The 72089-nt window shown below is 36.1% G+C and overlaps 6 protein-coding genes, 2 long non-coding RNA genes and 3 pseudogenes across 8 annotated transcripts; 4 read left to right on the forward strand and 7 right to left on the reverse strand.

Annotated features, from left to right (window-relative positions):
• Positions 1 to 5175: 5175 nt before the first annotated feature.
• On the reverse strand, positions 5176 to 6313 carry LOC148199668 (uncharacterized). The gene has a single exon (XM_088111864.1). It carries the CDS (start codon positions 6275 to 6277, stop codon positions 5531 to 5533), a length of 747 nt encoding a protein of 248 aa, XP_087967990.1. The 5' UTR covers positions 6278 to 6313; the 3' UTR covers positions 5176 to 5530.
• Positions 6314 to 22068: 15755 nt separating this feature from the next.
• Positions 22069 to 22980, reverse strand: LOC148199669 (uncharacterized). Its single transcript, XM_088112749.1, has one exon. The coding sequence runs from the start codon at positions 22978 to 22980 to the stop codon at positions 22069 to 22071; it is 912 nt and encodes a 303-aa protein (XP_087968875.1).
• A 101-nt stretch (positions 22981 to 23081) lies between these two features.
• On the reverse strand, positions 23082 to 26596 carry LOC124819887 (uncharacterized). Its single transcript, XM_088112750.1, has 3 exons — positions 26554 to 26596; positions 24764 to 26358; positions 23082 to 24716 (listed from the first exon to the last, which is right to left on the reverse strand). Exons 1-3 carry the CDS (start codon positions 26594 to 26596, stop codon positions 23082 to 23084), a joined length of 3273 nt encoding a protein of 1090 aa, XP_087968876.1.
• A 631-nt stretch (positions 26597 to 27227) lies between these two features.
• LOC124819889 (receptor-like protein EIX2) lies at positions 27228 to 30567 on the reverse strand (annotated as a pseudogene).
• A 7118-nt stretch (positions 30568 to 37685) lies between these two features.
• On the reverse strand, positions 37686 to 46212 carry LOC148199670 (receptor-like protein EIX1). Its single transcript, XM_088111324.1, has 2 exons — positions 43581 to 46212; positions 37686 to 38606 (listed from the first exon to the last, which is right to left on the reverse strand). The coding sequence occupies exons 1-2, from the start codon at positions 46178 to 46180 to the stop codon at positions 37808 to 37810; spliced, it is 3399 nt and encodes a 1132-aa protein (XP_087967450.1). The 5' UTR covers positions 46181 to 46212; the 3' UTR covers positions 37686 to 37807.
• A 4160-nt stretch (positions 46213 to 50372) lies between these two features.
• Positions 50373 to 51421, forward strand: LOC148199671 (uncharacterized). Its single transcript, XR_015785609.1, has 3 exons — positions 50373 to 50934; positions 51018 to 51143; positions 51235 to 51421. It is a non-coding gene; the product is annotated as an uncharacterized LOC148199671 (long non-coding RNA).
• A 12-nt stretch (positions 51422 to 51433) lies between these two features.
• On the forward strand, positions 51434 to 52987 carry LOC148199672 (uncharacterized). Its single transcript, XM_088112751.1, has 7 exons — positions 51434 to 51456; positions 51591 to 52007; positions 52104 to 52185; positions 52273 to 52362; positions 52455 to 52577; positions 52657 to 52785; positions 52880 to 52987. The coding sequence occupies exons 1-7, from the start codon at positions 51434 to 51436 to the stop codon at positions 52985 to 52987; spliced, it is 972 nt and encodes a 323-aa protein (XP_087968877.1).
• Positions 52988 to 53057: 70 nt separating this feature from the next.
• Positions 53058 to 53488, forward strand: LOC148199673 (uncharacterized). Its single transcript, XR_015785728.1, has 2 exons — positions 53058 to 53153; positions 53234 to 53488. It is a non-coding gene; the product is annotated as an uncharacterized LOC148199673 (long non-coding RNA).
• Positions 53489 to 57984: 4496 nt separating this feature from the next.
• On the forward strand, positions 57985 to 59369 carry LOC124819951 (uncharacterized; annotated as a pseudogene).
• Positions 59370 to 67370: 8001 nt separating this feature from the next.
• LOC148199674 (receptor-like protein EIX2) lies at positions 67371 to 67877 on the reverse strand. Its single transcript, XM_088112752.1, has one exon. It carries the CDS (start codon positions 67875 to 67877, stop codon positions 67371 to 67373), a length of 507 nt encoding a protein of 168 aa, XP_087968878.1.
• LOC124830337 (receptor-like protein EIX2) lies at positions 67783 to 70467 on the reverse strand (annotated as a pseudogene).
• Positions 70468 to 72089: the final 1622 nt, after the last annotated feature.

Genomic DNA, 72089 nt, shown 5'->3' on the forward strand with positions numbered 1-72089 from the left:
GATATCAAATTAGCACATCGTGGGAAGGAAATGGAGAAAATGAAATAAAAAGACTTTTAAAGTCCCATCCATTGGAAATCGAGTTGTTGATTTTTCTCATACGAAGAAATAAATGAGAATCATATATTTAAACAAGTTGTTAACTTTATTCAATCAAAATAATTTTTACAATTAACTAACTCCTCAAATCATGTTATTATTTTATTTAACTTGATTTCTTCTCATTGACGACCAAAAATTATTTTTTAAAATTAATATTAAAATGTATTTTAAAAACTCTTTATTAAAAGTGAAGTTCACCCGTTCACACTAAATGTATTATCTATACCTATATTATAAATGCTCTCTGTGTCTTTCTCTCTTTATTTTGTTTTGTTTTTTTTTCTTTTATGAAATTTGAGAGACCTTGACTATAAAAACCAAACTCATTGGTTGACTCATTCTTTCTTAGCCATTCACGTAGCAGTCACTCACTCAAATATCATGGTTAGGCCAACCCATCATATTTAAAGTGTCAGATGAATGTGTGTGAAAGAAATAAATTCTGATCATACATTTAAAATATTTGATTGAAATTATATTTAATCAAATTAATTTTTACAGTTAATTCTTTTAATATCTTTCTAGTTTGCACTTTTTCAGGTTTCTAATAATACCAAATCTTGTGTTAAGTATATAATAGAAGTTCTTCATTATTAATACAATTCAAGCTTTTATATACAATATATATATATATATATATATATATATATATATATATATTATCGAAACCCAAATAAATTTAAAAATCAAACTTCTATTTATTATTCAAAATAAAATAATTTGCAGAAAATTTAGTTTCTAACACACACTTCTCAAACTTTCTAGGCTTTCGTCCTCATATTATGGACACCAGAAAAATAAAATAAATGAAGACTCCTAATCTATAAATACTTAAAAGTCCAAAGATATATATACTTTATTATAATATACTGTATTATATACAAATGTATTTTTCTCATAAATACAACGAAATATATCAAATTTATAAAAGTTTTACTCCTAATATACAAATATATATTACATAATAATACATTGTATTGATATCTTTTTTATCAAAATACTGTAAGTGAAAAGGCGTTTGATAATTTTGTTATTTTTAATGTTTGGATAAATTAAACTTTTAAAATTGAAAAAGTTTTGGAGAATTCTAGACGAAGAAGCTAAGACGCCATTACAAAAATTAAATTGTTTTCTCATCTTGTCTTTTGGCGTCACTATTTGCATGTTTGAAAAAAAATTCATTCTTCTCTAATTAAATTTAACCTACTTATTCATTTCAAATTATAAGATAAGATTAAGATTATTTTACACGAACTCTTAATTCCTAGTTTATTTTATGTGTTAGAAAATTAGTACACAATATAAAAATTTAGAAAATGACATTTAGAATTGATAATGAATTAAAAATAGTCAGATTTGATTATTTTAATATTAAAAGGTTTTAATATAAATAATTTTGTTATAGATGAGTTTTATTATTTTAAAACACACTGTCTCGTTAGAAATTACTCTTTTAGAGTTTTTTTTGTAATTCGCTCTAGGAGTTTTCTTTCTTTATTCATTTGTTTAAAAATTAAAGAGTGCTTGAGTGATCATCAGGATGAGATTTTCAAGTTTATCTGATCAATTTATCAGATAGAGTAAGTTAGTATTTTGTTTCTCTCTTTGGTCCATTTTGTTCTTCTTTTGCATGCATTCTTTCTATGGTTACATTTGGCGTTTGACTCTTCTATATGATTATTTGTTGATTAGTAGTCCTAACAATATACTTTAATCGTGTTTTTGTTGTTTGTAGGAGTATATAAGACTTCTTGTGCGTTTGGATATGTTTTTGGCCTTTTAGACCAATTTGGTCATCTGTTAACTAAGGGAGGCTAACTACCACTTTTAGATGTTGTTGATGCTTTGATATATTGTGATGTATGCTTGATTTGGCCTGAAATTAATGTTTTAGTATGTGGAGTTGTTCTTGGATGTATGCTTAATTTGGTTGAAATTGACGTTGATTTGAGGAATTCAGCATCTGGTTACTTAAAAAAATTAGTATTCATTTTGAGTTCTAAAACTGTTTTTGAATCATGTATTGAGTTAAGAATACCAATTTGGTCATGTGAACAAGTTTCTAGATTCCCAATTCACAATGTTGAACTTGTTGATTTTAGGTATGGCATTGAGCAACACTGATGTTGTATTGAGTGCAAGATTGGTAGTGAGGATCAAGGAACATTTCAGCTCCAAGCTGTTGAGCCCAGGTTTATGTCGCTGAGCGGTGACAAGGTATCGCTGAGCACCAGTTATCATTACAAGTTTGGAGCTATTTTCTCACTTTTTTCACAGAGAGACAAGAGTATCTCACTCAGCGAGCAAAAGTGCGAGAACTTTGGCGCTAAGTGACCAGATCTGGCATTGAGATCTTTACCAAGAGTTTCTACGTTGAGCGTTAGTCTGGACACTAGTGTGTTGTTCTATGATTGTATGATCATTTGATTATTTGAAGTAGTTTACCATGAGTTATATGTATGTTTATTATGAAATTTGTGATGCTTCATGGGTTGATAACATAATTGTGAGTATGTATGCCATTTATTGCTCAATGCCATATCAATACTCCTCAACACCATTAGGTTAAAACACATACAAAACTCTCTGTCAAACCACTCCTTAGCTCAATTTTCCACTGTCCAACGCTACATACATATATATATATATATATATATATATATATATATATATATATATATATATATATATATATTTATATTGTTGATAAAAAAACTAATAATAATGAAATCAAAAATAATGTATAACTAGTTCACAAACTTAAAATTTTTAATCTTTTTAGTGTGCCCATTTTATGGATTAGAGAATTAGCTTATCATTTGCAAAGACAATGCTATTCTGTCCATGCGTGCAAGCAGAACTCACATAATAGTATGTTGTGTGCATACACGGTGACAGAACGCTCTGTCTTCTGTCTCCCAAATTTAAATTTCACCAACTTAAGTCTGACCTATCACAGCATACATTGATGGAATCCACAAAAGGTGAAGTGGTAACCTTCATATTTTGACTAATATGCTACCATTGTAAATGAGAGCATTGATATTCTTGCTAAGTGAAAAACACAGTTCCATTTGCATTTGATGGTTTAGACGTATGCAGAAAATAAGGAGAAAATAACTTAACCATAAATGTACGGATAATCATAGTGAATCAAGAAATTAGGATGGCATACTCTAGCGTAATTGGTTTTATTAATATAGTGATAGGTATGCTAAAGATGACATACCCTACAGATAAAGAAGTATTTGCACTCCAATCTGAAGGGTAGTTGCCTAATTCAGAAAGACCCTACAGAAGAACAAAATTATAGATCGATATCCCTCTCCTTTCGGTGAATATATAAGTTATAACATGCAGCCTATGGAAATCATAGTGACTGCAGAGTGGCATAACAATTTCTACAAATCAGAGAACACTCTACATTGTGTTTTCTTTTTTACACAGTATTTTTTTCCCTTTTTCACTTTTTTTTTTCTTTTCCTTTTCACTTCTTTTGTCGTTTGTAGAGTCTCATTTTGTTTTGTTTTTCTATACAAATGTTAAAATAAATTAAATTAAAATGAGGTTAAAAATGCTACACCCGAAATTTCCAGAATATTATCTACAAGCAATCTATATAAACATCATTGGAACAAGCAGCTAAAACTACAATACCAATAATGAGGCAAATAGTCAAATTATAACAATTTGGAATGTATTAAATACGTTCTAGAAACTAATTCCTGACACACCTTACTCTTGTGGTTCTTGAAATTAAATTCCAAAAATGGACAATTTTGGAAAAATACATTACAAAAAGAGGGATAGTGTTTGGTACAAACAAAGTCCCACATAAGATCAAATAAGAAATAGACATGAGTTTATATACATAAGATACCTTGGTAAGAGACCTTCTAAAGTGGTACTAAAAGAAAATTCGTGATGGCTTAACTCAAAGCGATGAATTTTGATTAATAACAATTGAAGACTATCTTGTTTTCAAAAAAAGGGCAAGGACATTGAGGAAAATAGAGATTAAAGTTTTATAAATGCTAAATCAGTCATATTTTCTGGTTACTTGCAGAAAAACTTATCAGACCTCTTAGGAATTAATCTAAAGTACTCTCATGGTCTCAGTCTTAAATAACTTAATAATTTATCAAATTCTTATCTTACATGTATGATTTTTATGCTAAAATTTCTAATAGGAGAACAATATTTTATTTCACATTCTCTTCTAACCCCCATCTTATGTAAGTATGATTGGAACTTACTTTTGAATCAAATTTAGCATGAAAAGAAAACATGAACACTGCCTCTACTATGAAATACACAGAAATTGACTTGCTCTTTCTACTAGTATTAATAAGAGAAAATAATATAATAAATTTTGTGTTGAACCTTGCACTAGCTTTTAAGCAATCCAATAGTAAGTACTATAAGGTGTGGTTCAAATACTCAAAATACTCGGCAGACATCTCAGCAAAGAAGAAATATGCTAAAAGTAGATTAGCATTAGGACACTTCTATGTTAACTCAACGATGTAACAAATGTATAAAAAAATATACGTTGACAAAAAGATCTTTCGAACGAAGATAATAGAATTTTTCATATTCAACAGAGTTCCGATGGGTGTCTCTAGACTTTTAATTATTATTTAAATTGGCATAACTCAAGCGATGAACTAAAACATATAGGTTCGACCAAAAATTTGATGTTGCAGGAAATACATGCTTGAATGTTTACTTACTTTTTTAATACTTTATTAAAATGTGATGTGAAACATTCTAAGCAGTAGATATATAGACAGTTATTTTGTGATCGAGCAGTTTGCCTGTTTTGATCTTAAGATTTGTTTGTCTCTAAGGACTTCCCTGATTATGCTCTTAAAGGTAACGAATTACAGGAAGCTGTAAAATGCAGTCGTAATTGGATGGAAATGGAGGTAATACTGAACAATACTCGTAAACAATTGAAGATTATCATGTATGAAACAAAATTGACATTTTTTTATAAAAGTTAGCAAGCACAATGAAGAAAATAGAGATTAAAGTTTTATACGAGCTAAATCAGTCATATTTTGTGGTTACTTGCAGAAAAATATATCTGACCTCTAATTTAAATAATGTTCTCATATTTGAAAATAAATCAACCAATACATAAATGACCTAAAAATTTAATCAACTATGCATCAAAGGCTTGCAATTGAGTTTTTGTTGTAATATTTCATTCAAATCAATATAAAACAAGTCTAACATACTTAAAAAGCTCAGATTGGAAATGGTGCATCAACGTTGAAAGAGAGCTTGGAGAGTGTGAAGGCAGTGAAACAATTGGGATAGGTTTGCACCTCCCAAATCAAGATACTCAAGCTTCAGAAGCCTCGACAACTAGTCAACATTTCTAGTTGAAAAAGTTTGATAAACAGAATAACCCCTATGAAGATCAAGGTATATGGAGTTGAAGAGATTTTCCAATCGAGAGGGAATTGGCATACCTCCTTTTTCTGGCCAAATGAATTAATGTGGTCATTGTCCCAACAAAAGAAGGAATTGGCATACCTCCTCCAACTGGCCAAATGTTGCTCAGGGCAAGATAGCGAAGCTTTGAAAGACTTGACACCCAATCAATATTGTCAGTAAACCAAGTTTCGTCACTTTGAAGGTCAAGATAGAGTGAATCGGAAAGATTTCCGATCTGAGAAGGAAGGGTCCCTATGATTCCGGCATTAGAAAGGTTGAGGTGAGTTAAGGAAGTGATTGTTGCAATGAAAGAAGGGATCGGAATAGTTTGAAAAAGATTGTCTCTGAAATCTAAGTAATTGAAATGCTTAAAATCATAAACCAAACAAGGGTTTATCTCTCCACCATACCCTTCTTCCAATGCTTCTTCGAAAACTTCTTCGTTGAATGGATAACCTACACTCTCATCGGAAGAAGGAAATTGAATGCTAAAGTGAAGCTGGGCCTCACCGGATGTAATGTTGTTCCATTGACAGCGATTGGAATTCCGAGAAGAAAGTCGATTTGAAGAATGTTTGAGATGATACTTTAACTTCAAAAATGACTCTCTCTCTTCTGGGATGTACACTGCTATCTCTGGGTATGGTGTGCACAAGATTTCAATACGGGAAAACGGACAAAAATGAACAACTAGGATAATACAAATAAAAATGGAGAGATTCATTTTCATGTGTAGATAGAAGCAAAGCAAGTATCTATTTTTATATTAGAAATAAGTGACTGGGTTGTGCATACTAAATTGGCACGCCTTTTCATATTTCCATTTTAATTTTCTATGCAAAATTTTTAAAATCCAATGACGTGTCAAAACCTGTATCATATGTTTTTTTTTCAAATGACGTGTTCATATATATATATGGGTTAAATATGTTTTTGGTCCCTTAACTTGTAGTGAAAATTGGAATTAGTCCCTCTTCAAAACTTTGGTCTAATTTAGTCCCCAAACTTTAGAAATGTGTGAATTTAGTTCTTTTAACTAAATTTTGTTAGGTTTATTTGATGTTTCAAGTGCGTTTCATGATAGCATTTGAGTTGTTTATACCATTTGACACATTTTTGCTTCAATGTTAACTTAGAAATGCATTTGAAACATCAAATAAAGTTAACAAAATTTGGTTAAAAGGACTAAATTCACACATTTCTATAGTTTGGGGACTAAATTAGTCCAAAGTTTTGAAGAGGGACTAATTCCAATTTTCACTAAAAGTTAAGGGATCGAAAACATATTTAACCCTATATATATATATATATATATATATATATATATATATATATATATATATTGGTGGAGTGCCTTTTCATATTTCCACTATCTATCTAACAATTTTAATTTTCTATAGTAAACTTATAAAATCAAATTGCCGTGTCAAAATCAGTATCTAGCAAAGATTATATTTAATTATAATTATTTTTTATCCAATTAAGTTGGCTCTCACGATTATATAATCTACACCAAGCTCAACAGATATAACTTGTTGCCATGAATGATTTGAATAAAATAGATAAATTCCAATCCTTAGTTAGAATTTAAATAGAAACTCACAGGGGATCATTGAAGGCTTAAGGGAGGTCCTCAACCCTCAATATATTTTTTTTCTATACAGGTAATTAATATATAAATTAATTTTTTTTATTTTAGTATATTTTATATATTTTCCATCTGTACAAACTTATATACATTTATCTTATTACTTCTAAAATATTTTTTGGAGATCCGTTGCCGATTTTTCTGATTTTTTTAAATATTTTCAAAATAATTTTAATATATATACCGAATTGAAACTAAGAAATAATTTTTAAAAGAGATAATAATTATGAAATAATAAAATTATATATATATATATATATATATATATATATATATATATATGTATAAAGTCAAATATTTGCATGTTAAGAAATTATATTATTCAACTTATTTATTTTATTTTTTTCTTGCTGTTTTTTTATTTAATATATATTTCATTTCATATTAGATATAAAATTATATTCAAACTCTAACTAACATGATTTTTTCAAGAAATATTTAATAAAAATACCAGTATAAGACTTATAAAAAAAAACTATCTCAATTTGAACAGAAACAATATTATTGTATTTTAAAAAAAGAAATAAACTAAATTGTATAAAAAATAAATATAAAAACCAAATTATACTTTTCTAGATAACACTAATATTATCATGACACAACTTTGAAATAACATGTCAAAAATAAATCAAAATTTTAAAAAATAATTAATACAATTTTATAAGAAATCACAAATTAATACATGACATTGATTTTAATATAGTTTATATAGTGCCAATAGAAAATATCAAATTAAATCACTTTTAAAAAAAAATAGAACCATATGAAAAAATTAGACAATCAACTTAATATTTTTCCAAAAAACTAAGAACAAAATAAATAATTAAACCTTCCTTAATTAAACAATATTATTGTGCTCCTTTAATGATCAATTGACACTTACCGTGTTGAATTGAACAATTGTATAGTAGGACTAATTGATGTTGACGAAGATGCTTGTTTTCTTCTCACATCTTTCTAACTTACTTTGCAAGGTAGAAAAAAATGAGACGGATGAATCACGTCAGATTGAAATAAATAAATAAAAACTAGTACAAAGATTTATCTCTAGTTGGTCTTTCATAGTAATCCATGGGTTAGAAAATTAATCACACTAATCTTATAAAAAGAAGAAAAAAACGATTATAGCACAAAGACTTTGAATTGTTAGTCTTTGCTGTTCTGTCCTTTCTATGGATTGGAAAATTTGGTCAAAGGGAAAAAATATAAATTATAGTGCTGTATTTTACGGGTTAGAAAATTGGTTCCCATGACCATAGAAAAATGGAGGAAATGAAGACATTAGTCATTGTAGTGTGAACATTTAATCGGTTAAAATATTAGCTAATAATAAGGAAACGGAAGAAATAAAACAAACACTTTAAATTCTTGATCTTTCTTCATCTCATCCGTTACAAAATGAGCATTAAATTGACATATATTGTATTTGACATTCATTGAGTCTGTTATTCTTACAACATATATCAATTTATGAGCTTGTTTTTTTTAAATTTTTTGCTAATATTTTCTATCACATGGAAAATCAATATACACGAGAATACACTACAAAATTTCCATAATTTTAGAAGTAATAACAATCCATGAAGAGTGTAAAGGCGATTGATAGTTTTCTTATTTTAATGTTTGGATAATTAAAATTTAAAAAATGAAAAGGTTTTGCTTTTGGAGAATTCTAAAGGATGAAAGCTAAGATGTCATTACAAAACTTAAATTGTTTTAGAAAAATTAAAATCAATTATATGGATTTATTAAGCCTGAAGCCATTAAAAAAACTATCTGAAAACACAAAGTCATTAATTTGTAAACAATTTAAATTTTCTATAGTATAAAATCAGTTTGAGTTGTCAAAGTCCGTAAAATATTTTGTATTTTATTTTAAATATATCAATTTAATAGACAAGAAGAACGTAATTAGATGAGAGACGACCAAAAAATGTATGAAAGGCTTGTTTAAATACATGGATTTCTTATTCCTCGTCCATTTTATAAGTTAGAAAATTAAGGAGACTAATAACATAAAAAGAAAAAAATAGAACTAGTCCAACCCACTTTGTGGGTTATTAAATTATGACATCGTGACAAATAAATGCAGAAAATGAAATAAAAAAGACTTTTAAAGTCCTATCCACTATATGGATTACAAAATTAGAACACCACACATAAATCATAAAAACAAAACTATTTTAGAGATCGAATTATTGATTTTCCTCATGTAATAACCTATTATACGAGAATGTATGAAAGAAAAAACGACAATATATAATCTATTTAAACAAATTGTTAACTTTATTTATCAAAATAATTTTTAGAATTTACTGACTCCTCAAATCACTTTTAATTATTTTATTTAACTTCCTTTTTTTCAAATTAACCAATAATTACTTTTTAAAATTAATATTATAATCTATTTTAAAGACTCTTTATAAATAGTAAAGTTCACACTAAATGTATTATCTCTGCCTTGACTTTAAACACCCAACTCATTGTTTGACACAGTCTTACTCATTCACTTAATAGTCACTCACTCTAATAATATCATTCTTATAGCTAAGATGCAGGAAAGAATAATAAATATACAACTAATACAAATACCTAACTTATACAGATTTTTTTTTATTCTTTTATGCAAATTTTATTTTCATTATCAATTGTTTTAAAATTTTATTTGTGTAAAATGAATATGTAAATTTTAAATTGTCGTTTTCTAATATTTCAATTTTAGTGTCTTACAACTAATAAAATAAAACATTATAAAATTGATAAATAGAATAAATTGTCTAAACATATAAATACATGGTATTAATACAATTATGGTTTAATACCCAATTTTGTCCCAGTTTGGTTCGGAAATCTCAATTTAGTCCCTCGTTAAAAAAGTAATTGTAATGGATCCTTACTTGTACATTTGTGAGTTAAGTTAGTCCCTTCCGTTAAATATAAGCAAACGGAGTTAATGAGATGATGATGTGATAGTAGTTAGTGGTTAGGTGTCAAAATGCAATTGTCTGCGTGCCACCTCCCTCTCAGATCAGAAACCAAGTTTCTTCCTTCTTCTAGACTCACAACAGTGTCTCTACTTCAAACAAAAGAAGCCAAGAAAGCTGCCCTTACCCCTGATTCATCTCCTCTTCTTCAACACAAAACGGAAACCCCCACTTTCTCATGGACAAACAAACACCAGGCCATGGTTTCGCCGACGCTCCCCTCCCACCGGTCGGAGCCACCGGCGATACCGCGTCGTTTCGACCTCAGGCCCCACCGGAACCACAGCCTTCCGCCAAACCGGCCACTGCTTCGTCAACTCCAGCCACCGTGCCACTGCTTCTCCGATCCCGTCTGCTCTCTCCGACACCGGCAACCCAGGGAGGGGTTCGTCTTCATCGCACATCCAAACCTCCACCCGACTGGCAGCCGCGAGCCACCGGAGCCGTCGCCAGTCGAGGCGAAATCTCTCCTCCTCCGTCGCTCGTCGCACGCGGGAAGTTCTCTCCCTTCTCCATCCATATTCGCCGCCACCACAGAGGCAGAAACTGCCGTCACCGAGGCTGCCGCGATGGGCTCTCCTATTTCTCTTTCAAGGGTTCTTTCGTCTCCAGCATCACCACCGAACGGAAGCATTCTTCCCTCTCTTTTTCTCATTTTTTTAATTTATTTACTGATTGATTTGGCATTGATTGATTTGATGTTTTACTGGGATTGAAAATGACGAGTGTGTGTTGTGTACATCTAAGTGTGAGGGGTGAATGCTGGATCTGTTCTGCCCTGTTCTGCGAGTGAGGTGAAGGTGGGTGTGTGAGGGTGTACGGTAACGGCTGGGGATGCGGTTTTTTAGGAGCCAAGAACCTCGGGTTTTCGCCATTTCATATATAAATTTAGGTTTAATACCACGTAAGCACACACACAATTGCGTTTTGACACCTAAGCACTAATTACTGCCACATCATCATCTCATTAACTCCGTTTGCTTATATTTAACGGAAGGGACTAACTTGACTCACAAATCTATAAGTAAGGATCCATTACAATTACTTTTCTAACGAGGGACTCAATTGAGATTTCCGAACCAAACTGGGGACAAAATTGGGTATTAAACCTACAATTATCTATAAAAACAATAACCGTAATAATGAAATATATTTAAAACAATTAAGAAAAACTACTGATGACAAGAAAGAATACTCTATATCATCAATGCTCTTCACTAGAGATGTTTCAATACCTACATCTCATCTGCTTATACGAATAAGGCGATTTATAAAAGAAATAAACAAACACATAAAAAAACACCAAAAGAAACAATAGGATAAACTAATGTGTAAAAGAATTTTCATAAATAATTAAATCATCTAGATATACACAAGGTAAGCTAGCTGAAAATATAAATAGTACCAAAACATATCTAATAACATGTCAAAGTTCATCACACAACTTTCACACATTCATACATGAAATTAGACCTTTCTAGACTCTACTGAGCGGCTCTTCCGAGTTATCAATCATATCAATGACCACCACATTTCTATGCACCCAAAAACTTTAAATATTTTTTGCTCTTTCGTTACGAGAATTCAATAAGGGTGTGTTCACTTGGAGAAGAGGAATTGGGGGAGAGTGAGTGGATGAATTTGAGGGGATTTGAGGGTGAATTAATTGTTGTTTGTTTGAGTGGATTTGTAGGTAAATGAGAGTGAATTTGGAAATAAAGTTTATGAAAATTAGTGTAGGATTTGATTGATGTGAAGGATAAAAAAAATTTGTTTAATTGGTAGAAATTGAATATTACCAAAATTTCCTTAGTTATTAATGTAATATAAAATGATAATTGTTAATGTTATATTTAACTGTAGAAAAGTTTATAAAGAGTAAAATATTAAAATTAATTATTATTTATTATTATTATTGTTTTTTATCATTTATATTATTATTATCATTATTTATTATTATTATTATTTGTTATTATTATTATTACTATTATTATTATTAGTTATTATTATTATTTATTTATTATTATTATTACTATTATTAGTATTATTATTTAGAGACGATATTTTATTCTTTATTTATTATTATTATTATTCTAAACAAAGAAAAAACATCACCAGTAAATTATTTAAAAGGTACAGGGTAATATAGTAAAAGGGTTTAAATCCCTCCAAATTTGTGCTAATATGGAGAGATGAAAGTGGATGGCAATCCCGCAAATCAGTCCGTGCTTTTCATTGCAAATCAATTCAAGTGAACATGAAATCACTCTTAATTCCATCCTTCTCAATCCAGTGGAATCTGTTCAAGTGAACATATCCTAAAGTTATATTTAAACGGACAAAAAAGTTATATTTAAATGTTTTATTAACTCTTTTCTACACTTTAAATGTGTTTTTATTTACATGGATTTCTTATTCCTCGTCCATATTATAAGTTAGAAAATTAAGCACACCAAAAAGATAAGAAAGAAAAAAAATGGAAGTAGTCCAACCCATTTTATGAGTTATATGTAAAATCTTAAAATAAAACGGACTAAATTTAAAAATTCAAGAGGTAAAGTTAAATATTGAGAAAGTACTTGAATCCAAATCCAAATGTTCACAAAGTACTTGAATCGTGATATTGAGAAAGAAAGTAGAGTTTTTTATAATGCCTTGGAATCTTGCTATTGAGAATTAAATTATAACCATCTATAAATTTGAATACGAATATCTTATCTAAAAGCCAAGCAACTCATTAAATACGTTGCTCCAATTCTTTTCAACAAGAGATCAACCTGGTTCAAATTAAGTTCACACTATGAAATTAACTTGTTGATCTTCATAGACGAAATTAACTATAATTAATGTATAATAAGTTAAACATGTAGATTCTTTAGCTTTGAAATCCAATAGTAATTTAAATAACACTCACATTTCAAAATAAATCGAACAATACAAAAATAACCTGAAAATTTGAACAACTATATACATAACAGAATAATCTAAATTAACTTCCATGTTTTATAATAATTTTATTTTTCACCACATTAGATATTTTTTAAAATTAATATTATAATCTTTAAATAGTCAAGTTCACATTAAATGTATTATCTCTATCTTGACATTAAAAACCCAACTCATTGTATGACCGAGTCTTAGCCATTTCCTTAATAGACACTCACTCAGGAGAGTCATTTCCTCCACCATCACATTACTTTCTGGACTTTCTCATTCCTCTTATGTCTTTCAGTAATATTAACGGATATGAATATACGTTAGACTCTTAAACGGATGTCAACATCTATATACGGATATCGATATCATTGAAGGATAAACGGATCTCAATATCCGTTTAAGAGAATAGAAGGTAGTGGGAAAATTAAAGAAAATGTGCATCGAAAAGTTGTTTGAAGGATAGGAGAAAATAGAGAGAAGAGTGAGGGAGAGGGAGAAAAAAGAGGGTATTGATAGAGGGGGAATCTGAGAAGGGTGGTGCACTAGGGCTTGGTGGCAAGTGGTAGAGGAGGCATAACCTAGCATTTGTAAAAAGATCTTGAGGAGGGATGTTCATGTAAGGTGAAGAAGTGGGAAGAGAAGAGGTGGCCATGGAGGAAGGAGGGGGTTGGTTGAGGGTGCACGGTTATGTGCCTTTTGGATGTCAATATTGAATCTTAAAATATTATAAAAGTAGCAGTATAATCTACCTGATACATTGAAACCCTGTTAAGAGTTACAAATAGAGAAAAAAAATTGCTTGTTATTTATATTTGATCCATAATTTATAATTTTCAGTTTTTGGTTCTTATCTAAGATTTTTTCTTAAAAAAAAATATGCAGCTCACTTTCTGATTTTGGTGTTCTTGGATTTAAAAGTTTGGTGATTTTGCTAATGGTGCCCATGTGATATTTGACAATTTCTTGACATCTAACGAGGCTAGTGGCTCCGTGGCCTTGTTGTATTACTTTCTCATGATTATGATGGTCAGGTTCAGAGTATTCAAGTTATCTTCTGCAGATCTCTGCAGCCATGGTGGTACACTCGTTGACATTTAAGATAGACAGAAAGATAAAGAAATGGACAGAAGGGAAGTGTATGATCTTTTTAGAATAAAAAAAAGGTTTAATTGTTTCCTTTGTCCCCAGTTTGGTTGAATTGTGTCAAATTCATCCTCATTTTTAAAAAAGTTTCATTGTCGTCCTCACGTGGTATAAAAGTGTCAATTGAATCCAAACATAGAAAAAATTTGTGTCAAAGTAGTCATTTTTCCTATATATCTGTGTCTTCCTTTCATATGTCACTTCTCTGGAGCTATGAAAAGCCTTAAATTGGATAAGGTAAAATGAATATCTGTACTTGATTGTATGAAAGGAAGACACATAGATATAGGAAAAATGACTACTTTGACACAAATTTTTTCTATGTTTGGATTCAATTGACACTTTTACACCACGTGAGGACGACAATGAAACTTTTACACCACGTGAGGACGACAATGAAACTTTTTAAAAAATGAGAATGAATTTGACACAATTCAACCAAACTGGGGACAAAGGAAACAATTAAACCTAAAAAGAAATAATGAAAGGTGTAAAAAGCATTTGGGTGGTAAAAGGAGCAACTCTCCTCACTCAAATATCATTGTTAGGCCAACCCAACACCTTTAAAGTTTTTATCGTATGTGGTGGAATAATCTAAGATGTAGGAAACAATAATAAATATACAACTCAAACAAATACCAACTTATAAAGATTTTTTTTTTCATGAAAACTTTATTTTCATTATCAATTCTTTTAAAAATTTATTTATATAAAATAAATGTGTAAATTTTATATTTGTGATTTTCTAATATCTCGATTTTAACAACTTATCAAATAAGTCATTATAAAATTAATAAACAAAATAAATTGTCTCAACATATAAATACAAATATTAATACAATTATTATAAAAACAACAATCGTCATAATACAATATATCTAAAAATTAAGAAGTACTAAAAGAAAAGGAAGAGCATTTGCAGTATCATCAGTGTCCTCAACTAGAGATATTTCAATGAATGCACCTCATTTTTTTACACAATAAGGTAATCATTCCAAAATAAACAAATAAAAGTAAAAGAAATAAAAAAAAACATAAGAGTAAATTATAATATATAAAAGAATTTTCATAAATAATTAAATCATCTAGATACATGTAAGCTAGGTGAAAATATAATTAATAGTACCAAGACACAAGACACCTAATAACATGTTAAAGTCATTACACAACTTTAACACGTTCATATATGAAATGAGACTTTTTTTAATCTCAATTTATTCAAATTGTAATGGTAATACACTATTCTGCGGGGGTAATACACTACTCTGCTGGGCGGCTCTTCCGAGTTATCAATCATATCAATGACCACCATATTTGTATGCACCCAACCACTTTAAAGATACTCTTTCATTACGAGAATTCAGTAAAGTTATATTTAAACAGACAGAAAAAGTTATATTTAAATGTTTTATTAACTCTTTTCTACACTTTAAATGTGTTTTTATTGTACATGGATTTCTTATTCCTCGTTCATATTATAAGTTAGAAAATTAAGCACACCAAAAAGATAAGAAAGAAAAAAAATGGAAGTAGTCCAACCCATTTTATGAGTTATCAAATTAGGATATTCTTAGAAGAACAAAATGTAGAAAATGAAACCAACTATATTTATTTCCCTCATGTAATCTATTATATGAGAATGTATGAAGGAAATAAACGAGAATCATATATTTAAACAAGTTAACTTTATTCAATCAAAATAATTTTTCAATTAACTAAATTCTTAAATCATCACTTTTTATGATATTATTTTATTTAGCTTGATTTCTTCTAATTGATTGACAACGAAGAATTATTTTTTTAAATTAATATTAAAATCTATTTTAAATACTTTTTATAAACAGTGAAGTTCAATCTAATGTATTACCTCTGCTGCCTACATTTCTAAAGGTCTAATGAACCAACTTTCTGTTAACGGAACTATTACTAAAGTGTAAATAAGGCCCAGAACCATCAACAGGATAACAAAGACATTTCAATATCTGCAGAATATCATCTGCGGATATCAATACTAAGCAGACATCTCAACAAAGAAAAAATATGCAAAAAGTTAGCTCGATCATATAACAAATCTTAAAAAAAAAAAAGATATCAAATGCAGATAATAGAATTTTGCATATTCAACATAGAGTTCCGATGAATGACATTAGACCTTAATCTCAATTTCGTCCTGTTTATATGTAAAATGTTAAAATAAAACGGATTAAATTTAAAAATTCAAGAGATAAAGTGAAAAATGCTACCTCCAAAACTAAATATTTACAAAGTACTTGAATCGTGCTATTGACAAAGAAAGTAGTCTTTTATAATGCCTTCGAATCTTGCTAATGAGAAAGAAAGTAGTCTTTTATAATGCCTTCTGTTTCGGATGTGTAGGGCCGTGTTGCTCCAAGTCTCCAAATTCTCCTGTGGTCTTGCTTCGGTGCCGGGTCCTCTCCTCAAGGCTTAGCTCTCCTCTCAATCCTGAGGGGCGGAGACCTGCAAAAGACTCTCCGATGCCAAAGTCAGTTTCAGAGCAATGGCTTTTCTCAGGGATAGCAATAAATGTGCATTCAATGTAACCTCTCTACCACTCACCGTGGACCTGTATTTATAGTTTTTGCTATGGGCTTGGGATTAGTGAAAAGTTAATCACGGCCCAAAATGGCCCAATAGCTTCTAATTTCTACTTACCTCCAGACCAGATTAATTTACCTAAGTCACAACGATTAGCCATTTGGCCGGTTAACGAGGTACGGGCGTCCGCCCGCGTGATATGGGCGTCCGCCTTACCCTATTCGATCCTTCACATTTATTTAATAGGTACTCTTCCAAGCCTCCAATGTCGGGGAAGGCGGACGGTCGTTGGCCCTTTGGATGACTCGGGCCACTAAACTGGGCGGACGCCCATTTACATGGGCGTCCTTCTGTACGGCGCCCGGCACTCTGGTACAGAGTTGACGCAGTGGCCATACATACTTTCCAGACGTTTCGTCTCTCGGCCTTCTCTTGACGAACACCTTTTGTGAGTGTAGAGAGTGCGGGGTTATCTTGTGGTGATAGAATTCCATGTGAGTTCTTCAAAGTTTTTCTTACAAACAGAGGTTCTATCCACTTGGGCGGACGGGCATTTAGTCCTTTGGGTGACGTGGGCATCGAAACGGGTGGATGGCCGCCTACTCGAGCATCCTTCCGTACGGCGCCCGGTACTCCCTGGTACATAAGCCCCCCAAGTCCTAGTGCACGTAGTGGACATAGGATTTTTAATGCGGCTCATGTTGGGCCAGGAACCCGCAATTGGGCTGTATCCAGTGGGCTTTTGTGTTTTGAATTTGGGCGGGAAAACATGTGGCACGTTCCCATTGATGGAAAACGAAACATCGCCAAATCCGGAGCGTTGGTCGTGCCAGATCTAGACGGCTAGGACGCGTCCAACGGTTATTAATCTTTTCCTATAAATAGCGGATGGGGTGAGGTCACTTTCACTCATCTTCCTTATTCAAGATTTCAAATTCTTTTTCCCACAGGTAATAAATGGCAATTGTGTCTATCGAGTCAGGTTCCGAGTCGTCGGGTGGAGCCCGGGAGGGGTCGGCGAGGGGCGGTGGCGATTCTTTGAGTTCGGTCTCTTCTCATTTTGTAGATGAGGTGGTTGGGTCTTCTGGGGCGGACCCTGAGGGACCGGTCTCGTCGGGCGACCGGATCTTTCATGGGGTGCCAATGTTCCTGCTCCAGGGCGGTATCCGTGTGGACGGGTCTCCTTTCGAGCCGGACGGTCAAGGGGTGGTGGTGTCTGAATGGGCTCCCCATGATCCTAGCCTGTATGCTTCCTCCTATGCTTTCCGCAAGGATTTAGAATGGAGGGTCAGCCGTACCCACATCGTCCGGGATATAGAAGATTCGAGGTTGATCCGGGCTGGGGTAACTTTGTTAAATGAAAGAGTCTTTTATGAAAAGAGGTCGAGTCCGGACGATTTCTTCTTCATGTATGTGACCTTCTTCACTCATCTTTTTGTCCGGGTGCCTTTTACCAAGTTTCAAACGGCCGTTCTTCGGGAGGCTAACGTGGCTCCCGCGCAGCTGCACCCTAACTCTTGGGCGGTCGTGCAGGCGTTTCTGGCGATGTGCCTGGCCGTGGGCGTCACTCCTACCACTCCGGTCTTCTTTCATTATTTCGAAGTCCGCCCTTCTCCCTCTGGCAGTTGGGTATCCTTCACGTTAGTTCGGGATAGGACCCTGTTCCGCCCCTTCTCTGATTCCTTCAAAAATTTTAAACAGCATTATTTCAAAATAATCATTGACAATGCCGGCCGCCATGAATTTTATGATGGTGAAGGGAAGCCGCTGTTCCCGTTTTACTGGACGAGAGACCCCCGACGAATAAAGGCGACTTCCATAGGGGCCTTAACAGCGCCCGACCTAGAGGCCGTGCGTACCATCAATGCCCTCTCCCGCCGAATCTCCGCCCGTCACTTGGTCGAATGCCTTAGTCTTGAGGATTGTGGACAAAAGGCGTTCGGTATGGTCTTGTTATATTGAGTGTGTTTGTCTTTCGTATACTGACGTTAATTTTTCTGAATTGCTCTGTTTCTTGCAGCACTGATGACGACTCCGGGTCCCCGCAAATCCAACTTCGTGGCCACTCGGAAGAAGTCTGGGGCCAGTTCGTCGACCGCTCGGCCGATGATTGTTCCAAACGTGCCCCTTCCTCCCCCTGCAGGGCGATCTTCTTCGGGCGGTCGCCATCCGACTATACGTCTAGCTCCGAAGGTAGGAGTCCCCCCTACTGATAAGACCGGGGGTTCAGGCATCAAAGTGCCGGGTCCCGATCCCCGACAAGAATTGGGGGCCGTCCAAGTGGACCCGTCATCAGAGGCGGCCACTGCCTCCGTTGATCCCTTGATACGCAAGAGAAAAGATCACGCTGCTGAGGGACGTAAAGACAAGGAGGGCTCCTCGTCTCGCTCATCTTCGAAGAAGGCCCGCAAGGGCAAAGACAAGGAGAAAGATCGGGAGAAGGTCCCGGCCGTTCCCTTGCCGGGCGGCATCTTCAGCCCGGAGTTTAGCATGAGCGGTCGAGCTAAGTTCCATATGAGCTCCTCCCAACGGGCGCTCATTGAGCCTCTTTCTGAGTTAGAGCTGACGAACGCCATGTTGGAGATGTCTACCCGGACGTCCGCCCTAGCCTGGTATCTAAAGGAGTTTGCTGATCGCCCGGAGTGGCGGAGGTTCGCGCCGAGCTCGACGCAGAAAAGAAAAACTCGGCCCTCCTTCAGCTAACCTTGGAGCAGATGGTCCTGACTCAAGATGATTACGATAAGAGGATTGAGAAGCTGGAGGCCGACCTCGAGAGGTCCCGGGAGGAGGCTGCTGAAAGCTTGACAGCCGCCCAGGTTGAGCGAGACCGGTTGACCGAGGAAGGGCATCAGCTGAAGGCGGAGGTAACCCGCCTAAGGGAGGCCGAGGCCGAGCGCACCAAAGCAAACGAGGCGCTTACTCTTGATGTTGCCAAGGCCAATGAGAAAATCGCTGAGTTGGAGTCGACAATCATGTTTGAGCATGAGGAGGGTTTCAACAAAGCCCTTCGCCAAGTGTCCCTTTTGGCGGGCATTCCAGAGCCGTATTCTCTTGGTGTTGATATTGAGAAGGACGTTTTTGATGGCGTCCTGGTGGATCTGAATGCTGCCGAGGAGGATGAGCCGACCGAGGAGGCCGGTGCCGGGGGAGATAGTTAGGATTTCTTTTATTTTTGTTTTTTGATGTGTATCATGTGGCCGCCCGCCCAACGTCTTGGATTGTCCAGAGGTTGGCCGGGCGGTCCTTTTGTAAATCCGGGCGCGTTTTAGCGCGAGTGATTAATACACAAGGGTTCTCTTATAATTTCGTATGTTTCATTATTCGCGCATTTAATTCTTTTGGTGGGGGTGTTTCCCTTATAAAATTAATTGAAATTCCATTCATAGTCCGGTCCTTATTCGGGCGGACGGTATCGTTTAACTTTTGGGTTCGTTTGAACGTTTATTACCCGACCTAGCCGAGTGATTCTCAGAGGAACACTTCCGCCAGCTTGGTCTTTATGGGGCGGACAGTCCCCAGTTGAGAGTTGTTCCCAGAAGAACACTCTAAGTTATTCCCGGAGGAAAACTTTCGTCTTGGTCTTTATGGGGCGGACGGTCCCCAGTTGAGAGTTATTCCCGGAAGAACACTCTAAGTTATTCCCGGAGGAAAACTTTCGTCTTGGTCTTTATGGGGCGGACGGTCCCCAGTTGAGAGTTGTTCCCAGAAGAACACTCTAAGTTATTCCCGGAGGAAAACTTTCGTCTTGGTCTTAATGGGGCGAACGGTCCCCAGTTGAGAGTCGTTCCCGGAAGAACACTCTAAGTTATTCCCGGAGGAAAACTTTCGTCTTGGTCTTTATGGGGCGGACGGTCCCCAGTTGAGAGTCGTTCCCGGAAGAACACTCTAAGTTATTCCCGGAGGAAAACTTTCGTCTTGGTCTTTATGGGGCGGACGGTCCCTAGTTGAGAGTTGTTCCCGGAAGAACACTCTAAGTTATTCCCGGAGAAAAACTTTCGTCTTGGTCTTTATGGGGCGGACGGTCCCCGATGGAAGACCCTTTGCCAACCTAGTCTTTGCAGAATGAAATTACTGTTGCATGAGAAATATCCTGTCATTCATTCATATGAAATAACTGTACATGTCATCAACATGTAGAATTTAGCTAAAATAAAATTTCAGGTGCGTGGCGTTCCAAGTGTTGGGGATGGGGCGTCCGTCCATCCGTTCCAACCTGTACGCCCCGTTTCCTAGGGCCTCCATTATTCGAAACGGCCCTTCCCATTTGGCGGCAAACTTTCCATGCGCTGGGTTTCGACGGGCGTCACCCGCTTTTCTCCACACCAGGTCCCCTTCCTGGAAGCTCCTTGGCCGGACTTTAGAGTTGTATTTTCTTTCAACCATGCGCTTGCATGCTTCGGCCCTCAATACCGCTCGGTCTCGCCGTTCGTCCAGAGAATCTAGTTCGATTCTTAGCTCTTGGTCGTTGAGGTGTAAGTCTTCAACCTGTCGCCTGAACGACGGTTCGCCCAGCTCGACTGGCAACATGGCATTAGTACCATAAGTTAAGTTAAAGGGGGTTTCGCCTGTGGTTCCGTGAGGCGTGCATCTATACGCCCATAGGACTTCGGGTAACTCGTCCACCCACGCTCCCTTCCTTTCTCCTAAACGTCGCTTGAGCTCCGAGACTATGGTCTTATTCATCGCTTCTGCTTGCCCGTTCGTCTGGGGGTGCTCTACTGAGCTGGTAACGTGCTTAATCCCCAATCCCTTGAAGAATTCGGCGAGTTTCTTGTCGATAAACTGCCGGCCGTTATCCGTAATGATAGATCGAGGGAGGCCGAAACGACATATCAACTTCCAGCAGAACTTCTGGACCTGGGCGGCCGTGATGGTTGCCAGGGGCTCGGCCTCTACCCATTTGGTGAAGTAATCCACCGCCACCAGAAGGAAGTTCTTCTGAGCCCGCCCTACTGGGAACGGTCCTACGATGTCCATACCCCATTGGGCGAACGGCCAGGGGGATGAGATCGAATGTAATGCGTACGGCGGTAGGTGGGAGTTGTTGGAATGCTCTTGGCAACGGATGCATTTTTTGACGAACGCCCTGGCGTCTGCTTCCATGGTAGGCCAGTAATATCCGGCTCTCAGTAGCCGGGCTTTTAGCGTTCGCCAACCTGTATGAAGGCCGCAAATGCCATTGTGGAGTTCGTCCATAACGTAATGCGCTTCTGCCTCTCCCAAGCATTTAAGGAGGGGGGAGGAGAATCCTCTTCAATACAAGTCGTCCCCCACCACAAGATACCGAGCGACCTTCTTGGCTTCGCTCGGTCTTACCGTCAGTCCTTCGTCCTGGCGGGTCATGACTTCTCTGATTTCCGTGCGCCAATCTTGTCCTCCGCCGGACACTGCCGGACACTCCACTGAAGGCTGAAGTAGGACTTGCCGCACGACAGTAGTCAACTGTCCCTTTTCTTTTCCCGAACTGAGCTTAGACAGTATGTCAGCCCTCGTGTTTTGTTCCCTGGGGATGTGTTGTATGTCAACCTTATCGAACGCTTTTGCGAGCTCTGTTGCTCGTTGGTAATACCGCAATAGACGCTCCTCCCGGACTTGGAAGTGGCCATTCATTTGGCCTACGACTAGTTCTGAGTCTGTCCGGCAGGTTATCTTCCTCGCCCCCATGTCTTTCGCCAGCCCAAGGCCGCCCACCAGGGCCTCATACTCGGCCTGATTGTTTGATACTTTGAACTTGAAGATCAGGGAGTGTTGCAGTAAGAATCCATTGGGGCCTTCGAGGACGATGCCGGCCCCGCTGATCGATCGACCTGATGCTCCATCCACATACAAGTTCCACTCGTCCTGGCCGGACGGTGGTAGCTCGGCCGCGAAATCCGCCAAGTGTTGGCCTTTGACCGACCCTCTCGGCTCGTACCGTAAGCCGAATTCTGAGAGCTCTACCGCCCATGCCACCATCCGTCCGGCTAAGTCCGGCTTTCTGAGGATCTTGGAAATAGGGAAGTCGGTCCTGACTATGACCTGATGACTTTGGAAGTAAGGGCAGAGCCTTCGAGACGCGTTTAACAAGGCCAGCGCCACCTTCTCTACCCGTTGATAACGGGTTTCGGCGTCTAGGAGCGTTCGACTCACAAAGTAAATTAGCCTCGCTTGAGGCTGTTCCTGCATCAACACGGCGCTAATGGCCGTCTCTGATACCCCCAGAAAAATGTGCAAGTCTCCTCCGACTACCGGGCGGTTCACTACCGGCGGGTTGACAAGGATGGTTTTTACATCTTGAAACGCTCGTTCGCACTCGTCGTCCCACACTGGGCGGCTCCTTTCTTCAGTTTCTGCAGGACAGGTCTCATTCTTTCCGCCAGCTTGGGGATAAATCGCGACAAGGCGGTGAGGCGTCCGACCAGTCTTTGGATTTCCTTAAGGGTAGCCGGACTTTGCATTTGCAGTATCGCGTCACACCTGTCCGGGTTGGCCTCAATCCCCCTGGATGTCAACATGAAGCCCAAGAACTTTCCGGCAGCAACCCCAAATGTACACTTGGCCGGGTTTAGGTGCATGCCGAATTTCCTTACCTGGCGAAACACCTCTTCAAGGTCCCTAATGTGTTCCTCTCCATCCGAGGACCGGACTACCATGTCATCCACATACACGTCCATGCACCGGCCAATCTGTTCCTGGAAGATCCTGTCCATCAGGCGTTGGTATGTCGCCCCCGCGTTCTTCAGGCCAAATGGCATTACTTCGTAACAGAAATTAGCTTTCTCCGTGATGAACGCCGTTTTTTCGACGTCCGACCCATACATGGGTATCTGGTTATACCCGGAGTAAGCATCCAAGAAACTTAAAACCCGATGCCCGGATGCGCCGTCAACCAGGGCGTCTATGCTGGGTAGGGGGTGAGAGTCTTTGGGGCAAGCTTTGTTCAAGTCCGTGTAATCAGTGCACATGCGCCACTTCCCACTTGCTTTCTTCACCATTACTACGTTAGCCAACCACGTAGTATATGTGACCTCTCGGACAAACCCAGCTTCCCTCAATTTCCTCACTTCCTCTTGAACGGCCTCTCGTTTCTCTTCGCCCATCCTCCGCTTCTTCTGTGCGACCGGGCGTGCGTCTTTGAAGAGTGAGAGTTTGTGGCACATGACCGCGGGATGGATCCCTGGCATGTCGGCCGCCGTCCAGGCAAATAAATCCCTATTTTTCCATAGGATTGCCCTCAACTCCTTTTCCAAGCCAGGATTCATTTCTCTGGCGATGACGGTCGTCTGGGTAGGATCCCTTCCTATTAAAACAGGTTGGGTTTCTCCCATTGGTTCTAGGCGATCCTCCGTGTTCGTCCTGGGATCGAGATCCGCCATGGCCACCTCCGAACCGACCGCCCTCCGCTTCGATTGCCGGGTGTGCAACTTCAATCCCGCAGCATAGCACTCTCGGGCCGTCTTTTGGTCCGCCCGAACAGTGCATATAGCTCCCTTCTCGGAGGGATACTTCATCGTGAGGTGGGGCGTCGAGACAATTGCTCCGAACGCGTTCAAGCATGGCCGTCCGAGTAATGCATTATACGAGGTGTTAGCCTCGACCAGCAGATATCGAACCCTTTCCTCCTCACTGGAACGGCTGGTTCCCAACCTCGTCCTCAACTCCAAATATCCTCTGGTATCAACCCTTTCCCCCGCAAACCCCACTATTTGCCCGTCATACGGGACGATAAGGTCCTCTAAGATGTCCATTTGCAGGAAATTTTTCCAGTAAAGGATGTTGACCGAACCTCCCTGGTCGACCAGGACTTTGCTGATTCCGTACCACGCTATCTCGGCGGTTATGACCATCGGGTCGTCCTGATCGGGATCAGGTGCGTGGAAATCTTCGTCCGAGAAAGTGACGGGCGACATGGTGCGACGTGGCTGGTCCACCACATGTACCGACTGGAGGGCTCGTATATGACGCTTACGAGCCGAAGAGGATGATCCTCCCCCGCGAACCCTCCAGAGATTGTGTTGATGTGTCCCCGCAGGGGACGTTCTCGACTTCGGCTGCGGCTGCGGCTGGGCCGGCGTTCTGAGCGAGGTCGCTCGGTCCTTGAATTCCTCGGCCTGTTCGAACGGTAAGCCGATCGCTGGACAGGCCGGTCGGCTTGTTTTGGAGGGCGCTCATAACGGATGTACCCTTGGAGCTTTCCCGCCCGGATGAGCTCCTCTATTTTGTCCTTAAGGGCCGCGCACTCCTCAGTGGTGTGACCCATATTCTTGTGATAAGCACAGTGCTTGCTTCCGTCTGCTCCCTTCGGAGTTGGACACCCTTCCGGCTCCCGTATCAGGTCCGCGCTAAGCGCCTCCCTTAGAATCTTCTCCCTTGAGGTGTTCAGAGGAGTGTACTGCTGGAAGCGAGGTCCCTTTTTCTGTTCTTTGTGCCTAGGGCCGGACGGTCTTCCCGCCGAGGTAGCGGGCTTACCACCGTCCGCTCTTTCTCCCCTGGCCTCCTGGTTTTCCCTCTTGTACGAGAGCTTCATCTCCTCCACCCTTATTTCGTCTGCCGCTCGCTCTCTCAGCTCCTCCATCGTTTTGGGTGCTCGCCTGCAGACACTATCCTTAAACGGCCCTGGTTTGAGAGCCGGTAAGATATAGTGGAGAGCGAGTTCTGGCGTCAAACTTTTCACGCGCCGGACGGTTTTTTGGTACCTATCCATAAACGTCCGTAGTGTTTCATCCTTCCCTTGCTTGAGGGTCATTAATTCGAAGACAGTCAAGTCTTGGGCACTACTTGCCGCGAATTGTTTGACAAATAGTTGTTTCAACCCAACAAAGTTCTCTATGGAATTGGGAGGGAGGGCGTTGAACCATTCCACTACTTCGTCCTCCAACGAGAGCGAGAACGCTCGGCACCAAATGGCGTCATTGCCCGTTCTGAATGCCATTGCATTTGAGAACGTCTTTATATGGGACTCGGGGTCCGTCGTCCCATTATACATCTTGAATTGTGGAGCCACAAATTGTTCCGAAATTTGGACGTTCATTATGTTTTGGGTGAATGGGAGTAATAAAGTGGACGGGGGTTCCGACTTTACTATCATTCGTCCGTCCTCGGCGGCGCTCTCAGCGTGCACCGATTTAACTTTACTTCCCTCCGCCTCAGACCCGGTAGGCCTCCAGGTGCTATCACGCTCGGTGTCTTGAGGCGTGCGTTCTTCCGCCGCCGCCTTTCCTTTATCCTTCGCTCGCTCCTCTCCTCCATCCGCCCTTCCAACCTCCCGGGCTATCCGGGCTTCACAATCGGCCTTTACGGCCGTCAGTTCGTCCTCGTGACGTTGTTGCATTTCGTCCATTTTTTGCTGCAGGGCTCGGATCATCTCAACGGGGTCGTCCACACTCATGTTTCTCGTGGTCACCATTGGGTTGTTGAAATCACACGGCCCCACGGTGGGCGCCAAATGTTTCGGATGTGTAGGGCCGTGTTGCTCCAAGTCTCCAAATTCTCCTGTGGTCTTGCTTCGGTGCCGGGTCCTCTCCTCAAGGCTTAGCTCTCCTCTCAATCCTGAGGGGCGGAGACCTGCAAAAGACTCTCCGATGCCAAAGTCAGTTTCAAAGCAATGGCTTTTCTCAGGGATAGCAATAAATGTGCATTCAATGTAACCTCTCTACCACTCACCGTGGACCTGTATTTATAGTTTTTGCTATGGGCTTGGGATTAGTGAAAAGTTAATCACGGCCCAAAATGGCCCAATAGCTTCTAATTTCTACTTACCTCCAGACCAGATTAATTTACCTAAGTCACAACGATTAGCCATTTGGCCGGTTAACGAGGTACGGGCGTCCGCCCGCGTGATATGGGCGTCCGCCTTACCCTATTCGATCCTTCACATTTATTTAATAGGTACTCTTCCAAGCCTCCAATGTCGGGGAAGGCGGGCGGTCGTTGGCCCTTTGGATGACTCGGGCCACTAAACTGGGCGGACGCGCATTTACATGGGCGTCCTTCTGTACGGCACCCGGCACTCTGGTACAGATTTGACGCAGTGGCCATACATACTTTCCAGACGTTTCGTCTCTCGGCCTTCTCTTGACGAACACCTTTTGTGAGTGTAGAGAGTGCGGGGTTATCTTGTGGTGATAGAATTCCATGTGAGTTCTTCAAAGTTTTTCTTACAAACAGAGGTTCTATCCACTTGGGCGGACGGGCATTTAGTCCTTTGGGTGACGTGGGCACCGAAACGGGTGGATGGCCGCCTACTCGAGCATCCTTCCGTACGGCGCCCGGTACTCCCTGGTACACCTTCGAATCTTGCTATTGAGAATTAAATTATAACCATCTATAAATTAAAATAGATCAAACAATACATTTGAACAAGTATAAATAATCCAAATTAACTTCCATGTTTTATAATTTTATTTTTCACCACATTAGATATTGTACTGACATTACAAAAAGTATTGAAGTTTGAACCACACATGATCAAGGAAATGAAAATAGGCATAACGCCATGATCTCCAAATGAACAAAGGACCAACTACTATCCAAAATCCCATCACAAATCCAAATGTCATGCCCACAAAAAATAAGTTAACTCCATGCCTATCACTCCCTTCATAACTAAGAATTTTGTCATCGGAGCTGCAATATTGACGGGTAGTGGTGGACCACAGAGATTGTTGCCAACAAATTTGGAGGCATCAAAGGTTTGTAACTGAGTTCCTGTCGGAATTTTTCCATTCAAATGATTATTAGACAAGTCTACATTGCTTAGAAAGTTCAATTTGGAAATGGTTGGAGGGATTTCACCAGAAAGTTTATTCCTTGAGAAATCAATGGACAACAATGATTCCATGTTACCAATGTTTTGTGGAATGTGACCAATAAGTTGGTTGTGAGACAAGTTCAAATATAACAAACCATTTAGATCTGTGATTTCTCTCGGTATTTCTCCTAATAATTCGTTATTTGACAAATCAATGCTTGTTACCAACCCGAGAATTTTTCCGTACTCATCTCCTCTTCCTTTCAACCAAAGAAGAACGGTGACCTTATTATACTGTGAATAATTTATAATAGAAGAATAGATAAGAGGAATTGTACTCTTGTTCATCTGTGTCATGGCCTTCAAGTTATTAAAACAAGTAGGTATGTTTCCAGTCAAATTATTTTGTGCAAGGTCTAACACTTGAAGAAGACTCATATCACAAATCTTATTAGGAATATGACCATAAAATCTATTTGACCGCAGGATAAGAACCTTCATATCTAGAAAACTTTCTCCAACCCAACTTGGAATTCTTCCTGAAAAATCATTTTCTCCAAGATCCAACAAAATCAACTTGTTATTCTTTTTCAAAATTGTAGGAAATGTTCCCGAAAGCAAGCTTTTGCGGATGCGTAAAGATGTTAGCTCTGTCAACGAACCAATGGATTGGGGAATTTCCCCAACAAAATTATTGCTTTGTAAATTTACATCCGATAGAAATGGCCAAATTCCCCAACAATCGGGTATTTCCCCTGATAAGTTATTCGATGCAAGATTGAGAATTTCTAAATTCATTGGCTTCTCTTGATTTTTGCATAAAAAATCATCCATGAATTTAGAGAATGAATTGCTTGAAAGGTCCAACACACCCACACGATTTGAAATTGAGGGAAGTTTGCCACAAAAGTTATTTGCACTTAGATCAACAATTGGGATAGATATTGGATTCTTTAATGTAGTCCCAAGCTCACCATGGATATGATTATGAGAGAGATTTAGAAAATCAGCTTGTGAAAATGCTTTCCAAAACCAATGAGGAATAGAATCAAAAATCGCCGTGTTAGACATCGCTATATACTCAAGTTTGTCTTGATACTGAATCCATGAAGGAAAGTTGCGACCTAACTGCCAAGAACTCATATCCAAATAAGTAAGTTGAAAAGTAGGATGCCAATGGGGACCCACTTCTAAAGTCAAATTGTTTCCTGCTGCAGAAAAATGACTTAAGCTCACAAGATTTGGGAAATGGTTTTCCATGACTACTCCTTCAAAGCAGTTATAATATAATCAATATCAAGATATGACAATTTAAAAAGTGATCCAAGACTTTCAAATGGATTTCCACTAAGTTGATTGTTGGACAAATAAAGATATCTCAGTGATGAAAGTTTTCCAAGTGATACTGAAAGATTGCCTGAAAGTTGAGAGCTTTGAAAATCAAGCGTTCTGAGTCCATGGGAAATACAAGGAGTAAGAATATCTAAAATTTCATTAATATGCTGGTTGACTTTGAGATGTGAGAAATGTATTACCCTTAAGTTGCATAGATAACCAAAAGAAGTTGGAATCGGACCTTCAAGTTGATTGTTTGACAGATCAAGTGAAAGTAGAGAAGTCACATTTCCTAGGGCATCAGAAATAGTCCCTTCTAAGTTGTTTCTTGATAGGTCCAAGATCTTTAGATTAGGAAAACTACTGTAAAACCAATCAGGTATAGAATATGAGAATGAATTTCCACACAAGTTAAGATTTTCAAGTAGTGTGAGGTTTTGAAGTCCATAAGGAATTGGACCTTCAAAGTGGTTATCATGTAAAGAAAGAGAAACCAGATTTTTCAGTCCAAATACCCACTTTGGAACCGAAGAAATTGTTGAAAAATAGGAAAGATCAAGAGTGACGAGAGTCGAGAAGTTAAGAAAGGATGGTTGATTGTATGGAGGCAGTGTACATCCTGACAATTGTAGGTGCATCAAAGAAGAAAGAGCTTGCAGAATGTGGGAAAAATCAAACGATTGGGATAGGTTTGTACCTCCCAAATCAAGATATTCAAGTTTTGAAAGACTTGACAACCAATCATCATTTCCAAGAGAATAACCACTTCGAAGATCAAGGTAAAGCAAGTTGGAAAGATTTCCAATTTGAGAGGGAATAGTTCCATTGACAACATAACTTAGGTCTAGATACACCAAATTGGAAAGATTACCAATCTGGGGAGGAATGTTGCCCATAAATCCAGAATCAGAGAGGTCCAAATGAATTAAAGTGGTCATTGAGCCAAGAAAAGAAGGAATTGCCATGTCTCCTCCAAATGACTGAATGTTCCCCAAGTCAAGATAACAAAGCTTGGAAAGACTTGACAACCAATCAACATTTTCATAAAATAGATATTCAGCATAATATCCTCTGAGGTCGAGGTGGAGCAAGTTGGAGAGATTTCCTATCTGAGGAGGAATTGTTCCGTTGGCAGCATAAGAGAAATCAAGGTAGACTAAATTGGATAGATTTCCAATCTGAGGAGGAATGTTCCCCATGAATCCAGCATGAGAGAGGTTGAGATGAGTTAAGGAAGTGATTGTTGCAATAAAAGAAGGAATTGGCTTCCTATCAAATAGATTGCCGCTGAAATCCAAGTAATTCAAATGCTTCAAATCAACCAAACAAGGATTTATCTCTCCACGGAATGCCCTTCTACTATACTCTTTGTATGCTTCTTCATAAACTTCTTCGTAAGTTTCATCTATCAGGTTCTCATCGAGAGAGGAAGAAGGAAATGGAGTGCTGAGGTGAAGCTGTGCAACGTGGGATGTGACGTTGTTGCAGAGAACTCCATACCAATGGCAACAATTGGGATTGACAGAAGCATTCCAAGAAGAAAGTCTATTTGAAGGATCTATGAGATGATGCTTCAACTTCATCAGTGTCTCTCTCTCACTTCCAATGCACACTGTCCCTCTGCACATACCAAAGGTTGACATAGAAAGTGAATAAAGAAACAGAAGGATGAAAAAGGAGGAAGTCATTTTTACACAAAAGCTAATATAAAGAAGAAAGTGTTGTTTTCATTAGAAAGAAGCAGTTATGGGTTCTGCATAAGCATCTGTCTATCAATTTTAACAAGTAGGAAAAATACATACGTTATCTATTTAACAAATAAATTTTTTTACACTAAAAGTATAAAATCAAATTGACTTGTGAGAAGGGTAACATATTTTGTATATTCTATTCCAAATCTGTCAATTTAAAAAAATGGAAGTAGTCCAACCCAATTTATGAATTATGAAATTAGCACATGGGGGGAAGGAAATGCAGAAATTCAAATCAAAAGACTTTTAAAGTCAAATCCATTAGAAATCGAGATGTTGATTTTTCTCATGTAATGTACTATATGGAAATGTAAATGAGAATCACATATTTAAATAAGTTGTTAACTTTATTCAATTAAAATAATGTATTCAAAATTTGAGAGACCTTGGCTATAAAAAAACCAACTCATTGGTTGACTCATTCTTTTTTAACTATTACTTCACAACAGCGATTATTTTTTATTATTTTAGAATAGCCGGGTGAATTAAAACATGAAAAAAAGTTCTTCTAACAATTTTTTTTATAACATTTTGAGAACATGTATATGTAATAATTTGTGATTGATTTGTTTTAAATATTTTTCTAAAATTAAATTCAAGCTGATCAATAAAGTGATAACACGAGCCACGTAGATACGTTGTAAAAAAGTTATTAAAAATAGTTGTTAACAATCCTTAAAATATATTAAGGAGGCAGTGTAACAGACTAAAACTTGACATAAAAACATATTATATGAAAATGTATGAATGAAATCGACGAGAATCATATATTTAAACAACTTAACATTATTCAATCAAAATAGTTTTACAATTAACTAAATTAAAGCATTTTGATGATATTATTATTTCTTCCCTAATTAATAGACAACGAAGAATTATTTTTTAAAATTAATATTAAAATCAATTTTCAAAGACTCTTTAGAAACAAACACTCAAGTTCACATTAAATGTATTATCTCTCCCTACATTTTTAAAGGTATTTGTTTTTGTTTCTTCTTTTTATAAATTTCATTGAATCTTTTCTACACTTTAAATGTGTTTTAAGTTTATATGGATTTCTTACTCCTCGTCCATTTCATGAGTTAGAAAATTAAACACATAAATAACATAAAAAGAAAAAAAAATGGAAGTAGTACAACCCATTCTAGAAAACCAGACATGTCTTTCTAGAGAAATGTTAGAATCCTATTACATCGATTATGAGAATAACCAAGTCATAAATGTAGGACAGAATAATATCTTATAATCTAAACTGTATGACATGTAGGACAGAATAATAAATATACAACTCATACAAATACCTAACTATAAAGATATTTTTTAATTCTTTTTTCAAATTTTGTTTTCATTATCAATTGTTTTAAAAAGTTATTTGTTTAAAATGCATGTGTAGATTTTACATTTCTGGTTTACTATGATTTTTATTTTTCAAAGCTTCTATCTATTTTTCACATGTGTAGAAGAAAAAAACGATTATGACAGAGAGACTTTGAATTATTAGTGTTTGTTGTATTTGACGTGTTAGAAAATTGGTTCACCCATTTACCATAGAAAATGGACGAAATAAAGACATTAGTGATCGTAGTGTTTGAATTGTTCGTCCACACAAAATGTTGGCATTCAAAACTCTCTGTCTTTTTGTCATTTGGTTTACTTATATGTTACAATTTTCTTCTTCCAATCCTTTTTTTTTTCTTTTCATTATTTTCATTTTGGTAAGTATTATGCTCTTTATTTCAATTTTTTTAATTCATAAAATTTGAACACCAATATTCATAAAATTTGAACACACAGCAAAAGTTATATTTAATTATAGTAATGTTTTATAAACTCTTTTCTACACTTTAAATGTGTTTTTATTCGCATGGATTTCCTATTCCTCGTCCATAATTGTAAGTTAGAAAATTATAGAAAGAAAAATGGAAGTAGTCCAACCTATCAAATTATGATATTCTGAGAAGAAAATAATGCAGAAAATGATATCAAATATATTTAGTTTCCTCATGTAATCTATTATATGAGAATGTATGAAAGAAATAAACGAGAATCATATATTTAAACAAGTTAACTTTATTCAATCAGGTTCTAATTGCATCTTATTATAAAAATAAAATATTGAATATTTTATTTAACATGTATTTTTGTGAGTAAAATATTTGGTTTAGAGTTGCGTTCAACCTTCTCACGTTCTAATTACTCTTAATTTCAAATTATAAAAATTATAAAATATTATGCACATTATGGTTGAGAGCTGCGTCAGGTTCTACCGACTCTTAATTTTAAATTATAAAATATTATACACAGTATGGTTCAGATCTGCGTTCAATCTTGTCAGGTTCTACTGACTCTTAATTTTAAATTATAAAATATTATGCACAGGATGATTCATAGCAGTGTTCAACCTTGTGAGCTTCTAACCACTCTTAATTTTAAATTATAAAAATTATAAAATATTATGCCCATATCTCAACCTTGTCAAGTTCTAACCACTCTTAATTTTAAATTATAAATATTATAAAATATTATGCACACTATGAGTTCAGAGTTGTGTTCAATCTTGTGAGGTTGTACCGACTCTTAATTTTAAATTATAAAATATTATGCACAGTATGGTTCAATGTTGCGTTCAACCTTGTCAAGTTCTACCGACTCTTAATTTTAAATTATAAAATATTATGCACAGGATGATTCAGAGCTGCTTTCAACCTTGTCACGTTCTAACGACTCTTAATTTTAAATTATAAAATATTATGGTGCGTTCAACCTTGTCAGGTTCTAACAACTCTTAATTTTAAATTATAAAAATTATAAAATATTATGCACATAATGGTTCAGAACTGCGTTCAACCTTGTCAGGTTGAACCGACTCTTAATTTTAAATTATAAAATATTATGTACAGTATGGTTGAGAGTTGTGTTCAACTTTATCAGGTTCTACCGACTCTTAATTTTATATTATAAAATATTATGCATAGGATGGTTCATAGCTGCGTTCAACGTTGTCACATTCTAACGACTCTTAATATTAAATTATAAAATATTATACAGAGATGGTTCAGAGCTGCATTCAACCTTCTCAGGTGCTACCAACTCTTAATTTTAAGTTAAAAAATATTATGCACAGGATGTTTCGGAGTTGCGTTCATCCTTCTCAAGATTTTATCCCATTACCGTCTCTTAAGATTTTATACAGGAATCTCCACTTGATTCTCTTGCTCACATTTAAAAAAATACATTATCCCTTCTAGATGGAAATTACATTCACAAAAATGCAAGGAGAAGTAGGCAGACAATCAAATATTCTGTCAAATAATTTATTATTTATCATTCTTGATTATTCACTATATTAATTTTCTTTTATAATGTAATATTACAATAATTACTGTAATTATTCATCATTTTATGAAAGTATTTGTCTGTATTACTAAAATTATAGAATCTTGATGGTACATGATCAATGCAAATCATGACATCCTATACTTAAGCCAGTTAATATTATCCATAATTCCAACGATAAAAGATTCAACAATTCCAATCCATATTCAACATATTATATCACCTTCATATAATACAAAATCAATAAAATAATTAACTTTACTTCGTACATAATATTCATCATCCACTCTCTTAAGATTAATAATTAATATCTATATAAATACAACAACAACAATAAATTTTAATGTAAAATATAAATATAAATAAACTTAATTTTGTTAAAAATATTTAATAAAAATGTTTTAATTTTAATAAAAATATTTGTGTAACATTTATACAAAAATTAAATTTGATTTCAATTTGAAGAGGAACAAAATTGATTGATTGTTAAAAGAATTGGCATTGAATTGAGAAAAAAATAAAAATATAAGGACCAAATTGAGAGTAAGGCATTGACACGAAGCGTGATATTGGCCCACGTATAGGGACCAAATATGTATTGTCACTAGCCCATCATACTACTACTGCCAATGGCCCACGATACCAACTTGACACTTGACATATTTTTTATTTTTAAAAAGAATTTAAAATTTTAGAAAAATTAAAAAAAATCTCTAACACGTGACACCTCTTTAAGATCATTAGTACATTAAATGTAAGATCCGAGAAAATATGGGTATTAAAAATATGTTAGTTCTGAGACTTTCGTCTTTCTATTTGGTAATTAATGATCTTATGTTTACATATTTATTAAGACATAATTATTATGTTAATTTTTTTGATTATATTTATATTTCTACCTAGGGGTAAAAGGGTCTTTTACATTTTATTAATTAGGTGCAAAAATTGAATTAGGGGGTGTAGGAAGTAAAAGAGTTGGATTAAATAAAACAATTAAAGGTTAGAAAACATGAGATATAATAAGAGATAAAATATTAAAGATAGAGTAGAGTTGATTTATAAATAATAACATATAGAGAAAGGAAGATATATGTGTTTAGAAACCCTAAAAACTCAAAATCAAAGGAGAAACATAGGAGAGAGACTTGTGGGAGAGAAGAGAAAGAGCAACACAAACCGTTAGTGCAAAAGAAGATTTGTGACTTTTGGAAGTGTAGATAAAACTTTAGGATTGACCAATGTATGGGAAAACTTATCTTTGTTTTATTGTATGATGAATGTGGATATATATTTGATTTTCTTTGGAAGTAGGATGAATGTTTTATTGCATTTACATATTTGTTAATTTAATTTGAATATTTCATACCATAGATGGATATTTATGTGTTAATTTTGTTGTTGAATGTTTGGTAGATTTTATAAATTATATCTTTTTAGACTAATAAACATTGGTGTATTATTATTATGTTGATACAAATATGCTTTTCGCCTAATTGAATAATTCACATAACAATATTATGTGAATTATTGTAGTGTAAATTTCTTGTTATATACTTTGATCTTATTTATTTATATTTCAATTATTATGTTGCCACATCTCTTTTTTTTCTAAGCTGTAGCAAAGAAGAATGGAGGAAATTGGTTCACCCATGACCATAGAAAATGGAGGAAATAATCATTGTAGTGTGCACATTTGATAGGTTAAATTAAATATTAGCTAATTAATAATAAGGTAACGTATCAAAGACTTTAAATTATAGTGCTGTATTTTACGGGTTAGAAAATTGGTTCCCCATTACCATAGAAAAAATGGAGGAAATGAAGACATTAATCATTGTAGTGTGCATATTTAATGGGTTAAATTCTACTTCCAAAATGTTCACATTCAAAAGTAGTGCGGTCAAAATGGCTACTCGGCCCAGTCCAACCCGGCCCAGCCCACCACGGGTTGATCACTTAGTGAGTCAACTTAACCCGGTTCATTTATTAGCAAGCCAAAAAAATTCAAACCTGGCTCGACCCATCACGGATTGGTGGGTTAAACGGGTTGACTCGCTAGTTCACTTAATTATAATTTTTTTAAAATACAAAAAATTAAAATTACAAACTTTTTGCAACCCAACATTAAGCAACAACAGATTCCTCTATTTCGATTTCACTTGTAATATATGTTCTTTCAATTCCAATTTCTCTTTTCGCTATTTGTTGCTTTCAATTGTTGAAGTAAGATGTTTCATTAGGGTTTTTGAAGAAAATGTGTTTGCTTGTTATGCGGTAAAGCAACAAATCAGGGGATAAATTCTCATTGCGACATGTCTGGGGAACGAGCAGTGCATCCCGATTGTCGGAATGCTAGTAAATCTTTTCATGAATGGAGTGATTATGATTTTAAAGTAAATCCTGATGAAACTATAGTATTACTTCACATCAAAGTATTACTTCCACCCTATAAGTACAACAATTCATAGTACCACATAAGAATTTGCATAGTTTACTCTACCACAATATTTATAACAAAAGTTCATAGTTGAAGTTCTAACAACAATTTTTTTTTAAGATTGAGACTATAAGACAAATATCTCCAACCAAATACCTCTAACTTACAATTCCAACAATTAAAGTAAAGAACTACGTGTTACAAACACAAAACAACAAAAACAAAGTGACATTCAAATTTCTCTAAAAAATGCGAAAATAATTTCTGTGACTATAGACCTTTAATTCTCAAGCACAACAGTCAAAATACAAAATCAGGTTTCATGGAATATATTTCAAAATTTCAACTCGATCCAAGGATTAAATAATTAGAAATAGAGATTTTACAGAAACAACTCAAAAAACATAATAATATTATGTTCAACTCCCTAAAACTGTGAAATTGACTTCTCTAATCACAAACCTCTAATGAAAGATCCTAATGGTTGAAGAAATATGTGTTACAAACCATGTGAAAAAGTTTCAAGTCAATCCCATGGTTAATAAAGTAGAAATGAGGGTTTTAGTGAGACAATTTCAAATAAACATAAACAAAATGACTTTGAGGTTTCTCTCAAAATTGTGAAAGTTATTTTGCTAACCACATACCTCTAATTATCAATCATAACGGTCAAATTGAAAAAATATGTGTTATGGATCAATCATAACGGTCAAATTGAAAAAATATGTGTTATGGACTATGTGTAAAAATTATAGATCCATCAAATGGTTAAAATTAAAAGAAAAAAATAGGATTTTATCGCATATTCTAATATTTAAGATCTCATTCCATTAACTCATGAGGATTACTCAAAATAGGTTTTACCATCATAGCTTTTATCAATATAACTAATAACTTCAAATAATTAAAATATAAATAAATAAAATCAAAGTATATAACAAGAAATTTACACTACAATAATTCACATAATATAATACTGACTAACGAAAAAAGATAGAAAAAGATATATAAAAGCATACATATATCAAATATATCATAACATACTGAATAAACCTAAACACATGCTAGACAATATTTCTAACTTCTCTTGCCTTAAAATAGTTTTACCAAGTTAAAACTTCAAAATTATCCCCAGCTTCTAGTATTTTCCACCAGAGTAGTTTAATTTAAATCCATATTGTTTGACGTTTATCTTACTTATGTCATAAAATTAACTACAATATATCTATTATAAATTTAATGTACGTGATTCTTTTACTTGAATCCATTATCAGAATTTACATAACCTCTCAAATCTTAAAAATCAAACAAAAGACAAAAATGAACTAGAAATAAAAGCAACAAAGTTGGTTGTCTGATGACAACTTTATTTTTCAGGAACATTATACAATGATATTGCATGCATCAGAAAATATACTGAAGTTTGAACCACACATTGTCAAGAAAATGAAAATAGGTATGACGCCATGATCTTGAAATGAACAAAGGACCCATCACTATCCAAAATCCCATGACAAAACCAATTGTCATACTGATAAAAAACAAATTCACCCCATGCCTATCACTCCCTTCATAGCTATGAATTTTGTCATTGGAGCTGCAATTGACGGGTAGTGGTGGACCACAGAGATTGTTGCCAATAAATTTGGAGGCATCAAAGGTTTGTAACTGAGTTCCTGTTGGAATTTTTCCATTCAAATGATTATTAGACAAGTCTACATTGCTTAGAAAGTTCAAATTTGTAATGGTTGGAGGGATTTCACCAGAAAGTTTATTCCTTGAGAAATCAATGGATAACAATGATCCCATCTTACCAATGTTTTGTGGAATGTGACCAATAAGTTGGTTGTGAGATAAGTTCAAAAATAACAAACCATTTAGATATGTGATCTCTCTCGGTATTTCTCCTACTAATTTGTTATTTGACAAATCAATGCTTGTTACCAACCCGAGAATTTTTCCGTACTCATCTCCTCTTCCTTTCAACCAAAGAAGAACGCTGACTATATTAAATTGTGAATAATTGATAATAGACGAATAGATAAAAGGAGTTGTACTTCTGTTCATCTGTGTCATGGCCTTCAAGCTGTTAAAACAAGTAGGTATGTTTCCAGTCAAATTATTTTGTGCAAGGTCTAACACTTGAAGAAGACTCATATCACAAATCTTATTAGGAATATGACCAGAAAATCTATTTGACCGCCACTACAAAAAAGTAGGGCATTACCGAAGGCCAGAAGCCCTCGGAAAATGCCAAAAGCCGTCGATAATGGGTGTTTACCGAAGGCCTATCGACGGCCAAAAATCCTTCGGTAAATCCCCTGTCGCTAACCATTACCGAGGGCTTTTGCCCTTCGGTAATTACCGAAGGCTTTAAGCCTTCGGTAATTACCGAAGGGCAAAAGCCCTCGGTAAATACCGAAGGGCAAAAGCCTTCGGTAATTACCGAAGGGCGAAAGCCCTCGGTAAGTTCCGAAGGGCAGGAGCCCTCGGTAATGAGCATACGATGGTATTTACCGAAGGGCGAAAGCCTTCGGTAATGGCCATACGAGGGCATTTACCGAAGGGCAAAAGCCTTCGGTAAAATGCAGGACAGGTTTCAGCAAAATGGTTTTTCTTGTGCAACCCAGACCTGTATAACAAATTTCAATTACAAACAGACCTGCATAACAGTTTTCAAACACATACAAACATGCATAATGTGCATCTCAAAGATCCAATCAATGATCAATATCCAATGCACATCAAATAATCTACAAGACATCCATCAATGTATAAATAATGTATGGGGTAGTTCAAATATAAAACAATGTAAGACAAGGATGTTGTAACATCCAAAGTTTGTAACTACATCTAACATTGAAATGATATCAACTGAAAATATTCTAATATCCAAATGTTTGTCTAACAAGTAATAACAAAATGAAACCTAATAATGTACATAACTATCATCAGAATGATTTTCATCATCCTGCTCCTCTATTGATGGCTGGACTGGTGTGGGTTGGACTGATGAGGGTTGGACTGAAGTGTTTTTGTAGTGTGACTTTCTCATTACCATTGATTTACCATCCTAAACTTGTTAGGACAGTTTGTTTCAAGTTTCGTAGGCTAGTTTAGTGCAGGCATCAAAATTTGACCATTGTAGTGCATTTGTAGTAGCCTTTTTGAGGTTTTACTGGTCATTTCAAGATACTGTAATAGGAATCAGTTCTTCAGTCCATTCTTAGTCATTTCTAGGAGGTAACAACTTGTGTAGAGACTTTTAGGCCTGTTTAACAGATTGCTCATCATCATTCTTACCAAATTTACCATGGTGTAGTGTAATTTTAGGTCACTAAATAGTCAAATCTTCTATTTCTTTGTGTTTTCGAATTGTCCACTCATTTCTATCTTTCTTTTATGTTTTAAAACTTGTGTACATAGTTCTTTTACTGTTTTGGTTACTACTTTAATACAGTTTGCATTATGACCACTTTTAGTGTATTCTACTAACTAGTTTTAGGTTCTAGGGTGTCATATTTTGAGTTCTAAGTTGTTTTTGTAGTGTGACTTTGTAATTAGCATTGATTTACCATCTTAAACTTGTTAGGACAGTTTGTGTGAAGTTTCTTAGGCTAGTATAGTGCAGAATAAACAATTCAAACAAGTTCAGCAAGGTGAAAAGGTACAATGAAATTCTGAAACAGTCAAATGGAAAGGATTTTGAGCAACCAAAGTATGCAGATTGCATTACATTGCTTATTATGGTTGGCTACACCTTAAGCAACCTTCAACAACACTATAAAATGTTGTACAAAGGTTCAGAATCAGAGGACAATAACTGAAACAAATTTAACAATATGAAACCAGAATACAATTCAATTGTATTCACTTTCTTTGTCTTTTATATCCTTCACAGATCAAACATGATACAAAAAGGCCTCTATAATGTGCAGTCCAGTTTTATAAACATTTTCCAACTACAGTGGTGTTAGAATTATTGTTAGAATGATTAGTGTGAGTTGTGTGTGTGCTGTCAGTATGGGCTGTGTGTGTGAGTTGTGTTCCAGCCAAACTGAGTTGGAAAGGAAATGGGTAGTTACTTTATTTCCCTTATAAATGTAATGCTAATGTAAGAGGAGAAGCAAGCCTTCTCATTCAATAATATGTGTTCATGATTTCTGTGTTCATTCAATAGGTGGCATCTTAGGAAGTGGAGAAGGAGCACAAATTGTCAATTCATGGTGCAGCTTAATTAGGAACAAAAAACCACTTCAAGATTCCAGGAACAGATTCAAATTGGATGGGCTCTAGTATTCAATTTGTTTTTGTTTAGTTACTCTCATCAATAGGAATACTTTTGTGTACTGTTGTATGTGTCTCTGTTCTTGGGGACTAAAATAATGGCAATTCATGTACTTTTCCATCTTAGATAACATGAATTTGGATAAAATAAATGTATCATCTACTTTCTCCTTTATTGGTATCTCATATCTGATCTAAACAATTTCTCTGTTATCTCTTTTTTATTTTGGTAAATTACCAAGACAAATGAAACAGGCGACATTAGAATGGAAAAGTAGAAACTCTACTCTTCTTTTGTTGATAAAAGTAATTTGTATTACTAAACAAGGCATAATAGGAGGCTTATGTTCCATAATAGAACTCTTTTTTCTTTACTGACTTCTTTAATCTATATAGTTTATAACTATATCATGATTTTATACATAAATTAGGTATGTCTTATGATTTGGATTATGTAAACGTATATGGTCTTACTCAATTCATAGGGGCTGTCCAGCAACCAAGATTGTCAAAATTGACAACTCCTATAGTCAATTTTTGGGTTCTAGGTTCTAAGTCTAAATACTCTTACATATTTGACAATCAAATTCAAACAATACAAAACAAAGTTTCACAAAACTCAATGTATACAACATCGTAACCTCCATTCAACATAACTTAACATATCACATATAATCATGCAATTTCAGTTTAGGTGAGCATACCTTGGCCTTTGTTATCCTTTCCTGATCAAGTCTTCTTTCTACACTGTCTTCCTCCCCTTCTGCCCCCAAATCCTTTAAAAACTGACCTAAGACATCAAATAGAAGTGTACTTAAGGTTATCATACTGCACCAGAATTCAACAAACCAAATTCTTTGATATTTGACAACTCAATATCCAAAGAAGTTAATCAAACAGTAGCATCAATTAATCTCTGCCAAAGCAATGAAACCAGACAAGTTGTTATCACTTCTCTTCCTCTGGTTGCATACATTTTTACTTATGAATACATATGTCTAGTTTCACTAAATCCAAATAAGAAAACAAAGTCCTTGACTGTGACAAGTTACAGTGTCTAGTGTTTAACTTAGATGTATATATAATGATATTTTGTAATTGAATTATCCTTACACTAACACAAAAAATTGTCTTTTACATCAAATGATCAAATTGGTACTATATATCTAACAATGGAATTCACACGGTACTCTTCTCTTAGAAATCAATCTCAACATTATAGCACCATAAAGAACATACAATTATTTTCATAACCAATTCACAAAAACACATACATATGAACTTAACTCAAATCAATAACCAATCCGAACATGTAAAGTTACTTCCACCATGAGGCATGGCGTTAAAATTTCATGATGACTTCACGAGCTTTGGAATCAGGCAGCAAAAGGTTATGAGTTAGAGCACTGAGTTTGGGAATTAAAATACCCCACACTGTTTAGACACTACTCCAGAAATCCAAAATTGGTCAGTGTCTCAGTACTACACCCACGGTAAACATTTACTGGTCCCCAACATAGCCCTTTGTTTTTTTTTATGCAGAAAAACCCATTAATGTTTAAATTTATTATGTTTTTTATGCAGAAACAACCATTAATATAGACAGTAACTGTTGTAAAAGATGAGATGTATCAAATGAGATAAAACATTCAAAGAAAGAAAGAAATTAATCCGAAAGATAATCACATACCATTCCAGGCAAGGTTTCAGTGTGAAATGAAATTTGTTTCATAGCATTACTTGAAATTAATTAGTGTTTGACAAAATGACTGAACAAAAGGAAACTGACATGGTTTGTTTGGTTTTTGTGATGAATGAAAACAGTGTGAAAGAATGGGAGCAGTGGAGAAGAAGCTTCAGGAAATGGAGATAGAATACGTGCGTGGAACGGTGATATCCTTCCCGTCATTCCCTTACCAAGTGACATGGTTAGGTCATGCTCTATAACGAACCTTCACATGCTTCAACAGAGACAAACACACCAAATTGTGAAACAGGACTCAGCTTTAATGTTATCTTGAGTATTAAAATTAGTTATGCTTATTGAAATTGGCTTTTTAGGTGTACCAGTAGCTTTTTACTCTGATCCAGTATTTGTTATCAGTTTTCATAATCAACATACATTAGCAATCAAAATGACTACTTTGAACAATATTTTCTATAAAAATTCGTATTGCACACACTAATTCTGAGCATACATTGAACAAAGTCAGAACACATTCTTCTTAGCTTTTATAGTTCATCAATGAAAATGACAACTTACCTCGACAGTAGCCCCTTCAATAGCCTCTGAAGCGGTAGTGGAAGACCTTCTCACAGAGCGACACTCCCCTGGTTGCGCCGCCTCGTCTACGCCGCCTCCTCCAATATCTTCCCTCCACAATGGTAGCCTTCAACTGAACCACCCACCACCTTCCTCAGCTCAGAACACTGCAAAACGCTACAAGAAGAAAGGTTCCACCACTGACGCCTTCTCGAAAACAGTAACAGGGAAAGAAAATGAGATGGGAGAATGGGAGACTTCACCTATAATGGAGGACTGGGGAAGAATCGTATCCCAATGATGGTTAGGGTGGGAATCAGTCTGCACACGCGACACACTCAGTTCGTCGAGGGAGGAAGGGCACACAATCTCAATATTGGGGAAGAAGGGGTTTTCGCGAAATGAGGGGAGGGAAATATTTCACTTTCTAATTTCATATACATCATTCACTTACCGACGGTCATTTACCTTCGGTAATCACTCCTGTGCATTACAGACGGCCATTACCCTTTGGAAAAGTGATACTACACAAGCCTTCGGAAAAGCCTTCGGTAAAATACATTTACCGAAGGCCACAAGGCCTTCGGTAATTACCCCTCGGAAATAATTATTTTTCCAGTAGTGCGCAGGATAAGAACCTTCATATCTAAAAATCTTTCTCCAACCCAACTTGGAATTGTTCCTGAAAAATCATTTTCTCCAAGATCCAACAAAATCAACATATTATTCTTTTTCAAAATTGTAGGAAATGTTCCCGAAAGCAAGTTTTTACGGATGCGTAAAGAAGTGAGCTCTGTCAATGAACCGATGGATTGGGGAATTTCCCCAACAAAATTATTGCTTTGTAAATTGACATCCACTAGATGTGGCCAGATGCCCCAACAATCATGTATTTCTCCTGACAAGTTATTTGATGCAAGATTGAGAACTTCTAAATTCATTGGCTTCTTATGATTTTTGCATAAAATATCATCGACATGTTTGGAAAATGAATTGCTTGAAAGGTCCAAAAAAACCACTCGATTTGAAAGTGAGGGCAATTTTCCATGTAAGTTATTAGCCCTTAGATCAACATTGAGGATAGATATTGGATTATTTAATGTAGTCCCAAGCTCACCATGGATATGATTATGAGAGAGATTTAGAAAAGAAGCCTGAGAAAATGTTTTCCAAAACCAATAGGGTATAGAATCTAAAATCCCCGTGTTAGACATCGCTAAATACTCAAGTTTGTCTTGTGACTGTATCCATGAAGGAAAGTTGGGACCTAATTTCCAAGAACTTATATCCAAATAAATAAGTTGAAAAGTAGGATGCCAATTGGGACTCACTTTTAAAGTCAAATGGTTTCCTGCTGCAGAAAAATGACTCAAGCTCACAAGATTTGCGAGATGATGTTCGATGACAACTCCTTCAAAACAATTATATTCAATATCAAGAAATGATAATTTAGAAAGTGATCCAAGAATCTCAAATGGATTTCCACTAAATTGATTATTGGACATATAAAGATATCTCAAAGATGAAAGTTTTCCAAGTGATACTGGAAGTTCTCCACCAATTTTGTTTTCAGAGAAATCTAGTGTGACAATATTTTTATAAACCCCAAATTGATTTGTCAAATTGCCTGAAATTTGAGAACTTTGAATTGCAAGTGTTGTGAGTCCATGGGAAATACAAGGAGCAAGAATATCTAAAATGTCATTAATATGTTGGTTGAGTTTCAGATATTTGAAACGAATCTCCCTTAAGTTGCAGAGATATCCAAAAGAAGTTGGAATTGGACCTTCAAATTTATTGTTTGACATATCAAGTGTAACCATAGAAGTCAAATTCCCTAAGGCATCAGGAATAATCCCTTGTAAGTTGTTATATGATAGGTCCAAAAACTTGAGATGAGAAAGAACACCAAAAAGCCAATGAGGTATAGAAGATGATAATGAATTCATATGCAAATCAAGATTTTCAAGAAGTGTGAGGTTTCTAAGACCATCGGGAATTGGACCTTCAAAGTAGTTATTATATAAAAAAAGAGAAACAAGTTTTCTCAGTCCAAATACCCACTTTGGAATAAAAGAAATTGTAGAAGGATAAGAAATTTGGGAAAGATCAAGAGTGAGGAGAGACGAAAAGTTAACAAAGGATGGTTGATTATACCGAGGGAGTGTACATTCTGACAAATGTAAGTGCATCAGAGAAGAAAGAGCTTGGTTGGTGTGAATCAAGTGAAATGATTGGGATAGATTTGCACCTCCCAAATTAAGATATTCAAGTTTTGAAAGACTTGACAACCAGTCAACATTTCCAACAAACAATTTTTTGTCAGAATAATAATCACTTCGAAGATCAAGGTAAAACAAATTGGAGAGATTTCCAATTTGAGAGGAAATAGTTCCATTGGCAGCATAACTTAGGTCTAGATATGCTAACCTGGAAAGATTACCAATCTGGGGAGGAATGTTGCCCATAAAATCAGAATATGAGAGGTCCAAGTGAATTAAGTTGGTCATTGAGCCAAGAAAAGAAGGAATTGACATGCCTTCTACTATTGACTGAATGTTGCTCAAGCCAAGATAACAAAGCTTAGAAAGACTTGACAGCCAATCAACATTTTCATAATAATATCCTCTGAGTTCGAGGTGGAGCAAGTTGGAGAGATTCCCTATCTGGGAAGGAATTGTTCCGTTGGCAGCAAAACTTAAATCAAGATAGAGCAAATTTGAGAGATTTCCAATCTGAGGAGGAATGTTCCCCATGAATCCAGCTTCAGAAAGGTTGAGGTGAGTTAAGGAAGTCATTGTTGCAATGAATGAAGGAATTGGCTTCCAATCAAATAGATTGCCGCTGAAATCCAAGTAATTCAAATGCTTCAAATCAACCACACAAGGATTTATCTCTCCACTTAATGCTTGTCTACTATACTCTTCCCTTTCTTCTTCATAAACATCATGACCTAGGATTTCATCGTAAAGAGGAAGTGGAGTATTGAGGTGAAGCTCTGTAACATGAGATGTGATGTTGTTGCAGAGAACTCCATACCAATGGCAACAATTGGGATTGAGAGAAGCATTCCAAGAAGAAAGTCTATTTGAAGGATCAATGAGATTATGCTTCAACTTCAACAGTGTCTCTCTCTCACTTCCAACACACACTGTCCCTCTGCACACACCAAAGCTTGACATAAAAAGCAAATAAAGAAAGAGAAGGATAAGAAAGGAGGAATTCATTTTTACAAAAGCTAATATAAAGAAGAAAGTGTTTTTTCATTAGAAAGAAGCACTTATAGCTTATGCATACTGAATACCCTTTATATACACAAAAAGCATCTGTCTATCTATTTTAATTTCCATGATAAATTTATAAAATCAAATTCAGCTGTCAAAATCACTTTCATATTTTATCTTCTTTTTCAGACCTTACAAAACATCAACATCAACTTTATATATATGTATGTATATCTTTAAGCGTGTGTTGGTTTGGAGTGAATGTACTGTGCACGCGAATAAGCGACAATGTGTACGCGAATAAGTGATGATAGATTTTAAAAAACCGCGTTGTTTCTTTGCGTGGATTTGATTTGCTCATATGGAAATCCAATGATTTGCGGGATTACAGTAGCCATTTCGCTAATATATGAGGATTTGCGATGATTTATCATAGAAAGACTGAATTGCCCTGTATGAGAAATTATAATTCTCATTCCGTGCTTTCATACATGAACCAATATCTGTGCATGATAGGTTGAGGATACCAATATCATATGATGATGATTTGCTGGGAGAGAATCCAGTCAATGATGCAACCTGAATTTAGAAGTAGAGTGGCCTTCATCACTTGACCAGTTTTACTGAGACTTAGAAGACAAAGTGTTTTGCTGAGACGAAGAAGACAAAGTGGTTACAAGACTATACATTCATTTCCAAAGCAATATGTGTAACCGGTTACGCAAAGGCCTAACCGGTCACAGGGAGGTCATTTCCTTTTCCAAACTAACACCTCTTTATTTTATTTTTTAGTTTTTTTATAATTATTTTAATATTATAATTTAAAAAGATCTACATCTTAATAAAATTAAGTATATTATATTTTCTAATTTATTAAAAATAAGTTGAGTATTTAATTTTTATAATTTTTAAACATTAATTTTATAAATTATTCATAATTTTTTTTTCTTTATAAACAATTTTACAATTAAATATAACATTTATAAATAACATTTTATATTACTTTTATAACTAGGGACATTTTGGTAATCTTTAATTTCTACCAATTAAACTAATTTTTAAAATCTATCACATCAATCAAATCCTACACTAATTTTCACAAACTTTACTTCCAAATTCACTTTCAATTACCCACAAATCCATTCAAAAAAACAACTAAAAAATTACTCTCAAGTCCACTTAAATCCATTCAAATTATCTCTCCCAAATCATCTCCTCCAAATACACCCAAAAGAACAAAACCTAAAAGTTTGAAATGGGTAATTGCTATTGACAAGTGGATGTTTGTTTTCTTCTAAGCTTTCTAACTTACTTTGCAAGGTAGAAAAAGTGATCCATGGGTATCAAATCCACATAAATAAATAAATAACAGCATAGTAGTGGAAAAACTTTGGTAAAGTTGGTCTTTCACATAAATAAATAAATAAATAATCACACTATAATTGCATAATTATAGCATAGACACTTTAAATTCTTAATTAGTCTTTGTTCTTCTGTCCTTTCTATAGATTAGAAAATTTGGTCAATAAAAGGAGAAAAAAATAAATTTAGTGCAAAGACTTTAGTTGTTGATATCTCTAGTGCTGTATATTTTATGATCTGTCATAATTTTTCTATGTTTGATTTTGTTGTGTGTCGGTAGGGATTGAACGACAAAGTGTTTGATACAATATGTAAGGTGATATAACTCAACATGACTCGGGTTAAGTTGATATTTAATGACTTAATTAAATTTTAATTATATTTATAAATTTAAATATATTTAATTGAATTTGTTTTAAAATAATTTATTTAATTAACTGTTACTTTTTCTTTTATTTTATTTAAATATCCTGTTTTTTCTTTTTAATATAAGGATCGCTTTAAGTTTTTTAGATCATATAGTACAACTGGTAAATAAAAAAATATTGTGTATCCAATTTCCCAAAATATTATCAGAAAGAAGTGCTTCTTGCATATAGAAGTTCTACTATTTATACAAAGCCTTTATCCAATTTCCCAAAATTCTTAGATTAGAGGAAGATATCTATCGAACAATTTAAAATTATGAAATCAAATTCACTTGTCAAAATCGATAACATATTTTGTATCTTCCTTTTAAGTATATAAATTTAATGGAGCATTAGGAGCTAATTAATTAGAGAGACCAAACAAGTATGAGAGGGTTGTATAAACTCTACGCCACAAAATGTTCACATTTTGTCCTTTTGTCTGCATTTGTTTTATTTACGCTGGAAAAATAGCACACCATATACATAAATGATAAAAAAACAAAACCCATTTTAAAGATTGAACTATTGATTTTCCTCACGTAATATATTATGTGAAAATCTATGAAAGAAATAGATGAGAATCATATATTTGAAAATTAACTTTTATTTAACCAAAATTTTTACAGTTAACTAACTCCTTAAATCACTTTTAATGTTGTTGTCTTATTTAATTTGATTTCTTCTAACTGAAAAGCAATAATTATATGTTAAAAGCTCACACTAAATGTATCATCTCTCTACCTTGAAAAAAAAAATATATTTTTTATATTTAAGGCTTTTGTACATAAAATTAATTTTTAGGGAGACAAAAAACTGTAAAATATGTTTGTGTAATTTTTACATTTATGGTTTACCGTGTCTTTTTCGTTTTAAAAGTTTAAGAATCGTTCCACGGACAAAAATAAATTAGCGTTTACGACGTGTGCAATTTTTTGAAAAATATTATTTGTTCTTCATGCTTAATTATATTGTTTAATATAATAACCCGTAGATAATATAAAACTAATTACATTATTTCATAAATCTTAATATACATTTTATTTATAGTACATGTTATAGTTTTCACCGAATCCTTAACTTGGTATAACCAAGTTAGTTTTAGCAACACAAATACATATACAATGTTTACAATATGATACTAAGTTATTTTCATTATTCCATTACTGTCCCTCAAGATTTTTATTCAAGAATCTCCCCTTGGTTATCTACTCACATTTAAAAAGTATATACTATGATTGCAGTTGGAAATCACATTCACAAAAATACAACCAGACCATTATTGTCCTTCAAACATTTTTAATGGTCATAAGATTCCATACAATTTTTTATATGAAATATATTATAACAAATAATAAGTGAAGCATTCTTGGTGCAGCTAACAATCCCCATAAACATCCTTTGTGAAACTAATTGGTTGGTAAATAAGTACATCTATATATTTAAAAATGTAATAATTATTAAATTCAAATTTCTTATAAGAATACTTTACTATATTGATTAGATATAAGAAAAGCAAAAGGTTTCTTCGACAACGCCCATTTGATAACAAATTAACAACGACACGTGGGTTGTTGTGATTTCCTGTTTTAATTGGAAATTTGAAAAGGAGAAAACCTGATTTGGAGGGCATTTTTGGAATAACCTGTTGGCGCCCATTCTCTTCCCGAAACTCTCTCTGTCCAAGTTATTCATTCGAAACTTGGCTTTCCACCAAATGAACTCCCAAACTCTGCGTCCACCATTCTGAACTTTGGGCACGCCACCGAGATGGTCTTTCTTGACCTACGAAATCGTGTTTGGAACTATTGAAGTTCGGCATTGAAGTCCTTTGTCTCCGTCCACCATTGAAGTGTTGGGAGGAAGTGTATTGAAGGGGCAAGCGTTGTCACATTTTCTTGAAAGGAGTGGTTTTTTGGCTGTCGCCCTTGTTCCTTGGTTGGTTGGGTTGACTGTTAATCGCAAGGTATTTTGTATGCCCTTTTTCGCTTTCGTTTTTTGGAGATTTGATGACGGTTTTTTGTTGGCGAACCCGTGTTTTCCCATTTATTCGTTTCGCCATTTATGTATGTGGTTGTTTCGTTTTCTCGTTTATTGTGAGTTTGATTGTGTAATCTATGTTTTAAAGCTGAGTTCAGGATTCCTGACTCCATGGTATGGGTACTTGCGTTTTGGAAGGAGTTTGAGTAATAGTAAGTTGATCAGCCTTTGCTATTGTAGGTGAATATTTGACAGACGCTATTTTTAGAGTTGAAAATGGAATCCTCTAATAACAATGTAAGTAGACAGTAAACAGGAATGTTTTCTTTGTTGTTTTGGAGAAGCGAATTGACTGTTATAATTTTGAACTGTTTTATAGTGGCGCCTTCGAGCTTGGATAGATACATCGTACATTGCCAACATTAATTCTTTACTACCAGCGAGACATAAGATGCGCATTTTACAAACTCCGTTTAAGTGGTGTTTAGAAATTGTAGATCCTTTAGAGGTGAACCTAAAATTGTTGAAAAAGATGGTTCGTCGATGGGTTCCCCACCATCAATCGTTTAGAGTTAGCCAACATTTGGTGCCTTTCAATGTGCAGGATGTGTTCATGAGTTTAGGGTTAGGAGTAGGGGGTTTGGATGTTCCTTTTGATGAATCAGTTGTGGGTAAAGTTGGTGAATCCTTTAATTCAAAATCTACGAAATTGAAAGACCTCATAGATATGTTCAATGTGGTTGTAGCTAATGATGATAGTGAGGTAGATGTGGTGTGTCGGTTGTATGTATTAGTTTGTTTTGTGGTGTTCTTTTTTCCTAGGAAGGCAAGATATGTTTCGAACATGCCTTGTTAGTCTTAGATGACTTAGATAGTTTGTCTAGTTATGATTGGAGTAGTGTTGTACATACATATCTTGTACATAGTCTAAATAGATGTAATAAGAAACTACTTTCTGGATCGATTGCTGATTCTTTGAGCATAAGTGGGAATGTTGTTGTTTTGCAGGTATGATTTATTGTGGTTGTTTGTTGTATTAAGTCAATCCATAGTAATAACTGTTTTGATTAGTTTCATTGGTTTAACTGTAGCTTTGGGCGTATGAACGGCTTGGTTTGCATGATGATTGTTCTCGCAAGGAATTTTCGCGCGTTAGGCGATTTTGTTCGTTAAATTATACAACCAAAAAAATAGATGTTATGTTTAGGAGTAGCGAGGTAAGTAACTTTGTAATGAACTTATGTTGTTATTTTTTATGATTTTTGCTGTTGTTATGTGATTGTTGTATTTTTATTGTCATTGTCAAAGGTACAATTTGATTGGTACCTCAGTGACAATGATTGTCTAAATCCCGTCATACGTCGTGCTTTCAATTTGGATGAGGGATTGAGGCGTGAAGGTTCCAAGCGTGAAGAAGTACCACCTGAAAATGAATATGATGAAAATCGGCTATCAGCCACTGAGGAAAAACTGAGAACAAACAACCTCAAGATAAGAAAACTCAGAGATGAAATTGCGGCTGTTAGGAAGGTACTTGGTGATCATATAAAGTTTCGAAAGGTGGAACAATCTCCTTCAGGTCATGAAGAACCTGCAGATGAACAACATGAAGAACCTGCAGATGAACAACATGAACAACCTGCAGATGACGAACCTGCTTCTAGAACTGTTGTAGAAGAAGAACGAGTAGCCCTTGAGCATCCACCACTTTTGACTGACATTGGCGATGGTGTTCATGATGGCGAAGGAGATTTCGTTGTAGAACCATTTCGTTCAGGTCCTGAAGTTGCTGGTGATGTTGAAGGTGAGGGTAATGAAGGAGGTGCTTATGCAGATGAAGGAAATGAAGAACCTGTAGATGAAGAACCAGCTTGTACAACGGTTGTAGAAGAAGAAGGAGTAGCCGGTGACCATCCAATACTTGTCATTGACGTTGGCGATGGTGTTGATGATGGTGACGGAGATGTGGATGTAGAACCCTTGAATGTAGTGCCCTTGTGTTCTTTTGTTGGTGATCCAAGAACAGTGGTCGATTTGAATATGTTGTACCACGCAATTACGCGAAGAGACATTCCACGGAGGTTAGAACACAATAATTTATTATAATTTGTTGTTATTGGTACCTGAATTTATGGTCAATGATATTGGTACCTGATTTAATAATGTTGTTTTTTCAACTACGTGTCTGAAATTATGTCTCAACTGTTGAGCACAAGTGAATGTAGCTCTTTAGGGCCAAGGCAATGTGTAGACAACATGGTAATTATACAGTTGACTTTAATTACTGTTGTCATTCAATTTAGAAAGTTCATAAATTTGATGTTGAAGTTGTTCATTGTTATGTAGGCTTTAATTTTTGCAGCAACAATGTTCATGTACTTTGAGAAAAGGTTGAGTGGAGTCATAAAGAGGATTGTATTCAGTCCTATGTTTGGGGTAAATGGTTTAATTAGACGTTGTTGGTTTTTTGTAGGGTACAATTTAACATTGACATGGTTGTTTAATGATGGTTTAATTTTATATTGAAGACCTATGTGCTGCACGACTATAGGAAACGACCAGCAAATCAACATGTGTGGCAACTTCTTGACTACCAGCCATATTTCCGATACGATCTGGTTCGACTTGAGGCCTTACTGTTTGTTGATTGGGTGAGTAAGATGTACTTTGTAAGCAGATAGTAGTCTTTAGATGTGGGTTACTATTTTGACATATTCCAAACATGTGTAGGTGTTCATCCCAATTGTAAGTGATGGTCATTGGTGGTGTTATGCACTGAAGGTCTGCACTTTTCAGTTTTATGTCATAGACTCACTGGCCAATGATATCAAAGGACGTTGTCGGATTGATAGAAGCATTGTAAGCTTTACCATGATTACAAATTTTTTTGGAAAATGAGTGGTTAAATCGTAGTTAGTTTACAGTCACTGTTTTGGTTATTGTAACCATATAGGTTCAAAATATTCAACGGTTTTGGGGTTTGTTGACGGATAAACTTGAAGTTTCGAAGTGTCCTTTGTTAGTTGAGAAAGCCAACATCCCAGTCCAACCAAATACGTAATTTTATATTACCAATGTGTTAAAAAATTGTGTTTCCATTAACAAAAGTAATGTATGTATTTTTTCATGTGAACAGATACGATTGTGGTGTAATCATGATGAAAGCTATTGAAATTTGGGATGGAGAGGAGAAATATGATGGGAAAAGCATGCCTGATTATACAAATGTATGTTAAATTATGAATTTCTCAATATTACATTATTAGACCCTTGACATTGGTTTTGAATTCCAATATGTTAATTTCAGGAAGACTTGGCTGCGTTTAGGAAAAAGTATATATGTGACTGGATCCTGGACGAGGACAACGTCCGAAGATTGGACACGCTGCAACATTTTGGATTACTATAGCATTAGAAATGTGTCCTTAGGTTTAGATTCTTGATTTATAGTAAAAGAATATACATTGTTGACAATTATACTATTGGAAGTCTATTAGTTCGATTTATGTACATGTGAAGTTGTTCGACTCATAATGAATACAGCTAAAGTTTTCGTAATATTGATTTTCGTTGTGTTTGTTTTTTGTTGGAGTGAGTTTATTGATTACCGTAACTGCATCGCTGCTCCCCTATTTTGATTGAACAACTCCCCATTTAATACGTTGGAGTAATTTGTACTTTGGGTTGATTGAGACAGCATGACCTGATAGGTGATTTTGTTGGGAACTTATGGGTGTGGCTGTAGTTATAAGGCAATTGGACAGGAATAGGGTGCCCCCAACATTGTGTTTTGATGAGTGGTTCCAGGTGCTTGCTCAGGCAGGGGTGGGAAGGCAGTATTGGGCTGCTGTAATCGATTATAGGCACGCTGTAATCGCTTACGAGTGACATGTACCGAAAGTGCATGGCTGCTCCACTGTTATGACTGAGTTGCTCCCCAGTTATGGGCTGCTACTAAGTACTTTGGGTTGATTGAGACAGCATGACCTGGTAGGTGGTTTTGTTGGGAACTTGTGGGTGTGGCTGTAGTTATAAGGCAATTGGACAGGAATAGGGTGCCCCCAACATTGTGTTTTGATGACTGGTTCCAGGTGCTTGCTCAGGCAGGGGTGGGAAGGCAGTATTGGTCTGCTGTAATCGATTACAGGCACGCTGTAATCGCTTACGAGTGACATGTACCGAAAGTGCATGGCTGCTCCACTGTTATGACTGAGTTGCTCCCAAGTTATGGGCTGCTACTAAGTACTTTGGGTTGATTGAGACAACATGACCTGGTAGGTGGTTTTGTTGGGAACTTGTGGGTGTGGCTGTAGTTATAAGGCAATTGGACAAGAATAGGGTGCCCCCAACATTGTGTTTTGATGAGTGGTTCCAGGTGCTTGCTCAGGCAGGGGTGGGAAGGCAGTATTGGGCTCCTGTAACTGATGCTTTGACAAATGTTTCACTATTTTCTGTCCTTGATGCACCATAATCATCAAGCATCTGCAATTTCATCACAATTACCATTACATAAAACAACTTGTAAAACAAATGTAATAAAACAATTAAGTACATACCACACCCGTCTCCCTTGCACGTTTAATGAACTTGTCACCAACATTTATATTCATCCAATGCAAAAATCTTGGATATTTATGTACACAAACATTGGAAGGAATGAAACGATCACAAAAGCAAACCTGAAATACATCATATACGTCATAATTAGTCATCTCAATTCATAAACAACAAACAATCCATGTAACAAATTTACCTGGAACACGTATACACAACCATCCACATAAACAGTGGTTGCACCTTTTCCTCTATTCCACGCTGTACAAGCTTTGCACAGACTGCTAAGTAGATAATGGTACACTATACAACCCCAACAAAAAGTTCCCAAATCACTTATTCTATCAACAATTTCAAACAAAATTGGGAATATTGTTTTGCTGCGATTAGGAAATAATACCTCACTAATTGCTACCAAAATGTACAACCTACAAACATCTATTGAAGGCAACTTTTTGTGTTGCTTCAAAATAAATTCATATACCAAATCCAATTCATATTTTCCATCACCAAAGTACTTCCGACAATGACTTTCACTAAGTTTGTTTTCATTCAATTTAATCTGCTCACCAACCAAACCCAACCCTAGGCTTAAGCTGACATCTATTTCCTTGAATTCAACAAATTTATCTCTAAAACTAAAACCACCTCTGTCATCATCCCATCTAATCAATAAATCGCTCAAAATATTCCTTCCAATCTTAATATTATCATGTAATTCTAAAAACCATCGAAAGTGAGTCTTGGAGATTATGGACTTCTGCTCCTCACTCAAAATGTCATTCAAAGAAGCAATACGTTTCGTTTTCAATGAGTGACGAACAAACAACTGCAAAAAAAAATGTATTTTGGTACAAATAACCAACGTAAGTCACAACCCAAAAGCAACACACACCAAAAAAATTACCAACACATGCAACACCAAAATCCCCTCCCCAAAATACGAATACGGAGACACGAAAAAGTTCATACCTTGTTCGAACAACCATTGTCATCGGACGAACCCATTGCACAAAAAAGGTAACAACTTCCACCAAATCCACACCGAACGACACAACGCTAATCTCTAACTCAAACAAAGAAGACGAGTTCACAGAGACACCGGAGGAGACAACGGTAATCTACAACTCAAACAAACAAACCCAATGTCCACAGAGATTCAAACGAAAACAATGGTGACAGGGAAACGGGACAGAGAGATCTTGAAAACAAACGAAACCCTTACAATGGAGGACAAACAACACTGCTATGAAGAGAGAAGCTCAAATGAAATTCAAATCCCTAAAATGGCGAGAGAAGAGGTTGATAAGGACAGAACATACAGTTCGTAAATGAAGAGGGCACTTTCGGAATCCTAACTTCTGGCCCCTCCAAATCAGATTTTTAATTACAAATAACATTCAAATTTTGACCAGTTAAAAGTTGACACGTGGCGTTGTCAAATTTTTGTCAAATTTGCATTGTTAAAATATCGCTATCCATAAGAAAAAGTAATGTACGTAATCAATGTCTCCCTTGTGATCAGAACAAGGAACAAAAAGTAATGTGTCACTTACATTACGTCATTTTTTATTTTTTAAAATATTTACTAGTACCACGTATTAATCAAATTTCACAGCTCAGTCAAGTTTGGCCACGGTGACATTTGCACCGATAGATTTTTAACGGCGTGAGCAAAAATGATCGAATTGAACATTTTTTAACAAATTATGGGATGTTATTGAACTTTTTTAAAAGGTAGGATCATTTTGAACTAAACCCATAAAAGTAGAGATCAAATGATGTATTAAACCTTAAAATTATTTAGAATATCCACTAAATCTTTCAAAAAATATATAAAAAATATTTAATTAAGTTTAAGCGGATAATAAGTAATATTTATTATATAGTAACACAAAAGGAAGAGGTAACATAATATTCATCCGTCTAATTAAGTATAATTAAATTTGTGTTATAGGTTTCGGGTTACTATCTCTCGTAAATAAACATGATTTTATTTCTCTCCTCCATGAGCAACGTGATTTTAGGTGTTCAAAAATAAATTAGAGGGAGCTAAAAAGAAGTCTGAAAAGGCTTTTTTAAATTCTATGTCCGCACAAAACGTTCACATCCAAAAGTCTGTTTTTTGTTCTCTGTATTTGGTTTCTTAATAATCACCACTATAAAAATACAAGTAAACTTATACAAGATGACGGTGGGATTAAGTTCAAAATAGGTTATTTTATGATTTAATTATATTATGAATATGATATTGGTCAAATTTTAGAGACTTCTAATGGACAAATGGACAAGACATCAATTGTATCAACCCCAATTGTTAGGGTCCAAAATTGTTACGATCCAGTGAGCTTGGAGACCTGCTTTGATAAAGACAATCTAAGAGTGTTATTCCTTCCATCACAATACACTCTTTCTTCCATTTTTCTATTTTTTTTTCCTTCAGTAATATTTATGTTACTACCGTCGGTAGGCAACCGACCGTGACTTGTGGTATTACTGAGACTAGGCGACCGACCACAGATTGTGTTATTACCGAGGGTAGACAACATACTGTGGCTTGTGTTACTACCGAAGGAAGGCAATCGATCGGGTGTTTTGTAAAATAACCGATCGGGTGAGCGCAAGGAAAGTAGATTGTAGACAGCCGTTAAATGCTCATGAATGCATGGTTAATGGGATAACGGTCATTGTCGAGTATTTAAAGAGGGTATTGAAAGCCATTAAGAGGTAAATTAATGGATAATATTCCCTGTAATTGTATAAATAGAAGTCAAAGGGGAAGGTAAAGCCTCTGTTCAATTTTATAATTATAGACTTGTGATAGCCCATTCTGACTTGAGCAACGGAGTGTTTGCTGCAGGTCAACCCTCTTTTATTGACTAAGGACGAGCGTAAGGAGCGGAGAGAAGAAGAACCGAACGCACGAGTAGAGCGAGTGTTTCTGGACGGACATAGGAGTTTCCCCGGTCTCACTCAGCAGAAACATTTTGGCGCTCACCGTGGGGCCGAGCGACATCCCGCTGAAAAACTACAAGGAACCAAGATAAGCGCTCGGTCTCAGCATCCCTACTTCAAAGCAAAGCGAAAGCTGTACAACATAGATTATCATCTCGGCGTGGAATTTCAACCGAGAGATAAGTATTTTTGAAATATTATTTTCAACATGAAAATAAAATAATAAAAAATCTGCTCGGGAATTAGCTTGAAGCATTGTTCGAATTTTATGACGAACAAGAGTAACATCCAAATATATTTTAGATATTACAACTATTTAATATACCAATGCCCATCAATTTAGCATGCAAAGTGTAAGAAACACCTGCGGCAATCTTTTCACCAATATTTCAACTTTATTATATTATAAACAAACTCCATACTTAACTAGTTTACTGAATCAACATATAAGTATTATGGCAAGATTTATTCTGTTTCAGCCAGGACCATCATAAGTTTATTTTACTATTACTGAATAATTGAATATCATGATATTCAAGATTGATTCATTCAAGAGCAAAGTCCGGTGACGCATTCACCATAATATATTCAAGATTTATTCTGTTTTACTATTTTTTTATGGAATAATTTAATTCAATATCATCTGACTTGATTATTCCGGGGGTTGGGTAAAGAAGCATTTGGTAATCAGGTGGCATGATCAACAAGTGTTTTGACGGGGAAAGACACTCTCCCAAGACAGTCCGCCGTAAGATCCATCGGAAAAAGTGTCACCGCCAACGATATGGGTTTTTCTCTTCGCCCAACGGACGTAATCAACCAGATGAATTTCAAAGTGAAGTCAACATTATAGATCCCATGATCAAAGATCAACTCAAATAAAAGCTAAAAACCACACTGCTTCCCGTACGGCCGTCATCATTATGCTGCTACAGTGGCAATTGGAAGTTTTATGTCAATCCAGCGCTCTCATCTGGGCCCGTCAGCGGTCCGTTGGCCGCGACACCGCACGACATTATTTCAAAAGCTTTGGAAGGCTTGTGGAGTGGACTCGATAGCGCGCCTCTCTGCCCATCCGGTTTTAGGGGAAATTTTAATCCATTTCAACAAAAGACTTGCTGCAATCATCTTTGCATCTAATTTGATCAGTTCCCTCACACGATGCTAAACAATGGCCAGAGTCAAAAGCCACACGCGCCGTTCCGAGCGCGACCTCTACATCATCGACGTTGACGGAGACCGTGTGAGGGTCACTGCCGCATCCACAGCCTCTGTCGGGTGCCGTTAGATCTTATCCATTTTCAATCTCCATCACCGCCCTGTTTACCTGTGGCGCCTTCTGGCGGTGCAGATCCTCCGACGGATACGTGGCAACTCTGCGTTGGTCGCCACTGCTTTATCTTTCAACTCGCTCACGCCGACTGCGTGCCGAAGAGCCTCCGCATACTCCTGAATCATAGGTCTCACACCTTCGTCAGATTTTGGAACCATTCGGACCGCCGGAAGCTGAAGCATTTGGAACAGTGTTTGGGTATGTATCGCGATCCTCTGGATCTGAGATATTTTGCGGAAGCTGGGAGCGATGGGGGTCTCGTTCAAGATTCGGTGGAGGAGATAGTAGAGAGATGCTTTGGTTACGTAGTGGAGAAAAGGAATGATGGTTTGGCATACCAGTTTGCTTATTTGAATTGCATTGAAAAGGAATGATTTTTAGAAGGAATTGAGGCAGGTCGCAACAGACCCTACCTCTAATGTTAAGTCACAATGAAATCTCCATACTTTTCAAAGAGCAAGAAACAGTAGTCCCTGGTGGTTTGGCTGTCGGCGAGAATCCATTTGGTGTTGTTATCAGGATAAGCGTTGTGCATCTCTGCTGATTAAAGAGTTTAGCTTCTCAGACAATTGAAAAATTATTTGCGCCCGACAAGTGTGCTTGCCATTTCCACCAAAATATATAATACTTTTAGTACAAAAGCAAGAAAGCTGCAGCACTTTGGATTGCCATATACTATATACACATTCGGATGCATTTAAGATTCACCAAATATTATATTATTATATAATATGCACATTCGGATGCATTTAAGAGTCACCAAATATTATATTATTATATATGCTCAATTGCAGGTTTGAATTCAAAAGTAGGTTTGAAGATACAATTTCTTTCCGAAAATGTCGTCAATTGAGGTTATGACGTGGATATCTATCTGCCTTATCACGTCAAACAGCCTTATCACGTCATACAGGTGGAAAGACCCTATTATGGGCTCAATGTTGTTGGGCTCCGACAACTTGGTTCTTGTTCAAATCTTAACCAGGCACCTCTTAGTTAACATTACACGAGCGGTGATAATTTATATATTTGGATTAATCCTTTACTACATCCTATTTATGTACGAATTTCTCAATTGGGTCCTCGTTTTTTAAAGTGTATCAAAATGGTCCCTAATTTTGAAAATTGATATCAATTGAGTCCTTTTAAAGTGTATCAAAATGGTCCCTAATTTTGAAAATTGATATCAATTGAGTCCTTTCCGTTAAGTTGGCTGGACGACGTTAAAAAAATTGATGAGTGGGATGCTGAGATGACGAACGAGCGCTCGTCCACCAGCGAACGAACGCTCGTCCACCAGCGAACGAACGCTCGTCGACCACCGAACGAACGGTCGTCCAGTGTGGAACGAACGGTTGTCCAGCAGTAAGAGGTCGACGAGCGTTCGTTCTCTGGTGGACGAGCGTTCGTTCGCTGCTGGACGAGCGTTCGTTCGCTGGTGGACGAGCGCTCGTTTGTCATCTCAGCATCCACTCATCAATTTTTTTAACGTCGTCCAGCCAACTTAACGGAAAGGACTCAATTGATATCAATTTTCAAAATTAGGGACCATTTTGATACACTTTAAAAAACGAGGACCCAATTGAGAAATTCGTACATAAATAGGGATGTAGTAAAGGATTAAACCTATATATTCATTATCAGTATCTTTTTTGCAGTTTATTGTCTTTTATGCAGATCACATGACTCGTTATCGAGAAACACGCGAGATACAATTGAAAAACTCTCCTGTTACACCCTGTAAATTCAGATGTCACAAGACTCTAAGACTCTAAAGCAGTTAATCAAGACCGAACGGTCTCACTCGCTTGGTCGTTTGGCCTCAACATTTCGACCGAGCGGACACGTCTATATTCTTGATATTATCTTGCAGGTCATAAGACTTTAAAGCAGCTACATCAAGACCGAACAGTCTCACTCGTTCGGTCATCTAGCCTTAACTCAAACCAAATTTAGTTACATTTTGCTGACCGTTCAAAATTCTAGTGTTGTTTTTTCTTCGGTGTAGATGACAGGACTCTACAAACTATTTGGCCAACTCTGAGCAACCGATCGACAGGGAACATTTTTAAACTCGGTGAGGCAGACTCTTCGACCGGCATCAACATTTTCGACCGAGCGGTCATGTCCGGCCTCAACATTTTCGACCGAGCGGTCACGTCCGGCATCAACATTCTTGACCGAGCGGTCACGTCCGGCCTCAACATTTTTGACTGAGCGGTCACGTCCGGCATCAACATTTTTGACCGAGCGGTCACGTCCGGCCTCAACATTTTTGACCGAGCGGTCACGACCGGTCTCAACTCAAACTAAATTCAGCTACATTTTTCTAACCGTTCGAAATTCTAGTGCGGTTTTTCTTCGGTGCAGATAACAGGACTCTGTATACAAACTACTTGGCCAACGTTGATCAACAATTGGCAAGAACATTTTTCAACTCGGTGAGGCAGTCTCTTCGTGAGCTCTCACCTTGGTCTTAGAGCACGCTCCTCGAGAGCTTCTAAGACCTAAACCGAGCGGGTGAGGCAGTCTCTTCGTGAGCTCTCACCTTGGTCTTAGAGCACGCTCCTCGAGAGCTTCTAACACATGGTCAAATTTCGATAAGTGGAAAGGAAGGCCGAGCAGAGGTCACTTCAAAACCCTACGCAAAAGTACTTTTGCTAGGGCTTGGGGGGCTTGTGTTACTACCGTCGGTAGGCAACCGACCGTGGCTTGTGGTATTACCGAGAGTAGGCGACCGACCACAGATTGTGTTATTACCGAGGGTAGACAACATACTGTGGCTTGTGTTACTACCGAAGGAAGGCAATCGATCGGGTGTTTTGTAAAATAACCGATCGGGTGAGCGCAAGGAAAGTAGATTGTAGACAGCCGTTAAATGCTCATGAATGCATGGTTAATGGGATAACGGTCATTGTCGAGTATTTAAAGAGGGTATTGAAAGCCATTAAGAGGTAAATTAATGGATAATATTCCCTGTAATTGTATAAATAGAAGTCAAAGGGGAAGGTAAAGCCTCTGTTCAATTTTATAATTATAGACTTGTGATAGCCCATTCTGACTTGAGCGTCGGAGTGTTTGCTGCAGGTCAACCCTCTTTTATTGACTAAGGACGAGCGTAAGGAGCGGAGAGAAGAAGAACCGAACGCAGGAGTAGAGCGAGTGTTTCTGGACGGACGTAGGAGTTTCCCCGGTCTCACTCAGCAAAAACAATTTAATTTTTATTTTTATTTTTTTATCTAACAACCAACCACTCTCGTTAATGGTCTCCACCACTATATCAATGCACCTCCATGACAATTTACTGTTTGAGTGAAATTCATCTCAATCTTCTTCTCCTTCTAATTTTTGTTTGCTGAAAGTGTGGTGGTGTAGTGTGAGAAAATGACAGAAAAGAATATGCATGTGAACTTCAATATTATTTATTTTCATATTCAATGTGACCATAATCTCTCAGGTGGAGGGAAAATAAACAAAAACCAGATTATTGTTGCATGTTTTTATAAAGAGAAACAAAAGCAACGATTGACATGTTTTTAATACTCTACAATGCTTTTGTAAAGTATCCAGCAGAATAACAAAGCTGCAAGTTATGGATACTGCATCTTTATGCAGATCTGGATGTAAAAATATATATAATTTATCATCCAAATTGTTTATTCCGTAAAAAAAGTTGGCTTCTTCTTCAATCTAAAATTAAAAATTAAAAATTAAATACAGAGCCTAGTAAAGAAAAATAAAAAAATTAAATAGAGAATCGAAGCACTACGGATGTTGGATATCCGTTTGGTCTTAAACGGAAGTCCATCGTTAACGGATATCGATATCCATTGAAAGTCAAATGGATATCTGACTTCCGTTGTGGCCTTCGCGGCCTTTGTTCTCGCCAGAAACTCAAATAGTGGCATATACAATGTGCATAATAACAACACCAACAACATCACAACAAAGGCAACACAGAACAAACCAAACACATCAAAGAAATGCAATGCATAACGATACAAACAACTAACATGTTGGAGACCCACGAACCACCACCACCACGAACCACCATTGTCACAAACCACCACGAACCACCATCGGACGACACACCACCAACGCACCAACGGAGAGAAGAAACGAAAATGGAGAATGTTGTGTTAATGGAAGTTAAAATTAAGAGAAAAAGAGAAAGTAATAGTGGGGGGTGGATGCTTGCCGCTGAGAGTGAAAGTGAGAGGAAATTGTGATTAGAGTTTTAAAAAATAAAAAGTAAAATTGATAAAAGTAAAAATAAAATAAATTTGAAATTTAAAAAGAATTGGGAAAGTGTAGGAAAAAGATTGGGGAGTTACTCCCTCCACCCCCACGCATTGCTTCCTGCACCTTCCCATTCCTCTTTTACCCTTCAATAATATTTAAACGGATATTGACATCCGTTAAAGAAAAAACGGATGTCGACTTCCGTTGAAGGGCAAACGGATGTCTGAGATCCGTTTCACTGTAAAATGAAACTAAAAGCTATCTTCCTCTGCCCAAAAACTATTAAGGGCCTACCTTTCTCCCTCTTACTTTTCACGTAGAAACTTCCCCTTGCAACTCATCAACCACTCAAACTCCTACAAACATTCTCATGATATAACACACCAACACTCCTGCAACCTCCTTCGTGTATTTACTTCATGGTTTAAATTCTTCATTTCCTTCTATATTTCTTCTCTTCTTCCATTGAAACCTCTCCTTCCAATGCAACTCTTTCTTTCTTTCTCACGTACCCCTCTCTCTTTCTATTACTTTTTCATATAAACGTTGAACCCCAAACTCGTCTTATCTTCACTAAGTTCAAATATCTTCCAATTAAATACCCAATCTCTCACTTTCCATTACAGAGAATCTACCTTCATGCAAAGACCTATTACTCACTGTTTCTCCCTCTCTCATAAGATCCTCCACATACACATATATATTATTTCACAAACTCTCACTCTCGTCAATCTCATGCTTAACCCACACTACACTTCTTCTTTCTTCTCTATAACCAAACAAACACACACGTGCTATCCGCATAATACTCTCTACCTTTCTTCACTTTCTCTACCTTCATACACACAGCCGTCTCTTGGCGTGCTCGATAATTAAAGAGGATCTGAAGAAAAAATTAAAGAAGTGGAAACAAACATAAAGAATTGGTTGGGAACAAATGGATATGGAGAGAAAGAGTGAAAATGAGAGTTGGGAGTGGGGCTGCTGTGAAAATGAGAGAAAGAGATTTAGAGTTTTCTTAAAAGAGTAAAAAAAGTAAAAGATTAAAGTAAAAAGGATAGTTTTGTAATTACAAATTTTTTTGGGGAGGTGAAGGGAGCAGTTGGGGTGGTAGAGGGAGTAGCTCCCAAAAGATTGGGTGGTGGAGGAACCATCTCTCACAATCTAATTACACAAGCCCAAATGTAATAGAATCAGCCCAAGTGTCTAGAAAACTATACCACCAAAATTGTTTCTTCCCACACCTCTATAATTTTCTCATGTAATCCCATACGTGTGAAATTTTCAATTTTATCCTCTTTGATTTTGAGTACGGAAGGGACAATTCGAAAACGTCTCAGAATGTATAATTCGAAACCTAAGTGACATGGTTTACCATGCCCAGTATATGCATAAGTTGAATTAGTAATGTTAAAACCAATACTTCTTACAAAGTCGAAGGCAATTCACGCTACAAATATTTAATTCATAAGTTATAGTTCTTCTACTTTCGTTGTTTATTTTCTAGCTTCCTACTATGAATAATTTGACGTCTGTTTATAACGAACACTTCCTTATCACTTGCTGGAATTTATTTTTGATGATGAAAATCAGCCTTAACTATTCCTCAATATGTGCAATTATTTACGATATGACAGTTATTATAACTTTAATAAATGGTGTGTGTGGATAGAAGACAATTATGGCCCATATAGTTGGTGTGGCTAAAAGATGCAGTCTCTGATTGTTGTCTCTCACTTGGTGTAATTAAGAAGAGGTTCCGATATTTTAACAACAAAATTTTAACACACTTTTGATAACGCCGGTCTCCCTCTTCCTTGTGGCTATAGTTGTTCTTGTCGTTCTCGTTTTCGTTACATCTCTTCGTTTTGGTCAACGTCGTCCTCTTTATTGAGTGTATTGTGTGAAATGGAAAGTTCCGGTAACCATGGTCCTTCGACGAGCAAGGTAAATGTGTTCTTTCTCCATTTTGTTCATTGCTTTTCGGTTTGGATTTTGGATTTTCCCTGTTATGTTAAATTATTTTTTTTGTTTCGTTTTAGGGCTTTTATGTTTTGGTTATTTTCTTTGTGGTTGATGTAGTTGAGGGTTAGTCACTCATTTTCAACAAAGTATATTTCTACTTTGAACGAGCGTTTGACAGAGCATTTGATAGAGGAGCACCGGTCACTGATTGCGGAGACTCGTGGTTTTTAAATTTGAGTGGTAAAGTTAAAGTAGGTAAGAATATTTTGAGTGAGTTATTGGTTAAATGGGTGGATTCCAGTAGTGGTTTTATAGTTGGAGGGTTGTTGTGTTGGAGGCGGAGTTGGCCGAAGAGAAAGCTAGAAGAAGAAATAAAGACGATGGTGGACAGAGTGTGCCATGTGAAGAACCGTCCATGAACACTGGATTTTTTTCCCCATGAGGCATGTCCACTAATCCACCTTCAATGAAGACTTATGTGAGGATGGGGTCACGAAGACGTTACAAGAGCATAGTGTTTAGGACTCCTTACACTAGATTTCTTATAATAAAATATGAGTGATATTTGTATAGATTTCTTAAGAGAAAGTAATACAAAATTGTACATAGATGAACAAATATTTGTAATTTGGAATATATTTTGTTCAATGTTTTAGAAGATGCATGTTTGCTTGCGTTACATATTATTAATGTTAACTGAATTTCCTCTATTATTGTCATTGTGAAATGAGGTTTTGTTTGAATTGTTAATGAATAAAGTGGCCACTTTAATTAATATTGATGTATTTGATGGACATAAGAATCAATTTTGTTGAGTTGAACAAGTTAGGTGAAGTCCTAGAACTTCTATACCAAAAAACACGCATGTAATCGATTACAAGTCCTTGGTAAACGATTACACGAACAAAAAGTGGGATTTGTAGAGAACCTTGTACCACAGGAGCCAACTGTGGTAACATAGGTGTCCATAATATAAATTTTTATATTTTTGGCAAAAATTCAATGGTTTTGGTGTGAGGTTGTTGTTTAAGTGTGATTTTAATGTGGGAAGTCATGTTTGGACATCCCATGTTGGACATAAGAAACAATTTTGTTCAGTTGAACAAGTTGGATGAAGTCCTGGAACTTTTGTACCAAAAAACACACTTGTAATCGATTACAAGTCCTTGGTAAACGATTACACGAACAAAAAGTGGGATTTGTACAAAAACTTTACAAGATCCAGCTTTGGTAACATAGGTGACCATAGTATAAATTTTTATATTTTTAGCATAAATTCAATTATTTTGGTGTGATGTTGTTGTTTAAGTGTGATTTTAGTGTGGGAAGTCATGTTTGGCCACCCCATGTTGGACATAAGAAACAATTTTGTTGAGTTGAACAAGTTAGGTGAAATCCTGGAACTTCTGGACCAAAAAACAGACTTGTAATCGATTACAAGTCCTTGGTAAGCGATTACACAAACAAAAAGTGAGATTTGTATAGAAACTTGTACTGTAGGAGCCAGTTGTGGTAACATAGGTGACCATAGTACAAATTTTTATATTTTTGGCATAAATTCAATGGTTTTGGTGTGATTTTGTTGTTTAAGTGTGATTTTAGTTTGGGAAGTCATGTTTGGGCATCCAATGTTGGACATAAGAAGTCATTGAGACCAAGAAGTCATAAATGTGTCTTTAAATGTTCTCTTCTTAAATGTTCTCCTCACCAACCTCCACTGAAGAATTACGTGCACCCTTGTTAAATGTTCTCTTTAACAACCTCCTGAAGAAGATAGTGAAATGTGTCTTTAATGAAGAAAGATGGTAGAAGGCACAAAGTTCACGTACCAAAAAAAACCACGGCGCAGTTCTACTTACCAAGAAAAACCACGACAGCTAGAACGCACAAGGCAAATATGGGAGAGGGCTTCAATGGTGCACAAGCCAGACGTCCAAGACAACGAGAAGATGAGGCTTTAGGTTTCAACAGGACAAATATCAGAGAAAAAGAGAGATGAGAGAACGAGAAAGATAAGAGAGCAAACTGCGAATGAACGATGAATAGGGAAACCTCGAAACGAAATTATGTATTTTTTTCTACCAATAATGCCCTCGCCCGATGAAAAACCTATTCATTATTTTTTTTTAAACATCAGCCAATGGACAAACGCCACATGACGTTGTCAAAACTGTGTCAAGAAAACGTTGTTAAAGAAGCGTTTTCGTTAAGAGTATGTCTTGATCATTCATTGATGCATTGTAAATTCAAAACAAAATTTTACACTCAAATCATGCACTATTTCGGTTCTCCTAACATAAAAAAGCTTGTATTACCAATGAAAGCGACTAAACAGAGAGAAAACATCATACAAACTGATACAAGGTAAACCTGTTCATATTTTTATGGCTAGAAATCACCTTGTAATGTCTCTCCTGTTAGCAGCTGAAAGGAAACCCCTTGACTGAGCAAGTAACCTTCTAACCTTCAAAACTATGGTGACATAAATCACATCTTTCAAGTGGTCAATAAAATCAAAATAAGCATGCCTCCAAGTTCTGTTGAAGAAAATAGCACTGCAAACCCCCCAAAATCCTGCTGCAAATCCAACTCCCATTCCAATGTAAAACTCTGATGTTGCAAGGAAATTTCCATCAGCATGTATAACAGTAGCATTCTCAGATATCCCTTCTTTGCTTGTGCAATTATTTGTTATAGGAGGACCACAGAGCTCAGGATTTCCTGTGTAGCTAAGCGTTTCAAAGCTCTGAAGTTGGGTGCTTGTGGGAATTCTGCCAGATAAGCTGTTGTATGATAGATTCAGGAAACTGAGGAAGGACAAATCAGACAAGCTTTGAGGGATTTCACCTGAAATGTGATTTAATGAGAGATCAAGGGATTCTAACAATTTCATTTTTCCCATGTCTTTTGGTATCTCTCCAGATAGAATGTTTCTTGACAAGTTCAAAAACCGCAAAGCAGATAGCTTCGAAATTTCAGGTGGAACTGTTCCAGACAGCTTATTACTTGAAAGATCAATCATTCTCACCAGTATGAGGTTGTCTCTGTACTCTAACTCATCTCCTTTGGGAACTAACTCAAGACTTTCCTTGTAGTTGTTATAACTGAAGTCAGAGCCATATGAATAACTCAAAGGGTTGGCAAAGAAGTCATTTTCACCAGTCATTGTCTTCATCTGATCCAAACAATTTGGAATGGATCCTGACAGGCTATTATTGGCAAGATCCAGCACTATAAGGGAAGAAAGTTGACACGTCTTTTGAGTAATGCTGCCACTGAAGTTATTGGATCTTAGACGAAGAACTATTAGATATTGCATTTCCCACATCCAAGTTGGTATTGTGTCAGAAAGTTGGTTATTACCCATATCAATAAACTTCATTGTAGAGCAATTTTGCAGGGTCGAAGGAATATATTCTGAAAGGCTGTTGTCATTTAGCAACAGAGACTCAAGTTGAGACAGATACCCAATAGAGTGTGGAATTTCACCAGAAAAGCTGTTAGAACCCAAGTTCAAGTGCACCAAGGCTTGCCAATGAACCCAACACTGACCAAGATCACCAGATAAGACATTATTTGAGACATCCAGCACACTTAACTTGTTAGTAGCACTTTTCTTTCCACATAATAAGGGAGAAACCGTTCCAGAAATTGAGTTATTGGCAATATTCAGCACTTCAACATTTGCAGACACACTTGGCAATCTACCCTTGAACAAATTAGAACTCAGGTTTATGACGCTGGAATTTAGAAAGATGTTTGATACCTCTCCTCTTAACAGATTGTTTGACAGATCCAGGAATTCAAGTTGCAGACTCCAATTCCAAAACCAACTTGGAACCAAATCTGAAATACCTGCCTTAGACATTGCCAACACCTTTACAGAACACTGGTTTTTCAGCCATTCTGGAAATTTGGGCCCTATTCCAAAGGAGCTGAGTAAAACATATTCAAGCTGAAATGGAGGAACCCATCTAGAGTTAACACTGAGGAACAAGTTTGTTGAAGATAAACGCAGTTCCTTTAATTTCAGAAGTTTTACAAAATGATTCTCTTCTAGTGATCCTTCCAACAAATTTGATGAAAGGTCTAATGTCACTAAATTTGAGAGAGTTCCAAGAGTCACAGGCATATCACCAGTCAGAGAATTAGCTCCAAGGTTTAATATCTGCAGTTTTTGGAGGAACCTAAAACTCTTAGGAATGGTCCCATTCAGCCGGTTGTGAGCCAGGTTCAAAGTCCTCAAGGATGATAAGTTTGCAAATGATGCAGGAAGTGGACAAATGAAGGTATTATTACTGAGATCTAGAACTTCAAGATGCTTGAGCTGACTTAATGAAATAGGAAGTGCTCCACCGAGTTGGTTGCCATGCAAGTCTAGAATTTTTATGTTTTGAAGGCTTGACAATTGTTGTGGGATTTCTCCATGTAAAAGGTTACTGTGTAAATCGAGTTGGACAAGAGTTGTACTGAGATTGGATAGCCATGAAGGGATTTCCTGATTGAGATTATTATTTGAAAGATCAAGGACTTGGAGATATGTGAAGTTGGTTTTTCCTTTAGGTGGTCCCAAGTTATCAATTTGACAGTTCTCTAAGTGTAGTTCTGAAAGAGAAGGAAGTGCACTCAGTACTTGAAGCCAATCAGCTTCTTTGTGAAGGTCTACATAACTCAAATCAAGGTATTCCAAGGAAGAAAGCCTTGATATCCAATTAAGATTATCTATCTGAAGAGCATAATTGTAGCCAAGATTAAGGTGCTGCAGGTTTGATAGATTTCCTAGTTGGTGAGGGATTAGTCCCATGAACCCACTTAAGCTAAGGTCCAAGTATCTAAGACTCTTCATTGAGCCTAGGAAGCTTGGTATTGGAGTAAGAACAAAATAATTTGAACTCAAATCCAAACGAGTCAAAGATTTTAGTTCAAGCAGGGAAGGACTAATCTCACCACTCAATTCCCTATAGGGAGAGCTCACAGATGTGTTAAGATTGAGTTCCATGACTTGACCAGTGAAGTTGTTGCAGCGAACCCCTGCCCATGAACAACAATCTTCTTCTTCAGACCATGATGAAAGCCTGTTTGAAGGGTCTGCTAGTCCATGCTTGAAGCTGAGCAGTGCATTCTTTTCTTTCTCACTGCAACTTATGTTGAGCCCTGCTACCATGCTTTCTTTAAAGTGGAGTGTTGTCAACAAAATCAAGAGAAGAAATAGAGTTGCATATGACACTTCCATGAGGAAGTAGTAACTGAATCCAAAGTTTTCTGGTGCTTGGAATTTAGTACTAAAGGCTATATACCATAGAAAGGTTTGCAAGTGAAATTCTGTACCACTAATGTTGGTTGCAGACTTGTGTAGTGATGTATATGTCTAGAATATGAGTCATTTAAGATTAAAAAGTGTCTAACCGGGCATCCATTACTATGTACTAGTTTATTTTGTGCAAAATGTAGAGAAAGTTATGTAACTGGTGCTGATATTCAATCAAAATTGAAGTTTATTTTGATAATATGCGGATTATTGTATTTTTAAGGAACCGCATCGGGATTTGTTGTAAATTTTAGACTAGATATCCGTCGATAATCCGATCGAATAATAAGTTTACAAACAAAAATATCACTAAAATAAATTCTAATTCATGATTATAATACTATGTTAAGAAGGAAATTTTAAGTTTAACTGATATATTGTATAAAGTTTAAATTCGTTTATATATTATAAATTAGTCTTTTTTTTAAGTTGATGTGAAACTTTTAACCATAACCATGTATTATATATCAGTTTAAACAAAAGTATGAAGAACTACGTGTAAAATCCTTGAACATAACTTGTAAGAAATGTTATTAAGACAATGATTAAGACAACAGTGGACACTGCCGTAAATTATACAAGGTTTAATAGCCAATTTAGTCCTCACTTTGGTTGAAAAATCTCAATTTAGTCCCTCGTTATAAAAGTGTTTTGAATTAGTCCTAATTTTTAAAATAGTGGGTCAGATTGGTCCTTTCTGTTAAATATAAGTTAACAAAATTAATGGATGATGATGTGACACAACTTAAAGCTAACGAGGGACCAATCTAACACATCAGCTTTAAGCTGTGTCACATCATCATCGATTAATTTCGTTAACTTATATTTAACGAAAGGGACGAATCTGATCCACTATTTTAAAAGTTAGGACTAATGTAAAACACTTTTATAACGAGGGACTAAATTGAGATTTTTCAACCAAAGTGGGGACTAAATTGGCTATTAAACCATTATACAAACTTGCAATCAGTGTTCATGTCAATGTTTTATACCCTGGTTTGGTAACTTTGGATTCTACGTCAAAGAACTCGGTCTTCAACTTTTGTCCTTTTATTATGGTGGAAAGAAATCGAATTTCAAGGTACAATATTGGATATATATATATATATATATATATATATATATATATATATATATATATATATATATATATATATATATATATATATATATATATATATATATAACAACCGTTTGTTTGGTGTCTGAAAATCTCACATAATTCCAAATGCTGCGGTAGAAATTGACTTAGTGGTGCATATGTAATGGGTGCCACAAAAACTCATGTACCAACCCATTATTGCAAGTAGCATAAGTATTTTATCAGTGGAATTCTTGCATTCTCAATTTTCAACTTATAATGCTTCTTAACTCAAGTGCTTTCCATTTTGGTGAACTTCTTTTTGTTTCCAGTTATGGATTTCATGATTTTTTTTCTACATAAACTGCAACTCACCTTTTGGTGACTGGTATGAAAGCTATGCAGACAAATTATGTGCAAGCTCCACTTGCCCATTGTAGCACATTGTAGTCGATAAAGCAATGGCAATATTCCAACTACTACCACTTAATCAGTAATTTTTTATTGTGGTTTTAGATGACTTGTAAAAAGATACCAGTGATTTATATAAATAAATTAAACATCCGTTATAACTTAAAAAAATCAAATTACAAACAAATTATAAAAAGAGTTTAATGGCCATATAACATCAATGCTATTATGTTAGTGTAATCTTTAGATTATTAATTAATAAAGTTTTTCTAAATATAGTTTTAAAATGATTACCAAAAAAAATGTGATTGGAT

Source organism: Vigna umbellata, chromosome 4 (assembly GCF_029865625.1).
Source record: "Vigna umbellata cultivar VRB3 chromosome 4, Vumbellata_1.0, whole genome shotgun sequence".
Taxonomy (NCBI): domain Eukaryota; kingdom Viridiplantae; phylum Streptophyta; class Magnoliopsida; order Fabales; family Fabaceae; genus Vigna; species Vigna umbellata.

Coding starts and splice junctions, on each gene's coding strand:
- LOC148199674 (XM_088112752.1), bottom strand. CDS start 67,877: ATGGGAAAAATGAAATTGTTAGAATCCCTTGATCTCTCATTAAATCAC.
- LOC148199670 (XM_088111324.1), bottom strand. CDS start 46,180: ATGAATTCCTCCTTTCTTATCCTTCTCTTTCTTTATTTGCTTTTTATG. Junction 38,607..43,580: donor GATATGAAGGTTCTTATCCT/GCGCACTACTGG, acceptor TTTTTTGTAGTG/GCGGTCAAATAGATTTTCTG.
- LOC148199669 (XM_088112749.1), bottom strand. CDS start 22,980: ATGCAGGAACAGCCTCAAGCGAGGCTAATTTACTTTGTGAGTCGAACG.
- LOC124819887 (XM_088112750.1), bottom strand. CDS start 26,596: ATGGCTAATCGTTGTGACTTAGGTAAATTAATCTGGTCTGGAG. Junction 26,359..26,553: donor TAAATTAATCTGGTCTGGAG/GTAAGTAGAAAT, acceptor AGTCTTTTGCAG/GTCTCCGCCCCTCAGGATTG. Junction 24,717..24,763: donor AGGATCATCCTCTTCGGCTC/GTAAGCGTCATA, acceptor GTGGTGGACCAG/CCACGTCGCACCATGTCGCC.
- LOC148199668 (XM_088111864.1), bottom strand. CDS start 6,277: ATGAAAATGAATCTCTCCATTTTTATTTGTATTATCCTAGTTGTTCAT.
- LOC148199672 (XM_088112751.1), top strand. CDS start 51,434: ATGAAATTGCGGCTGTTAGGAAG. Junction 52,186..52,272: donor GGCAATGTGTAGACAACATG/GTAATTATACAG, acceptor ATTGTTATGTAG/GCTTTAATTTTTGCAGCAAC. Junction 52,363..52,454: donor TATTCAGTCCTATGTTTGGG/GTAAATGGTTTA, acceptor TTTATATTGAAG/ACCTATGTGCTGCACGACTA.